Source organism: Coenobita brevimanus, chromosome 16, assembly GCF_032717465.1.
Source record: "Coenobita brevimanus isolate Jiangsu-jjx chromosome 16, ASM3271746v2, whole genome shotgun sequence".
NCBI classification, from domain to species: domain Eukaryota; kingdom Metazoa; phylum Arthropoda; class Malacostraca; order Decapoda; family Coenobitidae; genus Coenobita; species Coenobita brevimanus.
Genome location: NC_136969.1, coordinates 13,588,678 through 13,660,766, shown reverse-complemented (window position 1 = coordinate 13,660,766; position 72,089 = coordinate 13,588,678). Strand labels below are relative to the sequence as shown.

Here is a 72,089-nt window from a genome sequence, read left to right as displayed (position 1 = left end):
TAATGGTTCTATTTAAATAAATGTTTAAAACCACTCAAGGGCTTCAACAACACCCTGTACAGTATCTATCTATCTATATATCTATCTATATATATATATATATATATATATATATATATATATATATATATATATATATATATATATATATATATATATATATCAACCAATCAATAATTTCCTGTGGCACCCTCGGGGATGCATAGGGCCTCGATGAACTCACACCACCACATCCTATCTTGTGCTAACTCCTCAAGATCTCCCCAACACTCATCTCCAGCTTCCCGTCTCATTGTCCTCACCCACGTCTCTTTTGGCCTTCCTCTACCTCTCCTACCAAGTGCCACCCACCCTGGTGTACCTCGTACTATTCCCTGTCTCCTATACACATGTCCTAGCCACTTCCATCGTGAGAACCTAACATATTCATCGATCGGCTGCACTCCCGTTATTTCTCTAATTCTACTATTTGGTATCCTTTCCCACCACTTAACTCCTAATATTCTTCTAAGTGCTTTTCTTTCAAACACCAAGAATTTATTTTCCATAGACACTGTGCTGTACCAAGACTCGTGTCCATAAATTAGGATACTCCTAACCATTACGTTATAAAGTTTGATTTTTGTATGCACAGAAAAATTGTTATTATTCCAAATATTTTTAAGCATTCCCATTGCCTGATTAGCCTTCTTTAACCTTTCCTCGAACTCAAAGTTCAAAGAACCATCCTTGGCTAAATAAGTACCTAAATATTTAAACCTATCAACTTGCTTTACAACCATACCTCCAACTACACATTCCTGCGCATTTTTCATATTCATATTGATTATTTCAGTTTTTCCACAATTAATAACCAAACCCACCTTGCGACCTTCACTCACCAAACATTCCAACACTCTCTGCATCTCTTCTGGCCCATCACAAATCAAAACTATATCATCTGCATAATCTAAATCCAAAAGTTTCCTGTTCTCTCCCCAAAGTATACCTGCACCGGTTTCTGTTCCAATGCATTTCATAATGTAATCAATGACCAATATAAATAGTAAAGGCGATAGAACACCACCTTGAATTACTCCGGACTTGACTTCAAACGAATCACTCAGACAGCCATCAACCATCACTTTACAAAATGTGTCCTCATGCATGTTCATAATGACCCTCACAAACTCCTCTGGTATTCCATAATGTCTCATGATCTTCCCCATAGTTTCTCTCGAAACACTATCAAAAGCCTTTTCAAAAACAACAAAACAAAGACTTAACGGTACTCTCATTTCATTAACTTGCTGCATCAAATGCCTAACTATAAAGATCTGATCATTGCAACCAAGTCCCTTTCTAAAACCAGCCTGTTCATCCCTCAGATTATATATATATATATATATATATATATATATATATATATATATATATATATATATATATATATATATATATATATATATATATATATATATAAATGTATATATGTATATATATAAATGGAGAGAAATTGTGAATGAATAAATGATGACGCAGCCCTGAGGGGATATTCTCCCTCATTTGGTCTGATCAGCTAGTCAGGTCAGGTGCGGGTAAGGGGATGGGTCAATTATGATGTGGCAGGGGTAAACCAGCTTTGCTGTCGGGCCCTGCTGCGGATGTCGCTGATTGCATTGCGCAGTTGACCCTTGTGCGGTGTGGTGCTGTGAGGATCTGTCCCTCCTCCCCTTTGAGGCTAAGATGCGAATGAATGTGTTTGAATGGATGAGTAAATGGGGAGTGTGTCGTCCTGTCTCGGCTACCTCCCTTTCCTTGGGGGAAGCAGCCTAGATATATATATATATATATATATATATTATAAGAAGGAACTGAATATATGGAACGAGAAACACTAGAGGAAGAAATCAGTGCTCTAGGGACATCTCTCCTTCCTAGTCTTTATTAATGCTGGAGCTAACGATTTCATTCAGCTAATGGGGGGGATATCGTCTAATAAAGGCTGTAGATTATTACCATTCTCTATTCCTATGTTCGTTTTACTATAACTTGGCCTAAAACTGTCGTCTCTTCATCTTCAACGTTGAGCTGAAACACTAGCTTAACACTAAACTAGGGTGCTAACAAAGAAGAAGTGCTGTGAAAAAAGATGTACAGCCATAGCACTGTCTTTTTCTGCCACTGAGCTACGTGAAATAATCTGCAAAAAGACGAAAATTTGGGCCAAGTTAAAGCAAAAGGAGTGTATCATTTCCACTTTCACTTGGCCTAAAATTTGCCATCCACCCATCTTCAATAATGACATAACATTGTACTAATAATGGAATATTACGCAAGTCACGAGGAAGTGCTGTTGAAGGATGAAGAGGTGTGACGCTGTTTTTTCTGCCACTGAGCTGAGTGAAATACTGGTAAACTGTGCAAGGACCAAAATCTGGACCAAGTTGAGGTAAAAGAACTATAAATGTCTCCTTGAACTAAATAAAATCATTAGATGGTTGGAGGAATTTACTGATAGCGGTATAAATTCTGTCTAAGAGAATATTAAGGCTTAGTGATGAAAACAAATCGCTCAGGAAGAGGAACTACGAGGCCCCTCACACCAGCACACAATAAAGACGTATTGGTATGGCCATAAATGTGAAAGGAAGAAGAATGTGCGGCCTGTACCACACAAACATGGCGCTGAGTGACCATCTTGGGACTCAGGGTATAACCAAGGCCCATACAAGGCCTTGGGTTTAGCCGGGGAGGGATAGGCCTGTACTGAAGAGGCATGGGAGTCTCCGTAACACCTTTTCTTTAGCGATTCATTTTGTTTATACACCTTAACATTCTCTTGTATGTTAATTATATCGTTTAGACATTGACTTAGCTTCCACCATTAACAAAGAAGAGGATACTGAGGTGTAATGAGCGGAATAAATCAATAAGGAAGAAGTGTTAGGGAATTTCCAAAGCTACATACAAAACAGCACTGCTTTCATCTGACGGATCTGGGCCATTTCAGCGACTTAAGTGTCCTCAATTTATGCTATTTAATGAGCTTTTTGTTATAAGGGAGGGGTGCGTCTCCTTGGTTACTAGTGGAGATTTCCTTTCACCAGACTGCACGGGGCCAATCCCAGAACTTGAATACAAAGCCTTGGTTGGATGAGTAGTTATGAAGCAGGTATAAGTCTCCTTGGTTACTAGTCAAATCGACCTTCCAGTCTAGCTACACCTGGTTATCAAGTGAGCTGAGGGAGGTGCGTGTGTGTGTGTGTGTGTGTGTGTGTGTGTGTGTGTGTGTGTGTGTGTGAGAGAGAGAGAGAGAGAGAGAGAGAGAGAGAGAGAGAGAGAGAGAGAGAGAGACGCGGAGAAGTACTGTTAATGGAGACCGCCACAAGCCCCTTCAGTACGAGTCCCTTCGTAATCTAAATATAACTGTCGAAGGAAGGAACGGATTGTTAAAAGGAAATTACTGATTCTTGAAGGAAGGAAGGGAGGAAGGAAGGAAGGCAGAAAGGAAGGAGGAAGAAAGAAAAACCAGGAAGGAAGGAAGAATGGAGGGAAGAAAGAAGAAAAGCAAGGCAGGAAGGAAGGATGGAAGGAGGGAGGGAAGAAAGAAGAAAAACAAGGAAGGAAGGAAGGAAGGATGGAAGCATGGAGGGAAGAAGAAGAAAAACAAGGAAGGAAGGAAGGATGGATGGTAGGAAGAAAGAAGAAACAAGGAAGGATGAAAGGCAGGAGGGAAGGATGGAAGGAAAAGGTAAGAAGGAAAAAAATGAAGGAAGGAAAGAAGGAAAGAGGGAGGAATGAAGAATGAAAGAAAAGGAAGGAAGGAAAGATGGAAAAAAGGAAGGAAGGAAGAAGGGAGGAAAGAAGAAAGAAAAGGAAGGAAGGAAAGAAGGAAGGAAAAATTGGAGGAAGACAGGAAAAAAGGAGGGAGGAAAGAAGAAAGAAAAGGAACGAAAGAAGGAGGAAAAGAAGGAAGGAAGGAAGGAAGGAAGGAAAGAGGGAGGGGAAAAAAGAAGAAAAACAAGGATGGAAGGAAGGAAGGAGGAAGGAAAGATGAAAGAAAGAAAAAGAAGGAAGGAAGGATAGAAGGAAGGAAGAAAAGAAGAAAGGAAGGAAGGAAGGAAGAAAGAAGAAAGAAAAAGAAAGAAGAAAGGAAGGAAGGAAGAAGAAAGAAAAAGAAAGAAGAAAGGAAGGAGGAAAGAAGAAAGAAAGAAGAACAAGGAAAGAAGGGAAAAAGGAAGTCATTATAGTCGCGGCGCACGACTCTGTTGTCATTATCGTACCCTGGCAACGTACCATTCAAAAGTGCGTCCGATTTCGTATCATATTATACACGAATCATGTTATTATGCACGAATATATTATACACGAATATTATTAAACACGAACATATTATACACGAATCACTTGCGTCTCATGTTATACACGAAATCAGACGCACTTTTGAATGGTAGGTTGCCAGGGTACGATAATAACAACCTCAGAGTCGCGCGCCGCGACTATACAGTAGTACCTCTTCCTAAAGGACTTATTTTTGGATACGGCTGGTTAATATACCTCTGTACGTTATCTATGCAGAGGCTGGAGATAATAGAACGATTTAGGTGACACAGAAGAGGACAGTAAAGTATAGCAAGGACAATAAATGACTTTGGAGACGTTAGAGAGCTTCCTTGACCAACAAGAGTAAGGACCTTGGTATGTTTCTCTGCCCATATATGATTCTTCGCATGTTTCCCTGCCCATATATGATTCTCTTTGATATAATGCGTCAGGGAGGAAAATGACGGACATGCCCTAAGTGAGAAGTAGATGCGATGGAACAGTAGGCTGACTTCTGTCTCTGACTGCGATGGAACAGTGGGCTGGCTTCTGCCTCTGACTGCGCAAGAACAAGGACATCTCATCATGGCAGCCTTCGATGGATGGTGTGTTTTCATCCGACGGGACTGATCCACTCTCACAAGTTTAAATCTCAGCTGTGGCTGCATGAGATTTGAATGAGTCTCCTCTCCTTGGTTACTAGTCAGATTTGTTCCCCAATCAGACAACACTTGGCCATCGACTAGGTTGGAAAGGGATTATGGATCTTTGTCACATGGCAAAAAAAAAAAAAAAAAAAATGCATTCTTAATTACCAAGATTTGAAGATGGAAGATCAAAAATAAACTTACGATCAATTTTCTGTTTTTACTCTACTTACTCTAACTCTTAGATCTTTAGTGGAAAAGTTTCTAAGGAAGGGAAAGAAGTTGTATGCGGCTTTCATGGATTTGGAGAAAGCATATGACAGGGTGGATAGACAAGGATTGTGGAAAGTGTTAAGAATATATGGAGTAGATGGGAAGTTGTTGAATGCTGTGAAGAGTATGTACGATGGTGCGAAGGCTGCAGTGCGTGTGGATGGTGAACTAAGTGAATTTTTCTCTTTGAAAGTTGGTTTGAAACAGGGATGTGTCATGTCTCCATGGTTGTTCAATCTGTACATGGATGGGGTAATAAAAGAGGTACAAGGTAGGGTAGTGGATGTTGGAGTGGCCCTGGTGAGAGAGGATAGTGTTTGGAAACTCCCTGTACTGTTGTTTGCAGATGATACTGTGTTGTTGAGTGAAGACGAAGGGGAGCTGCAAGGCTTGGTGAATGAGTTTGAGAGAGTGTGTAAGAAACGGAATCTAAAGGTGAATGTAGGGAAGAGTAAAGTGATGGTCTTTGAGAGAGGTGAAGTTAGTGAATGTACAGCGAGGTTAGATGGTGAGGAATTGGAAAATGTGAGTACGTTTAAGTATTTGGGTAGTGTGATGAGTAAGGATGGAGGTTTGGAGGGTGAAGTGCTTGAAAGGGTACAGCAGGGAAGAAAGGTTGCTGGTTCTTTGAAAGCAGTGATAAGAAACAGGGAAGTGAGCATGGAAGTGAAAAAGTTACTACATGACAGTATTGTGATACCAACTCTAACGTACGGAAGTGAAGCTTGGACATTGTTGGAAGGATACAAGTCAAGAGTGAGAGCAGTGGAAATGAGTTATTTAAGAGGAGCCTGTGGAGTCACGTGGAGAGACAGGCTGACGAATGAGGATATAAAGGAGCGTTGTGGTGTGGATGTGGATGTGATAGGAAGCGTTATGAGGAACACACTGAGGTGGTTTGGCCATGTGGAGAGGATGGAGGGTGAAAGACTGACGAAGAGAGTGTATGTGAGTGAGGTGGAGGGGGGAAGAGGGAGGGGGAGGCCGAGGATGAGATGGAGGGATGGGGTGGAGAGGTATATGAGAGAGGGGGGTGTGAGTTGGGAGCAGGGCAGTGAAATGGCGGGGGACAGGGCGACTTGGAGGCGATTTGTTTGTGGCCACCCCAAACGGGATTGAGGCGTCTGGCAATAGATAGATAGACTCTAACTTGGCTTAATTTGCCATCTCTCCTTCTTGAATGCTGAGTTGTAGCTTAGATTAACACCAGAATATCATGCTAGTCACGAAAAAGTGCTATGGAAAAGTGCATTGTGTTTTTCTGTCACTGAGCTACGTGAAAGACGCTGCAAAAGGACGAAATTCTGGGCAAATTTAAGGTGAAAAACCATCTGATTTTCACTATATGCAAAACAGGGAGAGGAGAGTGGGAATTACCGCCTCTCTCCACCAGCCCCTAATGTCCCTGCCAATCTTAGTTACGATGGAGAAATGATCGTAAGCCTGGGAAGCTCAGGGTTTTATGGTATGTGACTTTGGAAAGGTTGTAACATTTTTTCTCTAGTGATTTATTCTGTATATTACACTTCAATATTCTCTTGTGTTACTGATGTATGCTATGTCGATATCTGAGAGAGAGAGAGAGAGAGAGAGAGAGAGAGAGAGAGAGAGAGAGAGAGAGAGAGAGAGAGAGAGAGAGAAATATGTAATATGCATGACAAGTCGCTAAGGAGGTACTAAGAAGCCTCCTATGCTACCCATAATATCGTTAACATTTTCGTATTGTACCTGGCAATGAAGAAATTGTTGTGTTTTCCTTAGCGATATATTCTCTCTCTCTCTTGTATGTTAAGTGTATCTGTTTAATGCTAACGCTTTTTGCATTAGTACCGTAGAAGTGGATCATTGAGGTGTGACATGGACAATCGCTTAAGAGGATACGTTACGAAACCTCTCATACCACTCAATGCGACTCCATGAGTGGCCACATCCTCCCCTTGCGAAGACTGAGGGGCCACTGAGCTCCCTCAATAGTGCCCCGTCCTACACTACACTCCCTCGTCCTCACCCACACGTCCTTACCCAACGCGAGCACCTCCCCGAGTAAAATTTGACGGGGAGTTAATTTCGGTGGCTGTTTCTTCCATATACGCCAAGAAAATGGAAATAAAACCTTCCTTGCACCAACTGGAGTCTGAGGTTCAAGATGACGTGAGTAAAAATATATACATATACTGTATATATATATTTTTTGGACTTTTTTTTGTCGTGGAATTTTAAACAGGCAAAAGGTGATGGAAAATGTGTGTGTGTGTGTGTGTGTGTGTGTGTGTGTGTGTGTGTGTGTGTGTGTGTGTGTGTGTGCGGAGGTGCCGGGGCAACAGGTGAGCAACTGAGCACTCAGCACGGGGATCAGTGTGGCCTGCGCCTTCATCGCGGGTGGGTGTGGGCTCTCGGTCTAAGGGTTGTCATAGTTGCGTTGGCAAACACATCGCGTGGAGTTTGCTGAGAGACGTGGGTGTAAGTGGACGTGTGATAATTGTGCTGTTGTTCCTAAGTCATCTGTAGCGGCTGTCATTTAGTGCGTGAAGGAGTGAAGATAGTGGTGTGGACTGGGTTTTGAGGGTTGTCGGTGTGGTGTGTGTGTGAGGTGAGCTGATAATTGTGTTGTGGCTCATTCAGATGTTCGCAGTGGCTCTCATGGGGGGCGTGAGGGAGTGAAGGTAGACGTGTGGACTCCTGTTGCATCGTATGGAGGGTTCTGAGTGTTGTCGGTGTGGGTGTAAGTGTAGGTGATGATACCTGTGTTGTTGCTAAGATATCCCTAGTGTTTGTCATGGAAACATAATATTTGCCTGACAGAGTGCATGAAGGATAAAAGGGAGAGATGTGGACTCCTCTGGCAACGTATGTGAGCTTCTGAGGTTGTCAGTGTGGTACTTTAGGCTGTGAAGGAAAGGTGTCACACTCCTGACGTCTTGCTGGAGGTTTCTGAAAGTGTGCAGGTGTGATAATGAACGGGAAGCTTGTTTAGGTGTAGACTAAGCCTTGCAGAGTGGCTGTCATAGATTCCTATATGCTTTACACAGTACATGAAGCAAACAAGGTAGAAGTGAGGAGCTACGTATCTTTTAGGTGTTTTTTTAAGGGGCGCAGGAGTGATAATGGTGAAGAAATTCGATTGTCGTGTTGTAGATTAACCACCTAACTCTGGTGATGTGTTTTATGTTACATTCTCAATACTCCCAGACAATTTTACTCGTCTTGGCATAGGGCCGTCGTACTGCAGGGGTTAAAGATGACTGTTTCTAACTTATCCACGTCAAAAGTCTCTTCTAGACACAATAAAATCGCACGCAGCTACCAAAAATCAGACCAGAAATACGTAAGCGGTTTGAAGATGTTAATACTGTATGTCAAGATTTGCGTTGGTTGTCACGGATGCCTATTTGCTTGACCAGTGTACGTTGGGCAGTGTGTTTACGTGTGTGTAGGTTACCCGATGCTTGCCACACCACCAGAATAGTGTCATGTGTGAGACGCTACTACTTTTAGATCTGCTACAACTGCTCCCACTACCACTACCGCTGCTGCTATTACTACATTCCTCCCCTTGACGGTGTTAGTCGTTATATTCGAAGTGTCAAGATGGCCTGGCGATCAGTGATGTGAATGCTGTAATAAGCAGTGATCTGAAACTCAATGAATTCGATGCTGCAGTAAGTAGTGATCTGGTCCACAGTAAAGTCAATGAAGAGGTTGGCCTTCGTGGCGATTTGGCCCCCAGTGAAGTTAGTGCTGCAGGAAGAAGTGATGAATCGTTCAGTCAAGTTAGTGCAGCAATAAGTAGCGATCTTGTGCTCAGTGAAGTCGATGCTTCAGTAAGCAATGATCTGGGACTGAGGTAGATCAATTCTGCCTTGATTAGTGATTCGGTGCTCAGTGATGTCGGTGATGCAGTGGGCCTAAGTAATGGTTGAGTACTCAGTAAGGCTAATGCTGCAGTGTGTAGTGATCTGAAACCCAGTAAGGCAGATGCTGCAAAACGCGTTATCTCATTTTCAGTGATGTCAAGGCTACAGTAAGTGAACTAAACAAAGTCAGTGTTACAATAAGAATGATACCACTACACTAGCACTTGTTACACCAATTGCACTACCACGAGCACATTAACACCATACTAAAAGCACACAGCCATTATTACACTAGTCACCACACATAAACGTTACATTATCAGTCACTACATCAACACAGCACACAGCACACCTTCTGTGCTTCATTTGCACCATTCAGCACATCTACACATCACAGTTTTACCACATACCACTTTCACACTCCATACCAGCCAACACTACAGTTTTACCATTCCCCAATACAGTAACACCACTTAACTCATATTACACACCACCACCCACAAATACAACACATCACACTTGCATCATACACTAGCACAACACACCACACTACACCACAATTATTCCGTCACGTCTACTACTGAATACAAGAGATGTAGTGTTTTGGGGGTTGATGTGGCACATGTGCATCTGTTGACATTGCACGTTTAGTAAGCTGCAGAAACCTTAGTGTAACTGTCACACCATGATGACCTTAGTATCACATAATAATGCTACAGAGTGTATGTGACTGGTATTGTTAAACATGTATAACGTCATTGCCCGTAACCCGTGAGTACTCTGATAGAGTTGTGAGAGACATGTGTGGAGTATGATGGGACTTGTATGTTTAAGGCTGAGTTTCCTTTGCTATTTCATGTTCGAACTGGCTCGTGTGTGTGTGTGTGTGTGTGTGTGTGTGTGTGTGTGTGTGTGTGTGTGTGTGTGTGTGTGTGTGTGTGCTCACTTCCAAACGTAAAAAAGTCTTTTTGGTTTGAATTAAATGAATCTTACCCACAAATATACCTAACCATTCACAGTCCAACAATATATGGACTATGAACCCTGGCTGCGACGCACAAAAGTATTTAAAACTGAAAGTGGGTTGCTATTCTCACTTAACACAGTGGCTAAGCGTTAGTCAGAACAGAGATTTTAGTTATGACACCTGAGATGGGAGAGATAATATCCTTATTCTTTTTAACATCAATCCCACTCTAATGAAGCACAATGCCCAATTATCACTGGCATCGCATTAATTAAATTACGTCATGTTGGAGACAGTCGAATCGGTCTACCTTATAGTGGGAGGCTCTTGCTAATTTGCAACAGCATAATGTGAACACGGAATAATGGCCTATTGGATAACAGACAACTAATTAGTCATGAATCAGCAATGAACCCATCTTCTCTTTGCAGTGAATTAATGGAAACTGTCATGCATGTTTGATACATTCTTAACAAAGTGTGCCTTGACATAGAAAAAATATTCAGTGTGTTGAAATATAAGCCAGCAGCCGCTGAGATGCCGCCTCTCTCCTTGATGTGGCTAGAGCTTATTAAATGGAACTTGATTAAAACTTGAAGAAAGCAAAATTTAGCCCTGAACATCCAAGCTCCTGTCACAACACATCTACATCCATTACAACGCCATCATAACAAGCATGGTTTACAAGCAAAGACTATCTATATACTATCCACGTACCTAGGCTGCTTCCTCCAAAGAAAGGGAGGTAGCCGAGACAGGACAACACCCCCCCGAATTTACTTATCCACACACACACACACATTTATTCGTATCTCAACCCCAGTGGGAGAAGGAGCAGATCCTCACCGCACCACACCGCATGAAGGTCAACTGCGCAGTGCAGTCAGTGATATCCGCGGCAGGGCCAGACAGCAGAGCTGGTTTACCCCTGCCACATCAAAATGGACCCATCTCTTACCCACACCTGACCTGATCAGCTGATCATACCAAATGCAGGAGAATATCCCCTCAGGGCCGCATCACCATTTATTCCTTCACAATTTTTCCCCAGTCATTCCTATCCTGCGCAGCCACTCTTCCTTGCACTACAGACATCGCTCTCGTATCTAACACTCTCTTCACACTGTCCATCCATCCTATTCGTGGTCTTCCCCTCAGCCTTACACCTCTCACATCTGATCCAGTTATCTTTTTCACCAGTCCCTTTTCATCCATTCTCTCTATATGCCCAAACCATCGCAACACCCTCTGCTCAACTCGATCAGCCATCTCCTGCATAACTCCAGTTCTCCTTCGCACTTCATCATTTCTCACTCGATCCATGCGCGTCACTCCACACATACTCCTCAGACAGCTCATCTCCATTACATTCAAACTTTTCCTTTCTGCTGCACTTATATTCCATGTTTCAGCCCCATTTAACACAGTCGGTACCACTACTCCTCATACAACCTTCTTTTTACATCCAATCTAAGCGTTACATATATTTAGTTACCATTTCAGTTATTCAGATTGTTGCACCATCACTGGATATAAAATGAAGTTCCTCTTTCTCTGCAAAAGTAGAATGTAAACAAATACACTGGTGCCACATCTACCTCCAACATGCTATCCTCTGTGGTACTTTTATACGGACGCGACTGTACAGCACCGCCACCACTGAAGCCACTCCTCACCTTTCCACACCAAACCAGGATCACACGCCACACTTGCATCACTCTCCAGCTACACCCATCACCCACCCACACCACCACACATTCAAATCATGCACCATTTTTACACCACACCACATACCAATAATATAAACTCGAACCAAACACCAGCATCATACACCACACAATATACCAACACAATACACCATTTCGCAACACACACTACACTAGCATCACATACTCTTCAACAATACCATTCATCAACAACATACACCATTTTCACACCAGCACCATACATAACATCGACACCACACATCAACACCACACACCATATCTACTCTACACTCAAACCACTCACAACGCCACACACCAACATCACATCTTTCACCAACGTCGCCACACTAACACCTCTCACCATGACACACCACACTCATACAACACACCACCACACACCACATATTAACAACATAGGACACACCACATATACACCACATACACTATCATACAACATGTTTACCACATACCGCACACCATCACACACCACATATACACCACACACCACATAGCACACCCCATCACACACCACATACCACACACCATTGCACACCACATACCACACGCCATCACACACCACATACCACACACCATTGCACACCACATACCACACACCATCACACACCACATCCCACACACCATCAAACACCACATACCACACACCTTCACACACCACATACCACACACCATTGCACACCACATACCACACACCATTGCACACCACATACCACACACCATTGCACACCACATACCACACACCATTGCACACCACATACCACACACCATTGCACACCACATACCACACACCATTGCACACCACATACCACACACAATCACACACCACACACCATCACACACCACATACCACACACCATCACACACCACATACCACACACAATCACACACCACATACCACAAACCATCACACACCACATACCGCACACCATCACACACCACATACCACACAGCGTCACACCACAAACCACACACCATCACACACCAAATATACACCACACACCAACGCCACAAACTTTTGCACAAACAAATTTAACACTAATAATAACCTAAGCAACAACATTAGGCTAACACAATCACTCGACAAGGCTCTCTCTCTCTCTCTCTCTCTCTCTCTGTTTGTGTGTGTGTGCGCGTCTCTCTCTCTCCCTCCCTCTCTCTCTCTCTCTCTCTCTCTCTCTGATCAGTGCACAGGCTAATTTTCTCAGTGACATAGGAGGGCCCGTAGCACTTTTCAATAAGCGTTTTATTAAACCTATTAAACCCTGATATTATCCTCCATACCATTTAATTATTTTTAAAGCCAATAGTTCCCCTCAGTAACGACGAAGAGGATAAAATAAGATGCAAAAATCAGAATAAATCGGTCAGTCAGAAGTGTTACGAAGCGTCCAATGGTACTAGAATTTGGCCTACGGTAATACCAGCACAAATACCAGAAGTAGCAATATAATACCACCATAATACCACACCACAAACATGAACACCAACAAGCATCCACTACAGCACAGGGCCACGAGGAGAATGAACACCAACACTAACACCAGCGTGAGAATATTTTAGCAACACCACACCATAATACCAGATAATACCAGTACCACAGTTCGTCTCCTTCAACTTGCAGATTTTCGTCCTATGGCAGCTTATTTCCACACACCCGTCACACACCATGTACCACAACCACATATACACCACATACCACACACCACATATACACCACATACCACATATCATATATACACCACATACCACACACCACATATACACCACACACCACATATACAGTACACCACATACCACACATCACATATACACCACATACCACACACCACATATACACCACACACCACATATACACCACTTACCACATACCACATATACACCACATACCACACACCACATATACACCACATACCACACACCACGTATACACCACATATACACCACATATAAACCACACACCACATATACACCACACACCACATATGCACCACATACCACACACCACATATACACCACATACAACACATCACATATACACCACTTACCACACACCATATATACACCACATATACACCACACATCACATATACACCACATAGCACACACCACATATGCACCACATATACACCACACACCACATATACACCACATATACACCACATACCACACACCACATATACACCACATACCACACATCATATATACACCACATACCACACACCACATATACACAACATACCACACACCACATATACACCACATACCACACATCACATATACACCACATACCACACACCACATATACACCACATACCACACACCACATACACACCACATATACACCACACACCACACATCATATATACACCACATACAACACACCACATATACACCACATACCACACACCACATATACGCCACATACCACACATCACATATACACCACATACCACACACCACATATACAACACATACCACACACCACATATACACCACATACCACATATACACCATATACCACACACCACATACACGCCACATACCACACACCCATCACACACCACATACACGCCACATACCACACACCCATCACACACCACATACACGCCACATACCACACACCCATCACACACCACATACCACACACCCATCACACACCACATACACGCCACATACCACACACCCATCACACACCACATACACGCCACATACCACACACCCATCACACACCACATACCACACACCATCTGTTATCAACACCAAACATTCTAACCACACCACCCATACCAGCCATACCAGCGCAGCAACACCACTGAGAAAACATAAATGCTACCCCAGATATCAACTAAACGTGCCCTATCACCTGAGTGGATGGCTGAAGGTGAGCTTGAAGGACATACGTACATAGACGTGGAAGTAGAGGAGAGAGAGAGAGAGAGAGAGAGAGAGAGAGAGCAAATAAGGAAGGAGGAAAAAGTAAGAACAGAAAAGGGCAATTGAATAAACGATGGTTTTATGTATATCAGTGTTACCTGTGTATACATACATATATAATGTGTGTGTGTGTGTGTGTGTGTGTGTGTGTGTGTGTGTGTGTGTGTGTGTGTGTGTGTGTGTGTGTGTGTGTGTGTGTGTGTGTGTGTGTATGTGTGTGTGTGTACAAACAAAACCAAACAGCAACATACCTATTTGTCGGTTCGCGTCTGTTTGTTACAGGATAAGTTATACCTCACGTGACAATTTTATGAGTTACAGACAAGGATAGAAAAGCAGAAAGGCTCCCCACTCCCCACCCAACAAACCCTAATGCTTCGGATACTGTCAAAGCAGGTGATTTGATTTAACCATGCATTGATAAAGAGGCAAAAATATGAAAAAAAAAAAAAAAAAGAATACACGAAGCAAAATGAGAAAACACAAAAAATTACCAAACCATGAAGAACTCTCTCTCTCTCTCTCTCTCTCTCTCTCTCTCTCTCTCTCTCTCTCTCTCTCTCTCTCAACGCGTATTGCACACCCCATTCTAAGTTCATGAATGGGCCAGCCTCTCCCATTCACCGTTTTGCCAGCCGAGTGTAGAAGTAACGCAACTCTCTATTCATAACCATTACTTTTTCTCGCTCCCCTTATTTTTCCATATAAATTGGATGCTGTATAATTGTATTTCCCTTGTCGATTATATTATGGTCTGCCTTGTTACAGAGAATAATTGATTTTTTTTGCAAGCCTTCTTCATCTTTTCCTGCCTTTCCTTCACATTTCGTAACACAAATATCCCTCAGTTTTCTTCATGTCTATCTTCCTGTTTCTTTCACAACATCCTTAATCATCTCCCTCTTCCTCCTCTCTCCTTCCATCTTCTCTCCATTCCTCCTTTATCTCTCCATCCCTCCACCTTCCCTCCACCCTTCCACCTTAGATCAACGCCTTCAATCTCCCTCCACCCCTCCACCATCTCTCCATCCCCCGACCTTCCCCACCTCTTCAATCTCCATCCCTCCTTTGTATCCCTCCAAGTCCTCTATACTCTTCTATATTCTCTCCACCTATAAATCTTCTCTCCACTCCTCCATCTTCTTTCCATCCCTCCAGCTTCTCTTCACCCCTCCACTTTCTCTCCACCTCTCCATCTTCTCTCCACCCCTCCACCTTCCCTCCAGCTTCCTCCATCTCTCCAGTAAGACACTCTCCCCGTCTCATAAATTCCTCCTGACTTGCGCCTCGAGGTGGTCGGATAATTGAAATATTTCCTCCCTCCTCCCTCCACCTCTCCCTCCCTCCACCTCTCCCTTCCTCCTTCTCTCTCTCTCTCTCTCTCTCTCTCTCTCTCTCTCTCTCTCTCTCTCTCTCTCTCGACCCTGACTTGCTTTAATAATTGAAATACTAACATGCGAAGCGACGTGGTGTGTAGAAATTAGCGGGTTGGTGAATTAGGTGATCATGCCCTGAGTGTGTGTGTGTGTGTGTGTGTGTGTGTGAGAGAGAGAGAGAGAGAGAGAGAGAGAGAGAGAGAGAGAGAGAGAGAGAGAGAGAGAGAGAGAGAGAGAGCAAGGATGAGGAGGAAGATTATGAAGGGAGGAGAGAAGATGAGAGAGGGAGAGAGGGAACGGGAGGGATGCGAGGGGAGGGGGAGAAGTTGTGAGAATGGAGGAAAGAGGGGGAGGGATGGACAGGTAGAAGGAGGAGGAGGAGGAGGAGGAGGAGAAAAAAGGAGAAGAGTTGTGTGAGGAGGAGAGATGAAGCCAAGAAGTCTAGGCAATGGAAGAGACCCTCCTCAAGGAAAATAAAATAGAACGGAGAAACAAGAATAAGATAGAGACGTTCTCTCTCTCTCTCTCTCTCTCTCAGCAAGTTGGCTGATAGTATGTGTCTGGTATCGTGCTTGCCCTTTCATTATTCTGGATCCTGCTTACTCTTTCCCTTAGCTGACGATGATGATGATGATGATGATGATGATGATGGATTTATTTTTACTAACTTCCTCTACTACTACTACTACTACTATTACCACTCCTGCTGCTGCTGCTACTACTATTATTGTTTTGATGATGATGATGATGCTGTTGATGTGGATGATTGTTATAGTAGATAATTGCTACTACCACTACTACTAATATTACTATTACTGTATTCATAATGATGATGATGATAATGACGTCGACGATGTTGTTGATGATGATGATGATGATAATGATGAGGATGATAATGATTTGCACCCTCATTTAAGACATGCAGTATTATGAAATCCTTTATGTTCTGCTTTGTTTACCTTGGAACGACCACACGAGAACGACTGTGTTTTCTCTCTGACTTATTTTTTCATCTCTCTCTCTCTCTCTCTCTCTCTCTCTCTCTCTCTCTCTCTCTCACTTGTGTCTGATCTTCCATGCTCTCCTTTCAGGTGCCAGTGTGTCCCGGCGTCTTGGAGCTGAGCCAGAAGTCACCCTCTCTCTCACCTCTCGTCTCGTCTCGTCGCTTCACCCACCCCCAATCAGGCCAGGACGACAAGACGAGTCAGCTGTACGACCTACTACGACCCCACAACCTACTACGACCAGCTCTACGACATCCCAAGTCTCCACGACCAGGTGTACCCATCGGCGAATTAGCTGCATTTCCTTGCTTACCCTCCAGTCAAGGCAGCTGCATCTACCTCCTTCCACGACAAAGACGACTCAGCTGCACGACTTCCTCGACACCCTTAAGCAACCACCCACGACAAGCTGTATCCATCAACGACCTCACCTGTCTCACACGACTACTTAAACTACCACGACCAGCTGCACCTACCTCTTCGCACGACAGGACGACAACAACGACTCAGCTGCATCCCACGACGACCCAGCTGCACCCAAGACGACATCCCGCGTCATCACGACCACCAGTACCCACGACCTCTTCATACTACGACCACAACGACTTAGTTTCATCTTACACCACACATCATGCTATCACGACCAGCTACCTACCTCTTCACTTAACAACTCGGCTGCATCTAACACGACCCCTATGACACCACGACCACTTCAGGAACGACTACGAAACTGGAAATGATAATATAGCTTTGAAGCTTTAACCAATATTCTGTCGATCTCAGTTTTTTATATACAGGTAAGTCTGTGCTATCAAACTGGTGGGCACTATTAGATAAGCAATGATAAATGATAAGTGCCTCTGATCTCTCGCCTCACATCACCTGATAACGAAAACCTTAATCCAGTGAGCAATGAGAAGTGTTTGATGCTCCACTCGATTGGATAACTAAGTGGATTATCAAGTGGACTCAGATACGTGTGCCTGGGTCTACTCAAATATTCTGAACTAAATAAAAGTGTACGTTACATGATCCACTTGACTTGATAACTATGTGCACAATCAAGTGAACCAAGAGTGGCCAGTTTCTTTCTCAACACATACTTTACAAAATCCAATAATAGTTTAAAAATCCACTTTAACTGATGGCTGAATGAATTATCTTTTACAAGGACAAGTGGGTTTAATCTGGCTCTACACATACTGCATGCTGATAACTAAAAGCTATTATCAGTAAACAATAAATGCATAGATAACGGAGTGCATTATTAAAAGACCTCTACGCCCATTTAATATTCCAATTTACCTAAAGAGTGAGTGTTTTATCGAGTGAAGAAGAAGTGGGTGATAAATTAGTGATAAGTGAGTGATAAATGGGTGATAAATGAGTTAGCGTCCCTCTCGATCTGATACTTGAATTCTTTATCAGTTGAGCTAGAAATGATATGTGAATGTCTTAACCAGTAAATCATTGGTATACTTAATATTCTACTTCGTTTTGATTATTAACTGCCTTATCAGGTGAACAACAGATCAGGTTCCACTACTCTCTCTCTCTCTCTCTCTCTCTCTCTCTCTCTCTCTCTCTCTCTCTCTCTCAAGGTCTTGCGGTGTGTCGTTGTTGTGGTGCGGGGGAGACCATTACAATCAATCGCACGGGCACAGTTAGGCACGACCAAATCTCCCTTACCCTCCTCCGATCCTCTTCCTCAGCCCCCTCCCCCCTCTTATCCCCTTCCTCAACCTCCCTACCCTCCTATCTCCTCTTCTCTCCCTGCATCTCCCTCCTTCAATCACCCCCACTACCCCACTCCTAATCTGTGACGGAGAGGGCGCTACCTGTCCGCGTCTGACTGAATCGAATGCCTTTAGAGAGATGTGGATCAAGCTGGAAAATTTATAAGCTTTAAGGAACACAAGATCACTGGAATACACACAGCTTTAAAGACGACAATATCTTACTGGAAAACGTCTGTAACTTTACAGACAACAGGATCGCCTTAAATACAGTAACAAGTTCACGTCCAGCAAGATTTAAGAACTCGGAACAAAACTAATGTGAAAAATATATAGCTTTAAAGAGAAGAGTACCAAGTGGAAATAGCTTTTTAACTACCCGTCCCCAAACTGTAATTTTCGACTACTCTACGGTTCACAGTGATTTAGCTTCAAAGACAACAAACTGAACTGAAATTAGTCACTCTACCGCTCACAGAATCATGTAGCTTTAAAGACAACTGAATCAAGTTGCATAAATACCGAATCAGGTTCCTCAGAACATAGTAGCTTTAAAGACAACAGAAACAAGCTTGAAATGGCTATCACTAAATAATTCTATCTTAAAATTCAGTAGAATCGAGATTGAAAAAGGGGGTAACAAAGAGAAAACGAATCACTTCATTTATGAAGACAGTATATTCTAACCGCAATAAGTGACAGGCAAGATAAAAACATAAAATGTATAAGTATAAAAATGATTTGGATTTCAAAACAAGAGGATACAATTATAACAAGTGACAGCAACAAAGAAATGCGAGTAGGAATGTGTTTGACTGAAACGAACAGAAACCAGAAAAAAATAAGTGTTATGAGAGAAGAAATACGAGTGAGTTAAAACAAAACCAACTCTTAAAATAAAGAATAACTAGACAGAGTAGTAAATATGTAAAATCCAAAGGAAAATAAGAACTGAGAAGCTTGATGACTAAAATACAAAGCAGCACAAGATCCATACGGGTGGAAAAGCGCTCTTGAGTACTCTTGTTGGTGGAGGTGGTAAGGATCCGTGTGACTGTGCGAGGAAGAGTCATCAGCGCATGGTGTGGCAGCACCTTCACAGCGGGGCTTCTGGGTGGTGTAGCCTTGTTCCCACCCGACTAATGCTCCACCTCAGCCCCTCCTCCACGCCCCCCACTGCACCCAGACCAGCCTCACAGGGCCAACTATTCCTAAACACTCTTGGGCTTGAGCTGTGTTTGGGACTCCCTCTTCGTGTCGTTAATCTAAGTCATAAATCAAGATATTTAAGTGCCTTCTCACATCATACAGCCGCTGGACATTTACGTGCCTTCTCATACAGCTGCCAGACATTTACGTGCCTTCTCATACAGCTGCTAGACATTTACGTGCCCTTTCATACAGCTGCTAAACATTTACGTGCCTTCCCATGTTATACAGCTACTAGGCATTTACGTGCTCTTATCCTAAGTCATACAGGTACTAGACACATCACAAGCAAACTAGACTGAGTGCTAACTTAAAATATTGACTCAAGCTAAAATAATCCACTGATAACACCGAACTCGATTCTCTGTTCGTCCCTTCACCCTGAGTCATACAGCAACTGAACATTTAACAATCAGCAGTGAATAACAGTGAAAAATACCAGCTTTATAGAAATCATATACCCGTGTAACTGAAAGGGAAGGGAAAAGAAAGGACCTACAACCATATCTGATGCCCTTCTTCTCCCCACTTCGTCCGTAGCACAAGACACCTAAGGAGACATCACAAAACCTGTCCCTCCATCACCACCAACACAACCACCCACGTCCCCCTCCATCAAAGGACTAGTTTTACTAACCTGAAACATTCCATATATTTCATGCCATAATCCTTGCACCTGGTGATCAATATCTTACCACAAATAGACGGGATAAGAGTCCTCCAACAAACTCTCCATCTCCACTTCTTCACCCCTCCCCCCACTCTCTCTCTCTCTCTCTCATACCGACCTCAGCCCCGACCCACCACAGGCTTTATCGTGGCCTGGCGGGGTGGCTCCTTTATCCCAGCCAGGTCTCTACCCAGCCGCTGATAAGCCCGATAAGTCCTTCATCCTACCCCGCTCACCCCTCTTATCACCACCCTCGTACATCCTGAGAAAAAGAACACCCCGAGGAAGGAGCAGGGTTGACGAGGAAGGAGCGTGAAGATTGTGATCAGTGGGGCTCCGTCATAATCGGATTTCAAGGGGATACGGAGAAAGAGAACGAGGCTTAGTTAAATGCCATCAGTGTGGTGGGACACGTAGATATAAGGCTTTGTCATATTATGGTAACAGGCTTTATGTAACTACCTTTTAAGACTGTTTATTTAAGGTTACGTTTATGTACTGTGTTAGACTGTACATTTTAGGGTAATTTAATGTACTGTGCTATGGATATACAGGTGTATTGTAACTTCAAGTGGCTTTAAAAACACTCATTCATCACATACTTTAAGCTATACAGGTGTACTGTATTAGAGTTTATGTAACGTACATATAAGCAGCCATAAGAGCGCCATTTATTTATGTACTGTGCTTAGAATATCTTCATGTCATGTACTTATAAGAGTCCATAAGCACACCCATTCATTACAGGCCAACGAGAAAGGAGTTACATGTGACGAGGAGGCTTGTAATCGCTCCATCTCCAGAGGTTAAAGAGAGGGAATAAATGCATGCCTAAAGAGCGTCATTACAAGATATTTCAGGAGGATTATCACATGAGTAGGGGGGTCTTGTTACAGGCTGGCTAGGCCCATAACACGGTATTAGCGTACTTGCTTCTACATGCTAAACACCCACGTCTCAGAGGCCCTAACAGAAGCCTAAGGAGTTGAACACGGACACTGGCGAACACTACACCCAGCCATCCACTACACCCAGCCACCCACTACACCCAGCCATCCAGTAGGCCCACACATACACACCATCCCTCTCTCCCTCTTCACCTTCAAAATATATCCGTCTAATCTCAACTTCCAACACTCTTTACCTAACCTAACCTAACCTAACCTAACCTAATTTAACAACTAGCAACCAACATTGAGTCACCTAGAATGACCACACACTAACTCTTAACCACAGACATAATTCCATCTACAGCAGTAATCATATACCCTATTGTGAAATAAAATCTCCAACACCTTTAACCTGACCTAACCCAACCTTAACTAATCTAACTTAACCTCACGACACGACACACAGTCAACGCGTAAGCACACACCCACACAAACTCTCCCTCTCTCTCTCTCTCTCTCTCTCTCTCTCTCTCAGCCACAGAGATAAAGTCACTCTCAACAGAAATCCTCGACTCCATTGTGAAATAAAACCACTTCCAGCACAAAACATAACTAAATTTAAAACCTCACACACAACTTTCAACATAAAACGACCCCTACATAAAAGCATAAATCCACTTTAATAAACCCATTTCCATATACATCCTTTGACTTAAAATCCACTTCCACCAGCAATCCAGGAAATAAGTATAAAAGAAAAAAAAAACATTCCCACACATACAGCCTCAAACCAAGAACCAGTGGAAGAGTAGCTAATCAAAAAATTCAGTTTTTAACACTAATCTATACATCTATTTTAAGAAAGTAGCAACATACACACAAATTCCAGCCATATAAGTCCCAACACAGGCCCAGTGTAGAAGATATAAGGAAAAAAAAATCCACTCTAAACACAAATCCACAACTATATTTTTAACAGAAATCCATAAATCCCTTCCAGCACACACCTGGCAAATATACAAACATCATCAGCCACAAAAACGAGTCCACTGTCCATAGTTTTATCTACACATCCACTTTAAAAACAAATCTATACATCCTAACAAGGCACACAACCAGCACACACATACACACACCTCGAGGCCCCAGACTGTTAAGGTAATTTCACTGTACATTTCCTGGTTCTGTGAGTGTAAGATAATTATTTTGTGTAAGGCGAGGGTTAAGTGTCAGCTAAAATTCAATGTGCTTTCATAAATAATCTCAAAATGGATACTCTTGGAACCCCCATGTAAATCACTCTTGTCACATACACTAGTGTGACATAAGAACTTCCAAGTGTAAGTGTAATCCATAAAAAAGTGTGAAAAACATTGTGAAATTGCAAAGAAAACAGAGAAAAGAGTGAAAAAAAGAAAATAGTATTCTTAAATGTAATTACCTGAGAACGACCTGGTAAACTTACACCCTACAAAAAATAAAAACAAACACTTGAGGAACATATATTTTGGCGGCGATTTGTCAGTGCTCTGGGCTAAAAGTCTGTTCCCGAGGGGTACAAGAGGAGGAGGCAGAAGAGGAGGTGAAGAAGGAAGAGGTGAGAGGGATGGCCGAGCCGGTGGCTTAGACAAACAACCGAGAGCAAACATCTCCACTTGGTCGAGAGCCCACGCTGCTCCCTCCTCCCTCTCTGACACTCGCTCTCGCTGTGTTTTCGTGTGTAGCCACCGGGAAGGCAACAGATCACACTGTGTGTTTTTTTTTTTAACTCACTATTTTAGAAATCGAGAAAAAATAGAGTGTAGTCCGTGGGTTATCTGATTACAGTGTGGCGACATATTGTGTTGTTCTGAACAGGAAAAATGCATGTTGAGATGAATATGGACGCTAAGAACGGGGGCAAGTACGCCTTGAGGACTAAATCGATCATAAAAAGAATAGAGTCGGAAAAAAATAGAGCCAAAGGACGCTATAGACAGCCGAAGGAGAAGCAGAAGCCCCCTCCTTTAAGTAAATACCGGCGCAAGACAGCCAACGCCCGAGAGAGAAACAGAATGAAGGAGATTAACGATGCTTTCATCACGCTGCAGAGAGCCATTCCGGACCTCGCTGGGGCTGACGCGGAGAAGCTGACGAAGATCACGGTGCTGAGGCTGGCTGTTAATTATATAAACGCTCTCGCTAGAGTGCTGAACGATGACTGCAGCTTTGGAGCCATGGATACAGAGGACGTGAGGGAACTTTGGTGCCTGGAGAATGCGCACATAGTCAAACCAGAACACTGCATTAGACATGCCATAAGAACTAACAAAGAGCAGGTCAGTAGTGCAAATAAAAGCAGTAAGTGTAGTGTAAATATCAAGGCATCTAACAAGGTCGTTAAGCAGACAAAGTGTCCCTCTACCTCTGTCACAAAAGCGAATCATATGGAAAATAAAAACACAGTAGGTGGGAAGCTGGTGACGACAACCAAACGACCCAGCAAGTCCAAAAGCAAGACGAAAGTGTGCAAGACAGCAAGCATAGCCACAAGTAATGGGGCATACATCACCCTCAAAAACGTGGCCCTACAGACTCCACCACACAGACTTGGCAGACATGCAGACAACGAACCACTGATGATGTCTATGACAGTGAAGCGGCCAAGGATAGAGAACAGCTACCTGGGGCCCCGGGAGGCCAAGCTACCCCGCCTGGAGTCCAACTCTCTGTCCTCAAGCACGACACCACAGCACCACCATCCCCTCCTGGCGCTCACCCCCTGCTGCCCACCTTCCGTCCCAGGTCACAGTATACCCGAGCCTCTGATGGGCGTCACACCCTTCACGCCACGTCAGATACAAACCACATCCTGCACATCCCTCCCTCAAAGCACTCCCACTGACGTGCATCACACTACAAACATCCTACAGGACCTGGACATCCCCCTGGTGAGGACTGACGAGTTGCTGGAGTTCCCAAGAAGTAGTCAATATTTTGGTGATTCCTGGTGCTGCGACTCTGCCTTCCTGAGCGAGGGGTTAGCATCCCCCAGTCCCCTCTCTGGCGCCACCTCCACAATACCCACTTCAGTTCCTGTAGGTGACAGTTCGCCAGTCTTTTCAATGGCCTCCAGTGACTTTTCTGTGTGTGGGTCGGTGTCAGATTGTGACAGCGTTCTAACAACGGCTGTGGAACTAGAAAGCCTGCTAGGGGATGAGCCTTTCAAGGAGGAACTCGACCATCTTGCCTCAGCCTTTGCTGAAGAAGATGACACACTCAACCTCTTCCTTGGACATTCCACTTCAAACTTCATTTACACAGATACTAATGACTGGTAGCACTTCACATATACAATACAGTTACTGACGACTGCTGGCACTTCATATCGCGGATACTGATGGCTGCTAGCACTTCATATACGCGGATACTGACTGATAGCAATTGATATACGCGGATACTGACTGCTAGCACTTCATATATGCGGATACTGATTGCTAGCACTTCATATACGCGGCCACTGACTGCTAGCACTTCATATATGCGGATATTGATTGCTAGCACTTCATATATGGGGATATTGACTGCTAGCACTTCATATATGCGGATACTGATTGCTAGCACTTATATACGGGGATACTGACTGCTAGCACTTCACATACGTGGATTCTGATGGCTGCTAGCACTTCATACATGCAACTACTGATGACTACTGGCACCTCAGATACACGGACACTGATGACGTTAGCAGTTCGTTCTATGTGCTGCAAGGGCCTGAATTCACGAAGAGACTTGCGATCAGTTCCCTGTCATAGCGAAGACTTGTTTTTGGAGGAAACACAGGCAATATTAACAACAGAACCTCCTCATGTTTTCTTTTTAATGTAATGCCAAATCTCAGTTATGATAAATTCCCTTTGGCTGGAAATCCTTTGTATTTATAGGATGGACGAGATGAAACCAATCTTCTCATGTCCCCTTTTTCTTCCTGGTGAAACGAATCGTAGGTGCAAGGGGTAAATTATCGTAAGTAGTTTTGTGAATCTCGGCCCCGGACTCTCGTACTTCCGCTTGTGTTGGCCCAGGACAGAATAATGTTTGTATTCTTGTGGCCTCGAGAGACTGCCTGGCACTTCTCGGGTGAGGTAAAGGGTCGTCCGTAAATACCAATCCACTTGAAGCTCACCGGGTGTATCTTCTCTGCTGTGGGGATGGCTTAGTGTGCTGGTCTGGGCGTAGGTGAGACTAAGGCCCGTATTCTCGTCGGGTAAGGAGGTCTTTAACACCTCTTTCTTAACTTATTGTTTTTCAAACTACTCATTAATATATCCTGCTTTGTTTCTTATGTCTTTTCAATATCGACAAAGACTGCACGAATAAAACACAAAAATACAGTAACGGAGCAGAATCAGAAATTAATTAGTAAATTTGCGTCAGTAAGCTTCCTAACTGTACAACAATACCGCCCCAAGAGTAGGAGATGAAGGGTGGACAGTGATAACCTTGGAAACCGTCCCTGCAACACAAGAAATCACCTAGAAGAGTGAAAGTAAAGGTTATTAACGGATCATCCTATACTTTACACATAACACCATAATGCCAATACCTCTTTAAGCATCGATATATTTTTTCATGAACGATATAAGAGAACGTGAGCGTGCCATATAGTGTATAAGATAATATTAACGTGCCATAATGAAGAAAATATGTATAAGTTAAGAAATACGTGCTTGGCGGTCACAGAAGTCCACAAGATAACAAGCCTTCGGAGGAAATGTATGAGTATGCATGACAGAATAACGGGCATGATTCCACTGATATAATACACGCGTCTGTGAGGTTTATGATGCGGGTCTGTTGTAGGAATGATGATGGTGATGATGATGATGATGATATGAAAAAATTGTATTTGCACCGTCTTGGTTTATAGCTTCTTTATATGAATGACTTATGACAGAAAACGGGCATAACAAGATTTTTATACACGCGTTTGTTCTGCCTATAGGGTCTTTGAATAAGTATTGAGTGTTGGAGTGATGATGAATTTTTGTGATGGAAGAAGGTTGCACAATTTACAGGGTGGATATGCGTATGGCTGACAGTAACTGTCATGGATAGACATATATGCATTTTATTTTGACATGGCTAGGCATATATGTGTTGTATTTGACATGGCTAGGCATATATGTGTTGTATTTTAACACTATATACCGGTATGTGTTGTATTTTGACATGGATAGGCATATACCGGTATGTGTTGTATTTTGACATGGCTAGGCATATATGGTTGTATTTTGATATGGATAAGCATATATATGTTGTATTTTGACATGGCTAGGCATATATGTGTTGTATTATGACATGGATAGGCATATATGTGTTGTATTATGACATGGATAGGCATATATGTGTTGTATTATGACATGGATAGGCATATATGTGTTGTATTTTGACATGGATAGGCATATATGTGTTGTATTTTGACATGGATAGGCATATATGGTTGTATTTTGACATGGAAAAGCATATATGTGTTGTATTTTGACATGAGTAGGCATATATGTGTTGTATTTTGACATGGATAGGCATATGTGTTTTGTATCTCCCATGTAGTCTTTGTGAGGGTGGAAGTGGCGAAAATTTTGGAAGACTACACATGTACAGAATTCTAAATTGTATATGTGCGTGTGTATAATTGACGGAAAGGAACACGTACAGTATATATGCATCTGTATGACTGAGAAAGAGATATGCCTTGATTTATATATACGTAGTACCTATAAGACTGTAATGAAGTTCAGAGTGATGGAATGGTGAGCATTATGATGACAACGGAAGACTACATTTGTACAGTATATCCACGGTCAAAAATATCGTTCCACTTCCAAAGGATCAATAACGAGAGAGTGAACAATGTAATCTGAACCCAGGAATGTGATCCATCTCCAGAACCCACAAGCTTTAAGAACACTTCATATGGGTTCCTTAATTGACCACATGTGAGTCCTGGGTTACAAGGCAGTTAAAAATATCGACAATGATAATTTCCGCAATATTAGCACAAATTCCGTTTATATTAGAAAAATATCGTGTGAAAGTAACCCTGGTATAATATGAAGTACTGTATTTATAGAACAATGTTATGCTTCGATTTTGCCTCAAAGTCCAGTATCAAAGACGGTTCATTTCTTCACAGTGAGATATTGCTTATTATCTTTTTTTTTTTTTTTAACGACTAAATTTCAGCATAGCGTTGTTCAGCAAGTACATGATAATTACGTCAAAACTATTTTCACATGATATTTCTCATTTTAAAAGGCAATTTACGCTGATATTACGAAAATTATCAATGTCGATATTTTCAACTTCCTTGTAGCCCAAAGCTCTGAAGTAAAAAGTTCATCAGTAATTTTGCCCGTGATTGTACAGTACCACAGCACTGTATAACATCCTTGATTATGTAATGCCTATACGATTTATGATGAATTCTACATATCAGCCCCCCTTCATTGTGTTCATCTATTCTGTACATAGAAAACGATTGCTTATCCCACATTCCCGCTTGTGTTATTAATGTAAATAAAAATTTCTTATTAATAAAGTGTATTGTGTGTGATTTACAAACCTGCTCTGTTTATATATGGAGAGATCGAGAGATAGCTGGATGGATGGATGGATAGACAGACAGATGGAGAGACTGATTATGAGACAGACTGACAGAATGATGGATAAGATAGGTAGATAGATAGATAGATAGTAATCAGATAGACAGGCATATACACAGGCAGAGAAACAGAAATAGGCAGGTTAGTATATGAGTATAGATAGACACAAAGACAACCTAACAGATAGATGGGAGGAGAGACAGACAGGCAGACAGACAGCCTGATAGACAGATATGAATAGGCAGACATGTAAACAGATAGACAAACAGAAGAGGATAGGTAAGTACTGTATACAGGAAGATATACAGACAGCCAAATGGAGAGAGAGAGAGAGAGAGAGAGAGAGAGAGAGAGAGAGAGAGAGAGAGAATGGAGAAATGAATTCCCCGAGCTAGGCAACTAAGGCCATATAGCCCCGCTGGGTTACAGGAGGACGCTACCCCTCCCGGCAACGGTAGCCCGGGCGAGGCTCGAACTTGTGACCTCCCGATCACAAGCTCAGCGCGCTACCACTGTGCTACCGCGCCCCCGAGAGAGAGAGAGAGAGAGAGAGAGAGAGAGAGAGAGAGAGAGAATCAGGCCAAGTTAAAACAAACAGAGTATAGTAGCACTGGATCGTCAGCATCCACCCCTCTCAGCCCACCCTACTAAACAGTTTCCGGTAAACATGTAAGAGTGAGAGAAACCTTAACAATTATTTTATTTGCTATCGTTAATGTTACTTAGCATAGGAGTGGCCTCCTCCCAGACCTCCCTTTAATGAGGTCTCACCCTGACAATGTACTGATAAGCCTGATAAGCCTCCCGGACCCTCCTTGTGCCCATCTTAGGTCAGCTTAGAACCACCTGGGCCCATTTTCTCGTCGGATATGGATGCTCCCTAACACCTTCCCCTTAATGATTTTTATTTTGCTTACTACACCTTACTGTCCTCGTCTGTGCTAAATAAATCTTTCTAATATCGCCATATTCTGGATAAATAACAAAGAAAAGGATATTAAGCAGCAAAAAAAAATAAAAAAAAATAAAACACTAAAGAGGTGACAGAGGGCCTCCTTGACCGACGAGGTGACCTACCCTTGTCATGTATCACTAGGTACAGTTGGCATTAAAAGTCCTGTCGCCTCTCCTTCTTTTCTCTCCTTGGACTTTGAAACTCAGTGTAGCGAATCCACAAAATCAACACTGAGGATCACATACGGCTACACATCAGTGTCATCAGCGTCATTTGCATCAGATTAACCACACTAATTTTTAAAGTCCATGGAGAGAGAAGAGAGGCAACAGAACTTTTGGCGCCGATTGAATCTCACTCTCAAAGCGACCTGTTCTACTGCCACATAACCTAACCAAACAGATATCATTCCACGTGTATTTGTCCCATAAAGCATACTATGTAATGCCTATAAAGGTAGAAAAGGTGAAGTTACATTACGCTAGGCTAGATTAGGATATACAAGCAGCGACAGATCTAAAACACTCTCCTCAGCTTCTCAAACCCCGTTCTCTCACTAATCAGGCTTGGTTCAGACAACGTAATGACAAGCCTGACAAGACTTCCTGAGGCCAATATCATCCGTGTCAGGTATAGTACGGTAAAGTTAGGTTAGGCTAGTTTTAAATAGGTTTGGTGCAAGGTCAGATTTGGTTGTGTTGTGTTAGCTTAGGTCATTCTTGGATAATGTAGGTTAGGTTAGGTTATTGTGGGAGAAGGAGATTTTAGGGCAGATAAAACTAGGGTATGCAAGATTAGATTAGGTTAAACTAAATGAAGGTAAGCTAGACTAAATCAGGTGAGTTTAGAAAATGCTTGGCTGGGTTAGAAACAATCGACTGCATCTGTCCAATCAGACTTGACTCCCACAAGGTAGCAACCTCCCTGATAACCTCAGCAGATTCCCTTGTATCCGTGTCATCTGGCGTGTGTGTGATGCCTGCTGTACCCCGTCAAGCCAGACCCTTATCTGTAATGTAAGCAGGAGGGCAGAGGCTTGATGTGGCCAGGGAACGCCGCTCTGTCGTCAGTGGGGTGGCACGTGTGTTGGTGTTGGGTGTAGTGGGTGTATTGGTCGTTGGATTGTGTGTTTGTGTGTGTGTGTGTGTGTGTGTGTGTGTGTGTGTGTGTGTGTGTGTGTGTGTGTGTGTGTGTGTGTGTGTGTGTATTTTTTTGTCGTTACTGCTGCTGCTGCTGGTACTAGTACTGGTACTATTACTACTACTGCTGCAACTACTACTATTACTGCTACTAATACTACGACTGCTGCTGCGACTTCTACCACGACTACTACTTCTACTACCATTACTACTACTACTATTACTATCTCTACTAACGCTGCTTCTACTACTATTACTACTGCTATTGCTGTTATTGCTGCTGCCATTGCTATAATAAACAACACCACTACTAATAATAATATTAATAATACTATTACTACTACTACTACTACTAATATTACCACCACCACCACCACCACCACCACTACTACTACTACTACTACTACTCCATCCCTACAACCCCACCCACTTTCCCCACAACACACGCCTGTCTCAAGCCACGTCCGACGTCTGGGTGTTAAGTTGCTTAGCACGTTCAGCCTATAACTGGCGTCCCCATAAGGACTAAACCAAGGGATGAATTCTGCATATACAGTATATAGCAATGTTACCATCTACAGTACACTTCACCCTCTTCCTTCTTCACCTATTGATTCTGTGTGTGTGTGTGTGTGTGTGTGTGTGTGTGTGTGTGTGTGTGTGTGTGTGTGTGTGTGTGTGTGTGTGTGTGTGTGTGTGTGTGTGTGTGTGTGTGTGTGTGCTTGTACATATACTGCTTGTGGCTTTATGCATGCCTGTATGTCTGTATAAATATATGTATATATGTGCTTGAGAGAGAGAGAGAGAGAGAGAGAGAGAGAGAGAGAGAGAGAGAGAGAGAATATTATGTTGTGTCTCTGATGGTGTATATTACTGACCTTCACACCATAACGCATTTGTCCTAACCTGACAGATATCTCCAGCCTTTTTCATCCCAGCTGTTGGCCAAGTGTACTCAGATTAGATGTTTGATTTGACAAATAACCAAAGAGATTCCTTCCTTCCCCATAACTAAGCTCATCGATGTGCATAAAACCAAGAGGCAATATTCACATTCTGGGACTGGGAGTGGATCAGTTCCCTCAGGTAATAGCAAAGCGACTATAGTTCTTTCACCTTAACTTGGCCCATATTTTCGTCGTCTTGTCGCTGATTTCACGTACGTCATTGGCAGAAAAAGACAATACAGTCCTACGGCTCTATATCCTTTCCATACCACTACTTCGTGACTAGCTTTATATAGTGGTGTTAATCTATTACTATAACCCAGCACTGAAGATGCAGAGATGGGAATTTTAAGCCAAGTTAGCGTAAAAAGGGTACAGTAGTTACACTGTTGTCTGTGTATTGATTACCTTCGTGTGTCTATTCGTGTCGGGGGCTGATGTTCACGAGGACGCTTCTGTATATTCACGCTTGCCAAGGTTTGTGTGATTTCGTGATTATAATGTGTCATGACATGGATTGTACTCTATAACTAGCTGCTGGACCAGGATGCCTTCACGTGGTGGTGGATAAATAGCTTTTTTTTTTTTTTTGGGGGGGGGCTGGTTATAAAAACGTCTTTCACCTCCCTCCCTTTACCCCGAGAGGAGGATGGTTGGACTGCAGAAGGGTAACACCACCAGAAACTCTCCCATCGTCCTTGCTTTGTGTGTCAGTGTGTGTTGTGTCGTATGCTGCCTGACGTGAAAGTGCTACGATACACCCACTGTCTTCCTAAGGGCTTTATTATGCTGCTGGTGTGTTGTTCTGTGTCTCTGTGTGTCGGTCTGAATCGTGTGACGGGAGACTTGGGTGTCGCACGGGAACTTCCTTATCATAGGGTTTAGCTGCTGTTGTCTAATGCCCGTCTGCCTGTATATCAGTTACCTCACGCCGCTTCTGGTGTGTGTGTGTGTGTGTGTGTGTGTGTGTGTGTGTGTGTGTGTGTGTGTGTATGTGTGCACGCTAGTGTCCAACTCTGTGCATCGATTAGATAACCCGTTCCCTAACACCCAGCAATCCACCACGCCGCAAATTTTCACACACCACCACCAACCTTGCCTCCTTTCTCGTCCCACCACTCCTTCGTCTGCCCGCGCACCCCACCACACCCCCAATGCATACAGACAATTGCCTTTCAGTTATCACCATATCATCTCTCGCTGATAAGAAGACATTGATTTTTACGGCAGGGCAATAAAAGACAAATAGCATGTGTCACTGGCGTATATCTGTCAAGGTGGAATGCCATTAGGGAGCAAGAGGTGGCAGGTGACGACTAGGTGGATGGAGGTTGTGTATGGTGCTTTTTTGTCTGTCTGTCTGTCTCTCTGAAATTCACGATCTCCCACACAATGTCTCTCTCTCTCTCTCTCTCTCTCTCTCTCTCTCTCTCTCTCTCTCTCTCTCTCAACGGTTTTCCCTAATCAGAATAAAAGCATGTGTAGGCATAGATATATGACGTCATAAGTATTCAGTGTGACGTCATCAGTATTTAGTGTGACATAATAAGTATTTAGTGTGACGTCATCAATATTTGGTGTGCTTTAATCAATATTCCACGTGACGTCATCAATATTCAATGTGACGTCATCGGTTGTCAGTGAGACGTCTTCAGTATTCAGTGTGACATCAACACTGAGCGTGACGTTATTAATATTCAGCATGAATTGAATATTCTGTGACGTCATCAGCATTCAGCATGACGTCATTATTATTCAGTGACGTCATCAATATTCAGCAGGACACCGATATCCGGCGGGACATCATCAATATTCAGTGTGACGTCATCAATATTCATTGTGACATCAATATTCAGTGTGACGTCATCAATATTCAGTGTGACGTCATCAGTAGTCCGTGAGACGTCGTCAGTATTCAGTGTGACATCAATATTCAGTATGACGTTAATATTCAGCATAAAATGAATATTCTGTAACGTTATCAATATTCAGCATGACGTCATGATTATTCAGTGACGTCATCAATATTCAGCAGGACACCAATATCCGGCGTGACATTATCAATATTCGGTGTGACATCATCAATATTCAGTGTGACATCATCAACATTCGGTGTGACATCATCAATATTCAGTGTGACATTATCAATATTCGGTGTGACATCATCAGTATTCAGTGTGACATCATCAATATTCGGTGTGACATCATCAATATTCAGTGTGACATTATCAATATTCGGTGTGACATCATCAATATTCAGTGTGACATCATCAATATTCAGTGTGACATCATCAATATTCAGTGTGACATCATCAATATTCAGTGTGACATCATCAATATTCAGTGTGACGTCATCAATATTCAGTGTGACATCATCAATATTCGGTGTGACGTCATCAATATTCAGTGTGACATCATCAATATTCAGTGTGACCCATACTCTGTTCCCTGTAAGTAGGCTGAATATGGCCATCTCTCCATCTCAGAAATACAACTGTAACAAGAGATTAACACCAGAATATGATGCTAGTCACGAGGAAGTGCTGAGATGGATGATGAGCCGTAGCATTATCATTTTCTGCCGCTGATCAACGGGAAATAAGCTGGAAAAAGACGAAATTCTCAGCTTTATTAAAATGAGAGAGAGAGAGAGAGAGAGAGAGAGAGAGAGAGAGAGAGTAGAATGAACAAGGTATAGGACTCCTATGATAGCCGCATCCTCCATAAGAACAAAATAATAATAATAATAATAATAATAAAATAATATTTTTTTTTTCATTCATTGCCAGACGCCATGTATCCCAAACGGGGTGGCCAACGGCTTAGAGTTAACTGTTTTACAGGGAGGGGCACTAATCCTCCCCACTTGACACGTGGGGATGCCAACAGCATCTGGTGTTCCCAGGCGCTCACCCATCCAAGTACTAACCAGACCCAACGTTGCTTAACTTCGCTGATCGGACGGGAAGCGGTGTACTCAACGTGGTAGGGCCGTTGGCATAATAATAATAATAATAATAATAATGATAATAATAAAATAATAATAATAATAATGATAATAATAATGATAAAATAAAAAGAGAAACTAGACTGAAGAAGACAATGGACACCTTTAATATCCGCACCCACCCCTGGAGTAAGCAAAGGGGAAAGGTATGGCTGATTACTCCTTCAGCACTTAAATGACACCAGTGTGGCACACAGGCCTGCCCAGTACAGCAAAGTACCCAGCTCATTTGTGTCTTAAGGTAAGTCCAACAAAACGCTTGAAAATGGCTAAGGATTTTTTTTTTTCTGACTGATAAAACGGCGAATCGTGTCATACAGTATTCTCAGATTTATTCGCAAATTTCACCTTGACCTTCCATGAGTGTGGGATGACGGCTGGTATTTGATGCCCTATAAAGACAAGTTGCCTGGCGTTGATTATTGTGTAGCACTCTTATGCTGTGTATTTCTGTGTGTATATCTATGTACTGTGTATGTATGTGAAGAATAAATCATATACATGAGGTATATAATTAAAAAACAAACATGGAATACCGAGCTTCCATCACTTGTTTTAAGACATCTTGAAACAACAGACAAGAGTTCAATATTCCACCCTTCTTTTTCCTAGGGAGTAATGCTTTATATGTGAGTGTGTATGGATTCAGTGTTCTGCCCAATCTCTCTGTGTCATACGGCAATTCCACACTGCGCTGGTGGTCTGTCAACTATACTCCAGTTACTCTAACTTGGTCCAGAGTTTCATCCTTTTGAAGCTTAATTCATATAGCTCAGTGGCAGAAAAAGAATGTTGTGGCATTATATCCTTTCCAAAGCACTTCTTTGTGTCTAGCACCACATTCTACTGTTTATTTCTCATTGCAACTCAACATTCAAGATGGATAGATGACAATTTTAGGCCAGCTTGAAGTAAAAGCAGTATAGTATGGATGTTTTTTGTGTATTCCATGTATATTTGTAAGCAAGTATGTACGCTGTGTATGTGCTGGCTGTGTATGTGTAGGCTGTGTATGTAGGCTGTGTGTGTAGGCTATGTATGTACGCTCTGTATGTAGGCTGTGCATGTGTAGACTATGTATGTGCGCTGTATATATGTAGGCTGTGTGCGTGTAGGCTGCGTGTGTAGGCTGTGTATGTAGGCTGTGTATGTAGGTTGTGTATGTGTAGGCTGTGAATGTAGGCTGTGTATGTGTAGGCTGTGAATGTAGGCTGTATATATGTAGGCTGCGTATGTGTAGGCTGTGTATATGTAGGCTGCGTCTGTGTAGGCTGTGTATGCAGGCTGCGTATGTAGGTTGTGTATGTAGGCTGTATATATGATGGCTGTGTATGTGTAGGCTGTGTATATGTAGGCTGTGTACGTAGGCTGTGTTTATAGCCTATGTATGTAAGCTGTGTATGTAGGTTGTGTATATGTGGGCTGTGTATGTAGGCTGTGTATGTAGGCTGTGTATGTAAACCCAGTCTCCTATCACCTTCCCTTATATGGCCTGGTAGCCATCCATCGGAGCGATACAGTAACTCAAAGGCTGTATTCTAGTCAGTCAAGAAAGCCCCCTAACTCCTTTTCCTAGGTGATTTATTTTCTTTCACCTTCCTCGCATAAAAAAAAAAAAAAGTCTTCTTCTGTGTTACATATAAATTTCCAGTATCGCCATACGCTGCATAAGAAACGTACAAAAGGATATTAACCGCCCCTATTCAAAAGTAAATCGCTAAGGAAGGGGTGTTAGGGAGCTTCCTTAACCGACGAGAATGAAGTCCAAAGAATGAGGACAGTAAGGGAAACGTGCATAATAATAATAATAATAATAATAATAATAATAAACCATTGAAAAACCATTCGTGTTATGCATAAATAAATAAATCAAATTAATAATGATAAATGGGAATTGCAATCGGGGAGAGAGAGAGAGAGAGAGAGAGAGAGAGAGCCAGCGAGCACCATGAGACAAAGTGACAGACAAGACAGACAGAGAGTATGAGACAGAGGGACAGAAATGAGACGTACAAACAGACAAGACATGCAAAGAGTCAGGCAGAAAGCTTCTAACAGGCGAAGTAAACACGGTAAGGCAGGTAGGTAGGCAGACACGGAGGTAGGCAGGTAGGCAAGGGGTAGGCAAAGAGAACGGCAACTCCTAACATTCAAGGCACGCAGGTAGACAGACGGACAGGCAGGTAGGCAAAAAGACAGGCAGCATACCCTGTCGGCTCATGGCACTGATTTACAAGGTGTCAAGTAATTTTCCTTCCTTCTGTCCTTTTTTTTTTTTTTTTTTAAACTTAAGGAGGATATTCAAGGGCTAAATATGAACAAAAAACAAGCTATACCAAAAAGGGTCCAGTTCTCAGCCGTCACGCAGTTACAACTACAGATCACACTATAGGTTCATTAAGAGCTTTTTCTCCCATAAGGTCATCAGTAATTTTATCTCCGTCACGGATGATATATACAACCACGTCAATATATCATTTCTAAACTGGAAATTACCCAGAAAGTTATCTTCCTAAGTTACTTTAAAATCTAGCAGGACACTGTACATCACCGTACTGATAGAAGCATAGTCAGTGTAACATTTCCACTTCTACATGGTCCACTCTCGCTACAGATACTCTTTCCTATTTCGTACATAGCCAACATGAGTTAGGATTAATACTGGTTGTCGCTCTCCCTCTGAAGAGGTCGTCCCGTCCTACAATGGCTCTTATACAGTCGATACAGAAGCAGAAAAAAATCACTCTCTACTAAAAATTGTCTATATATTTCTTATAGCCACAATATATGGGGTGACCCGTATATTGTGCCCTTCCGTCTTGTGTGTTGCAAGGACGGCAAAGTCTGCTGGTGTGGGCGGCGTTTAGACTGCATCATAAAATTAAAGATAACTCATGCAATCAATGGACGTAAAGCACACACACACACACACACACACACACACACACACACACACACACACACACACACTACTAAAAGGATCATGGGAAGCAGAAACTGATACAAGGTGAAACTCATTATGCCGACTCAGCCGTTTCATCGATGGACGTGAATTGAGATGCGTAATATATGGACTGGCATTTGAAACCCTGCAGTATTGTGCCTTTATCTGATCTTATTGTTGTTATTTGCAGACCATTTTATTTAACATTCTTTTTATTAATAAAGATTGGAATCTATCTCAGCTTATCTCCTTCAGTTATTTACGAGGTTCTTCATTGTTGACTAAAATCCTCCGAAAGCAGCAAGAATAAAGGGAAAAAATACGTCATCACAGTGATGTGGTTAAGGACTGAGAGAGAGAGAGAGAGAGAGAGAGAGAGAGAGAGAGAGTTACAAGTGGAAGGATGAAACGTCTTATTGTTGCTAGATTTTGCGTACGTGTCTTAGAAATTCTGTGTGTGTGTGTGTGTGTGTGTGTGTGTGTGTGTGTGTGTGTGTGTGTGTGTGTGTAGTCAGGCTGAATGTAACCTAGGGTGTTAATATTCGTCCATGCCTCACTCAGACCATAAAGTGTTTGGGAGAGAGCAAGAGGCGAGAATGTTGATGGTGTGCCACAAGAAAATGCTCTTAGGAAGGGGGACTGCGCTGGGTGTATGTCTGTGTATTTTAGAGTGTATTCCTGTGTAATTTTGGTATATAATGGGGGATGCGTTGGGTGTACCTGTGTGTATTTTAGAGGGAACTTTCGTGTAGTTCATGATCTGTAAGGTGTATTTTCTGGGTGTATGTATATTTTTGGTCTGCTCAGAGTGTGGTACGTGGATATTCTCTAAGATGGGGGACTATGCCGGGTGTATTTCTGTTTATCTGAGTGTATTCCTGTGTACTTTGGGTATATATGTGTCTTTTTCATGTGTATTAGTGTTCTCAGTTGCTGGTAATGGTGGAACATAAGAAAATTCTCTCAGATGGGGAACAATGTGAAATGGTGTTTTTTTGGGTGTATAAGTATTATCGTGTGTGTGTGTGTGTGTGTGTGTGTGGAATGCATGCTCGTGCCTCGGGGCTCATCAGTGTCGTGTGGGATAGGCAAATATTATTCTGCGTGTCAGCTCTACTACACAGGCACTAATTGTCAAGAAAATCAAAACATACTGAAGCTCTCTCTCACTCTGTCTCTGTCTGTCTGTCTGCCTGTCTGTCTGTCTGTCTGGCTGTCTCTCTCTCTCTCTCTCTCTCTCTTTTGCAAGCTAAGTCTAACCCCGCCAGGTCTAAGCGTTTCTCTTAAGCTGAAGAACAGAAGAACAACCAGAACAGAATAAGGATGAGGTTCCCTGACTCTGGGATCCGCCTTCTAGTCTGTTTAGGAAGCTCTCTAACACGATTTCCTAAGGTATTTATTTTGAGTTCGATTACGTCATTTTTATTTTATTGCTGCTGCTGCTAAACGCTACTGACAGCACTTATACCCAAGGTGAATCTAACTGTACGGAATGCATATATACATACGGGTATATACACGTTGCATACATAGATTCTACAAACAAACACATACATACATACATACCTGCAGGGTGATATATTTCTATCTATCTATCTATCTATGTCTATCTATATATGCATACATTCAAACTTGTGTATATACATAATCCTACATACATACAGACATACAAGTAACAGAACATCTACTTACAGTGATACATATAATACATATAGGATATACTGTACATACATACAAATAACAATAAATTGATGACATGGTACTGAAGAGGGGTTCAGAGAGAGAGAGAGAGAGAGAGAGAGAGAGAGAGAGAGAGAGGGGGGGGGGGCAGACGTGACAGGCAGGCTAAATCACCTATAAGAATAAGGCAATTCTATATCTTTTTTTTTTTTTTTTTTTTTTTTTATGCGAGGAAGAAGGAACCAAAGGTATGAGCCCGCAGTAACAGTTCCCTCCAAGAGAAAAACAAAATACAATAGAGAGTCAAATTCAAGATCCGATCATTTTGAGATGCCTGGACACACTACGTTTGAAAGACTGGAGATCATAGGCAGAAGGAAATACAGACAGAGGGAGACAGTTCCAGAGCTGACCTGTTGCATAAATGAAAGACTGGGAGTAACGGTTAACTCTTGCATTAGAGAGTTGGACAGAAAAGGGATGAGAGTTTGCCGCCAGACAGGTGCTACGCGCCCGTCGTAGAGGTGGAGGAATGCAAGCAGACAGTTCAGAGGAGCAGTGACCATTAAAGTAGCGATAGAAAAGAGATAAAGATGCAACAGTGCGGCGAAGAGACAGAGGTTGAAGGGAGTCAGTAAGAGGAGGAGAGTTAATGAGACGAAAAGCCTTTGACTCCACCCTATTGAGAAGAGCTGTATGTGGGGAGCCTCCCCACACATGAGAGTTGTACTCCACACAGGGGCGGATAAAACCCCTGTATAGAGTCAACAATTGTGCAGGGGTAAAGAAAGAGCGGAGTCGGCTTAGCACACCCAATCTCTTGGAAGCAGATTTTACAAGAGATGTAATATGATCTTTCCAAGATAAGTCCCGAGTAAATGAAACCCCAAGCATGTTCAAGGATGATGCAGGATTAATCTGAATATTATTAAACATTAGTGGGTATACCTGTGGAAGATTTTGTCGGGTTGATAGGTGTAAGAACTGAGTCTTAGATGCATTAAAGACAACCATATTATTTTTACCCCAGTCAGAGATATGAGCCAAGTCAGACATTAGGTGTGCCATAGCCTCATCCCTTGTTTCTTGAAGCAACTGTTGAGCTGGGCGTTGCGGGAACCGAATGGAAAGGTGAAGGGTGGAGTCATCAGCGTATGAGTGGATAGGGTTAGATGTACAGCTTAGAAGATCATTGATGAATAAAAGGAAGAGAGTTGGTGATAGGACAGAGCCCTGAGGAACACCACTGTTGATAGATCTAGGAGAAGAACGATGGCCGTCTACGACAGCAGCTATAGAACGACCAGAAAGGAAGCTAGCGATGAAGGCACAGATAGAAGGATAGAAACCGTAGGAGGGCAGTTTGGAAATTAAAGATTTATGCCAGACTCGATCGAAAGCCTTTGAGATGTCAAGTGCAATGGCAAAGCTTTCGCCAAAGTCCCGAAAGGAGGATGACCAGGAGTCTGAAAGGTAGGTGAGAAGATCGCCAGTGGAGCGTCCCTGACGGAACCCATACTGACGATCGGAAAGAAGGTTGTGATAGGAAAGATGCCTTAAAATTTTTCTATTAAGAATTGACTCGAAAACTTTTGAAATACAGGACGTTAAAGCAATTGGACGACAGTTGGAGGGTTGGGAGTGGTCACCCTTCTTTGGGACTGGCTGAATGAGAGCAAACTTCCAGCAAGAAGGAAAGGTACAAGTTGACAGACAAAGGCGAAATAGTTTGCCTAGGCAGGGTGTAAGCACAGAAGCACAGTTTTTGAGAACAACAGGAGGGACCCCATCAGGCCCATATGCCTTGTTAGTACTGAGGCCAGTAATGGCAGAAAATACATCAACTGAAGAAATTTTAATGTCAGCCATGAGGAAGTCAGAGGGGAGAAGTGATGGAGGAACAGCACCGGAATCGTCTAAGGTGGAATTGGAGGAGAAAGTCTGTGCGAAGAGATCTGCTTTATCAGTAGAAGAAATAGCTACAGAACCATCAGAGTAGAAGAGAAGGGAAGGATGATGAGGTAAAGTTGTTAGAAAGATTTTTGGCAAGGTGCCAGAAGAAGCGGGAAGAATTCGAGTTGGAGAGTTGAGAGCATTTAGTATGGATGAAATTATTTTTAGTAGAGCGAAGAACAGACTTAGCACGATTCCGGGCAGAAACGTAAAGATTATGTGATTCAGGGGTGGGTTGGCTCCGGTACCTTTTGTAGGCCTTCTCCTTGTTGCGGACAGCATTAGAACAAGCGTGATTAAACCAAGGCTTTCTTGCGTTAGTCAAAGGATATGAGAAAGGAATGTATGCTTCCATGCCCGAGAGAATAACCTCCGTAATGCGCAAGGCACACTCAGATGGCTCACGGCCATGGAAGCAATAATCATTCCAGGGAAAATCAAAGAAGTACTGCCTGATGGCCTCCCAGTCTGCGGCTCCAAAATGCCAGAGACGACGTTTCCCTGGAGGGTCCGCAGGCCGTACTGGAGCGATAGGACAGGTTAAGGTAATAAGGTTGTGATCGGAGGAGCCCAACGGAGAGAAAAAATTAACAGAGTAAGCAGAAAGATTAGTTGTGAGGAAGAGGTCAAGTATGTTGGAGCTCTCTCCAAGGCGGTCAGGGATACGGGTAGGGTGCAGTACAAGCTGCTCTAGGTCATTAAGGATAGAAAAGATGTAGGCTTGTTCACCAGGTGGATCCGTGAAAGGAGAGGAGAGCCAAAGGTGGTGGTGAACATTGAAATCTCCAAGAATGGAGATTTCAGAGAAATGAGAAATGGACAGAATGTGTTCCATCGTAGAAGTACGATAGTGGAAGAATTTTTGATAGTCAGTAGAATTAGGGGATAAGTAAACAGCACAGATATATCTAGTCAGAGAATGACAGAAAAGCCGAAGCCAGAGAGTGGAGAATTCAGAAGAATCAAGTTCAGGAACACGAGAGCAAGATAAGTCGTTGCGTATGTATACACAACAGCCACCTTTGGCTTTGAAATGAGTATAGAGAAAGTAGGAGGATACAGAAAAGGGTTTGCTGTTATTTGCCTCAGACAGCTGAGTCTCCGTTAGAAAAAGAAGGTGAGGTTTAGAGGAGGAGAGGTGGTGCTTGTCACGAATCAATTCGCGACATTTCCTTTTTGTGAGAAGCCACGAACTATTAGTGGAAAACTCACTGTGTATCGCTCAGTTAACCGTTTCTCTCTCCATTCCGGGGTATACTTTTCAAATAATTCGTCACCGTTTTCAAAAAGTGACCGATTTAATGCACGTCACTAAGTGCGCTACTGAGCGATACAATTATTTCTTTATCGTTTGCCTCTGCTTCCCTCAACCGTTAGCCACGCCTTGCGTCCTGCCCATTCAATGTATTTGAATTCAGTCTTGTGTTTGCTGTGGCGGAGAAAGGTTCTGTGCTCAGAAGTGGAGAGGTCAGCTAGCACCCCAAGCTCCACTAGACAGTTAATCCAGTCCTCCCACCTTAGTGGTGATACATAGCATTCATCGACTGGTATTTCTTTTGTGTATTTTGTAGTTTTAAGAGCTTAGTTAAGGTGTTTTTCCTAGGCGTAAGTATTTAGCTTCTGTGTGAGTGAGCGAGTACGTCTCATTGATTTGATTTGAAATGTAATGTTAAATTTATTTTTGTAATTAATAAATTTAACAGTTCTATTTCTTGAGCTTAATGTAGAGTAAAAATCTTGTTTCATTTCTCCATAATTAAGCTTATTTCCATATAGCTCCTAGCTTGCATAAACGTTTTACTATCCATAACTGGTACTTAGACCAGTCTTGTATTAACTTAAAATCCGTTGTGCCAGGAGTTAATGCATCAGCAAGAACCTGATGTTATTATTATTAGTATTAGTTATTTATTGTCAGGGGTGATGTAACTTTCTCCAGAGGCTAACAGTACAGTAAGTCAGCAATTGTGAGTAATTAGTCTCTGCTGTGTACTGTTGAGGAAGTTTATAAATTCTCGTTCTCAGAGAATCGTGCTAAGCCAACGTAAAGTAATCGTTGCTTGATGTAGCAAGACAACCATTGTCTCTGCTCTTCAATATTATTGAATATTATCAATTTAAATAATATTTAACCATTTATATCAAAATTACCGAGCTATTTTAAAAACCCCGTGACAATTGGCGACCTCATTCCAGGATATTAACTCCTAGCTCTAAAGCTATTCACGAGATAGTGCTCACTCATTCATATTTAGGTATTTATCATTAAAGTTTATAGGCACAAGCTTACTGGTGTTTACCCTTAATTTAGCAAGTGAATTTTGCTTTATTAATCAATAGAGTACTTAACTCTAGTTTATTCTTGGTAACGCCAGACGATTTTATTCGCTCCTGGGAAGTCGCCGTACCCATTGTGTTTATTATTGAGTCTTCCCAGTCATTTACATTTTGATTTATTCTTTGCCAGTTAACTAGATAAGACTGGTCACCACTAGCTTGTGTCTGTATTCTTTACTTGTGTTTATTAGTATTCGTCGCTAAGCAGTCAGTACTCAATTTCGGTTTGCTTAATAAATTAGCGCCATGGCTACTACTGTATTTTTACAGGAAGCCAAAGAAATGGGTCTTTCGGACCCAACCGAAATTAAAGAGTATATACTCTCACGGCATAATCAGGAGCAGCAGCGCGAGAATGATGCCCGTGAAGAGCGTAAGATTCAGCGCGAATACGAGCGAGAACAGCGTGAGGAACGCGAAAAGGAGCGCGAGTACGAGCGAGAACAGCGCGAATACGAGCGTGAACAACGAGACAAAGAACGAGAACATGAACTTGAAGTGCTGAAGCTCAAGCGAGATTCCTTGGCTTCAAACACGTCTGGTGCAGTTGGTCAAAGCTCCACGAGCGTTCTCCCTGCACATGTCCTGGCGACCCCACGCATCAAGCTTCCTTCATACAAGGAAAGCGAGCGAATCGAGCCGTATATAGCTCGTTTTGAGGACATGGCAGACTTATATCAACTGGATGAGGCAGCTAAGCGGCTTCAGTTTCTTAGCCTATTTGAGGGCCCTGCCCTCGATATTCTCCACAGAATTCGTGGAGACAATCTCACATATGAGATGATGAAAGCTGCACTCATTAAGGCGTATGGTCTCACAGTAGACGACGCCAAAGTTCAGTTCATGCGAGCTCGTCTCCAAGACAAGGAGACAGCTGTTCAGTTCCTTGATCGTCTCACAGCTTACTTAAATGAGTGGATGGAGAAAGATGAAACTCCTTCCACGCGTGAGGGGATAATTGACCTTATGCTGCGTACACAGCTAGAGAGGTCGTGGCCTGCGGAGCTCATAGCACAGCTTAAGATCTGCCAGGTGAAAGATGCCAGCCAAATGGCAGAAAAGGCTGACGCATTCTTTACTGCATACGGGTATCAAGCTCGTAAGCAAAACACCTGGAGCAGAAAAGATACTGCCAAGTCTGGGAAGTCGTCTCAGACTGAACCCCAGCAACAAGGCCATTCTCAGAATAATGGCCAAGGTCCAAAACCGCAGTGGAAGGACCAGGGGCAAAACACTCGGAAACCTGAGTGGAAGAGGTACAACAAGTACCCTAATCAGCAGCAGTATCAGCCACGCAACCGACCGTCGGGACAAACTTTTTCACCACCAGCTCAAAAGAGGCAGGAAGCGAATGCAGCCTTCATTCCTCAGCAGCAGCCTGGTGGTCACGTCCCTACCAGTGTGGGTACTTCCCCACAGTTCACTAGTCCCACAGTGACAGTGAACCCCCCTCCACAGATGGCCAATGTTCCATCTTATAACCCTCAAGGCACAATGTTTGCCACATCTATTCAGCAGCCTCATGAGTGGCTAGCTGCTTCCTCCACAGGCCCCACCACAGGTGACAGTACCTTCCTTGTACAGCCAGGGTTTGTGGGAGGCATTCCTGTGAAGGTCCTGAGAGACAATGGTTCCTCAGGTTGCTCTGTCAAGCAGAGATTAGTTCGGCCTGAGCAGTATACAGGTCGACAGATCCATGCAAAGCTTATTGATGGATCAGTGAGATTGTTCCCTGAGGCATGTATCCAGGTGGCATCTCCATTTTATACTGGTATGACACTTGCAGTTGTCATGCCAGAGCCTCTATTTGACTTGATAGTAGGCAATATTCAAGGAGCCAAGGATAGTTGCTCCGATGATGGCGCCACTCAGACTTCGGCTGCTGCGGTAACACGAGCCATGACTGAGGCTCCAGATTGTGTCACCCCAGTGATCATTGAATCGCCGCAAGATCTGATGTGCAGTCAACTTGTTGTACAAGAACAACATTCTGACCCGACACTTGCTGCCGTGCGGAATAAACAAAAGGGTCGAGTGATTAAGTATTCACGGGGAGGTCGAGCCAAGTTCCTTTGTAAACAAGGACGGCTCTACCGTGAGTCACGAACACCCGAGGGCGAGGTTCGACTGCAGTTTGTCGTTCCCGCCAAGTACCGCCTAGCAGTGTTACAATGGGGTCATTGTTCAGTCTCAGGAGGTCACATGGGCAAAAGGAAGACCCAGGGCCGTATCCGAGCTGACTTTTTCTGGCCAGGGATGGGACGGGACATAGATAGTTTTGTCCGTTCTTGCAGTGTGTGCCAAAGTATCACCACTAATCAGGGACATGCCCTTCCTGTGCCATTTGTAACTACACCTGTAATCTCTGAGTCAGTTGAGAGACAGGGTAGTGGTGAAGTGGGTGCAGACCTGACGTCTCGCCCATTGGCCCCACAAGACACATTATGTCCAGGGCCTGTACATACATATTATGTACCGTAGGTTAAGGGGAAAGTTGAGAGGCGACTTGAGGCTATGGAAGACCCAAGTTTGCATAGGATTCTCAACTCCCGATACTAATATAAGTATTGTAGGTTAAGGGGGAAGTTCGAGAGAACTCCGTAAAGGCGACTTGAGGCTATGGAAGACCCAAGTTTGCACAAGGATTCTCAGCTTCCCGGTACTAATAGAAGTACTGTAGGTTAAGGGGGAAGTTCGAGAGAGAACTCCGCAGTGGCGACTTGAGGCTATGGAAGACCCAAGTTTGCATAAGGATTCTCAGCTTCCCGGTACTAATAGAAGTACTGTAGGTTAAGGGGAAAGTTCGAGAGAGAACTCCGCAGTGGCGACTTGAGGCTATGGAAGACCCAAGTTTGCACAAGGATTCTCAGCTTCCTGGTACTAATATAAGTATTGTATTGTAGGTTAAGGGGTAAGTTCGAGAGAGAACTCCGCAGTGGCGACTTGAGGCTATGGAAGACCCAAGTTTGCACAAGGATTCTCAGCTTCCCGATACTAATATAAGTATTATAGGTTAAGGGGGAAGTTCGAGAGAGAACTCCGCAGAGGCGACTTGAGGCTATGGAAGACCCAAGTTTGCACAAGGATTCTCAGCTTCCCGGTACTAATATAAGTATTGTATTGTAGGTTAAGGGGGAAGTTCGAGAGAGAACTCCGCAGAGGTGACTTGAGGCTATGGAAGACCCAAGTTTGCACAAGGATTCTCAGCTTCCCGATATTAATATAAGTACTGTAGGTTAAGGCACAGGTTGAGGACCCGTGTGCGGTTCGAGGCTATGGAAGACCCGAGTTTGCACAGGGATTCTCAACTGGCCGACCATAATCGTGTGCTAAAATTAATGGCGACCTCGAGTGTACTTTTCATAGCATGTACTGACTGCTAGCCAGAGAGAGTAATTGTAACATAATAAGAATTTTGTCTCATTGACACTTTTGATGCTCCACCTTAATTGGTTTTGCAGGTTCAGCAATGGGTGTAGCAGTTTTGCTGTGCGGACCAGCTGATCATCTGCCGCACGCTGCTGCCTCTTCTCCTCTGCCTTCGTCGTCGCCATATTATTTACTGTGTCATTTTACACGTAGGTACAGTTACACTACAACTGTCACACCTACACCGTGTATTACATACACCACGCTACACAACAATTAGTTGTCAGTGTAAATGTAGCGAATTTTCGCTCAGTTTGACCTGAGTACAGGATTTTCACCGTCGTCACGGAGTTTTTCCCTCAAGCTTGCTTCTATTAACGTAAATACGAGGTTTTTTCACTCACTGGCGACTGCGATTTTCTCCTGTATCAGGATAGCACACACACCACAGTGTGAATCTTGTGTGACTGAGTTAGGATTTATATGTATGTATATTGAAATCATTCTTCTGAAGGAAGAAAGATTTAATTTTCATGGGGCGTAATGTCACGAATCAATTCGCGACATTTCCTTTTTGTGAGAAGCCACGAACTATTAGTGGAAAACTCACTGTGTATCGCTCAGTTAACCGTTTCTCTCTCCATTCCGGGGTATACTTTTCAAATAATTCGTCACCGTTTTCAAAAAGTGACCGATTTAATGCACGTCACTAAGTGCGCTACTGAGCGATACAATTATTTCTTTATCGTTTGCCTCTGCTTCCCTCAACCGTTAGCCACGCCTTGCGTCCTGCCCATTCAATGTATTTGAATTCAGTCTTGTGTTTGCTGTGGCGGAGAAAGGTTCTGTGCTCAGAAGTGGAGAGGTCAGCTAGCACCCCAAGCTCCACTAGACAGTTAATCCAGTCCTCCCACCTTAGTGGTGATACATAGCATTCATCGACTGGTATTTCTTTTGTGTATTTTGTAGTTTTAAGAGCTTAGTTAAGGTGTTTTTCCTAGGCGTAAGTATTTAGCTTCTGTGTGAGTGAGCGAGTACGTCTCATTGATTTGATTTGAAATGTAATGTTAAATTTATTTTTGTAATTAATAAATTTAACAGTTCTATTTCTTGAGCTTAATGTAGAGTAAAAATCTTGTTTCATTTCTCCATAATTAAGCTTATTTCCATATAGCTCCTAGCTTGCATAAACGTTTTACTATCCATAACTGGTACTTAGACCAGTCTTGTATTAACTTAAAATCCGTTGTGCCAGGAGTTAATGCATCAGCAAGAACCTGATGTTATTATTATTAGTATTAGTTATTTATTGTCAGGGGTGATGTAACTTTCTCCAGAGGCTAACAGTACAGTAAGTCAGCAATTGTGAGTAATTAGTCTCTGCTGTGTACTGTTGAGGAAGTTTATAAATTCTCGTTCTCAGAGAATCGTGCTAAGCCAACGTAAAGTAATCGTTGCTTGATGTAGCAAGACAACCATTGTCTCTGCTCTTCAATATTATTGAATATTATCAATTTAAATAATATTTAACCATTTATATCAAAATTACCGAGCTATTTTAAAAACCCCGTGACAGTGCTCAACAGAGCGAAAGTTAGATGAAAGGCCGCGAATGTTGCAGAAATGAAGAAGAGAGTCAGACAGTGGTTCCAGGCACCTCGAGTCGTCACCGGGAGAGGGGCAGATGGCGGGGGCATTTATGGTCCCCCCCCCCTGGGGACTCCGAGGCTGGGTGAATTGATGCCATTTTGGTGAATTTTGAATAGGAAGTGTAGTGTGTACTGTGCATGTAGTTTGGTGAAGATAGATAGAGAAATTTGTACTGGAGAGCATGCTGGCCTACTCTCTGTGTAACTGAGACACTGAAAAAGTTCAGCAAAGGGGGATGGTCAGGAACTAGTCCTGAGGGCTGATGAAACGGGAGCTCCAGCACTCCCTGTCATCAGCTTTCCATCCACCCAGGGAGTACTGCCCTGCTCGACTGGTGCTACAGTCTACATACATACATACATATATATCTATCTATCTGTCTATCTACCTCTTGCCAGACACCTAAATCCCTTAACGGGTGGTCACAAACAATTAGTCTCCATATCACCGTCTGCCGCCACCACGCTGCCCTCTCCCCTACTCATAGCCCCTCTTCCATACACCCTTCCCCCCCATCCCTCCATGTCACTCTTGGTCTCTCCTAGTCAGTCTCTCATTCTCCACTTCCATCAGGCTGCCCCTCCCTCAAATCACACCCCAAAATCCATACACCCTTCCTCCCCATCCCTCCATCTCGCTCTCAATCTCTCTCTCACTCTTACCCTATCCACCTCACTCACACACACTCTCTCCTAGTCAGTCTCTCATTCTCCACTTACAGACACTAAACTTACAAGCAAAACTAAACAAGGATTCATGAAAGGTCGTTCCCTATCTTACAACTTTACTGTCATTTCCCCCGACGAGTTATGAGGTAGGAGATAACGATAAAAATATTTGCGGTTATTTATCTCCATTCTGGCCAGGCTATTAGTACGGGTTTTAAGCTAGGGGTTAATGGGCAAGGTGTGGATGTGTGACGGACAGGAATATCTTATAGTGAAAAGAATATTGGCGAAAGGGAAGGATACGGTGAGGTCAGTATTTATGGAAGTTTGCTAAGATGGTTACTAGTCCCCTCATCGTTGGGATAACTCTAGTAATGTGCTCTATTTATACTGATACTGATTAACCCTTACATTCTTGGATGAAATTTAGGACTCGTATCCTCGTCGGTTATGGAAGCTCCCTAAAACTCATTCCTAAGTGATTTATTTTACTTCTTACACCGTTCTGTCCCCTCCTGTGTTATATAAATTTTTTCAATATCGCCATACTCTGAACAAATAATGTTCGACAGGATATGAACCTGCCATATCCAAAAACAAATCGCTAAGGAAGAGGTGTTAGGGAACTTCCTTACCCGACGAGAAGACGAGCCTAGCGATCTATTCAATCAAAGACCAGATGATTTTTATTCATCTGAGAGCGAGTCATGGAACTGAGAGAGAGAGAGAGAGAGAGAGAGAGAGAGAGAGAGAGAGAGAGAGAGAGAGAGAGAGAGAGAGAGAGAACGCCCCTTGCATAATTCATGGCAAGTTTTCTTTATTAGCAATGCAAATGTTGACAAGCAGTAGGGCCAGTCGCTTTATGATAATACACTGACTCCATGGACGACATACTGATACTGATGTGTGTGTACGGAGGAATACAAAGGAGTACAAAGGAAAGCAAGCACCAGCAGACCTACTGATCCTTTGGAGGCAGTTTGTTATAGGGAGGGTTCTAACTAACAAAGCTATTCAATGAGTTATATGTAACGAATGAACAGCAGGAGGGCGGCAGAAAATAGTGAGAAAGATCACTATGCAGCACTGAAAAACTGTCACGAAAATATCAAAGAAAAGGATTGTTCTGCACTATCGTAACCTGAGAGCGACAGTAACATCATGTCAGGAATATGTACGGATAATATTGTTGTTCTGCACATGTGTCATTCAGGCTTTGAACTAAAAAAACATACCGGTATACTTCACGAGTGCATTATTCAGGAAGGAACGTACTCAGCTTGGGGTTAGCAGACAAGTACGTATCAAAATTATCTTTAAAGGTCAGTACTGTATAGATGTGTACAACATTGGAGGCCAATTTGTTTCATTTACCCACATCACTGACGAATAAATGCTTAGCTTCATGTGACTAGAATCGTTTGCCAACAATTTTATGATCATAACCTCCAGCATAATTCGGCCGATTTACTGTATGTATTTCTCGACAACCATATTATTGTGTCCTCTGAAGATTTCATAACGAATAAATCCCCTCTTAATCCGCGTGCAGTTAACGTGAAGAGACATAGAGCTTCTGTTTGTTTCTCATATGGTTTGTTTCTTTATCTGGGTATCACTTTTGTCACCCTTTGCTGCTCTCTCTCTCTCTCTCTCTCTCTTTGTGTGTGCATGTGTGTGTAATAAGGCGACCAGAACTGGACAAGCTACTCTAAACGTGGGCATATTAGTGAATTATACTGTACAGTACAATATGAGCATCAAAGTTTCATATATTTTTAAACGATCTACCTATGATTCCTTCTTGTCTGTTGCATCCATACACTGCTTGCTTGGCTCCAGACCATCTGTTATCATAGTTCTTACACTTTTTTCGTCGTTTACGTTATGAAGCTGAGTACTATATAAATGGCTTTAATTTTTACTATAGATGTTCACAACCTTGTCTTTACTAATATTAAAATCCAGCTGCCATATTTGGTCCCAATTAAATACTCGACAGAGATCTCCCTGAATTACCTGTCACCGTAAAGGTGTGTCTGCTTTCCTAACATATTTACTGTCATTAGTAAATCTGGATATATTACAAACAAAACTTCGTCAGTACCATTCATATATATATATATATAAATATATATATATATATATATATATATATATATATATATATATATATAAAACCAAATGAGGCTTAACATTGAGCTCTATGCAACTTCGCTAGTAATATACTATTTCTAATCTGATTCTCTTCCATTTATTATGACTGTTTTTTTACGTCCGGTAAGCCAATTATTATCGATCGAACCACCCGAGAACACTGTCACTAAAACCATGTATCTTCAGTTTCTGAAGGGGTTCTAGAGGGAAGCATTATCATATACTATTATAAGATCGAGACAGACAATGTCAATGGATTTCCTTTCATTGTATACGTTCAGTATATCGTAAAAAGTCCAAAAGATTCATAAGGTAAGAGGGATCATAATTCAGTTGCGAATCATAATTGGGATTATTTATTTCTAAGTGTTTAACGAACTTGTCTCTCACAACGGTGTCCAGCAACCTGCAAACCTCATACGTTCAGCTACCTCAGCGGTGTTTTTCTGGCTTTGATTTGTTGCCGTTTTTCTTTTACTTTTTTTTTTTTTTTTTCTAAAATAAGGGATACGTTTGCGAGCTTTCACTCATGAGGCACTTACTATATTTAAATGATTTAGTGAGGAGTTCAGTTGAAGATTTTTATATTATCGTCTTTATTTCCTTTACCATGAGCAGAAATATATCATCTGGATCCGGTGTTTCATTACTGTAAGTCTCCTGATGGCCAGTCGTACATCTTTCTCACTAATAGCAATGTCAGGAATTAAGCTAAACTCATCGAAAACAACAGAAGCTAAGGGAATTGAATCTGTATTTTCTAATGCAAATACGAATGCAAAGAAAGTATTGAGAATTTTAGCCATCTCAGTTTCCCTATCAGTTTGATTCCAATAATCACGGACTACAGGGGCTACTGGAGTGCTATTTACCTTCTTGTTTCTGATGTAGCCATAAATATCTGAGGATTGATTTACTGATACTGGTAATATGAGCTTCAGTGTTTTTCTTATTTTTATTATTGTTATTACTCGCTTAAAGGCCGCCTACGGCTGCCTCCGCTCTATGTCAAAAGGTCAGAAATGAGTCGTAACTCGGGAACCCGTTGCCCGATTGGAGAGGAGATTGTTTTATTCTTCAAGTTTCAATATTTTAACGGTACCTTAACCTAACAAAAATTGCGCTACGCTGCGCCATTTTTGCTTGTTACAGTAACAATAAAACCAACAAACATACAAAAATCGGATCATTATAATATAGATTATTACTATTATTATTATTATTATTAGTGGTGGTGGTAGTAGTAGTGGAAGCAGAAGAAGAATAACTAGTAGCAGTAGCAGTAGTGGTAGTAACATTAATTATATAATTATTTATTCATTTATTCTGTTCACTGACTTTTTCGGGGACAGTAATAATTGTGTGTATCTTTAATGCTGCCCCCCCCCTCTCTCTCTCTCTCTCTCAGCTGTTCTTAGGGCTGTTACGGGCGAATATTTTGAGACCTGCTTCTCTTTCTTCCAGTTAGGTGAGGAATATACGGATGTGAAAATTCTGCTTAGCAGGCTTGGTTGGTCGAGAGAGAGAGAGAGAGAGAGAGAGAGAGAGAGAGAGAGAGAGAGAGAGATGGATTATAAATACTGAATCAGCCTGTCACTGGTCAAAACAACACCCAATATGGATAGCAGTTTTAACCAGACCGACGCCATCCTTGGAAATGGTTCTCTCTCTCTCTCTCTCTCTCTCTCTCTCTCTCTCTCTCTCTCTCTCTCTCTCTCGCATGAAAGCAGAAACAAACACATTAACTGAAGAGTGAGAGACGATTCAGATGGTAGGGATAGGCCGAGAACAGGTTGACGGAACAGGTGATGAGAAAGTGTGTGTGTGTGTGTGTGTGTGTGTGTGTGTGTGTGTGTGTACGCGCGCTTAGACAGACAGGCATAAAAACATACAGACGACATGGAGAGAGAGAGAGAGAGAGAGAGAGAGAGAGAGAGAGAGAGAGAGAGAGAAGGGAGGAAAGCGCTTTTCTTTCTGAATAGTCTTAAACCAAGGTCATAAAACACACACACACACACATACACACACTCTCTCTCTCTCTCTCTCTCTCTCTCTCTCTCTCTCTCTCTCTCTCTCACACACACACACAATATATCGAAGTGCCAGTCACTGTGTATAATGGACAAGACAACCCATCTTATCTCAGTTTATATCTTTTTAAAATGAGTCACCTGTATTATATCTCTGTCTGTCTTGGTCTCACTGTCTGTCTGTCTGTTTTCTCTGTCTGTTTTCTCTGTCTGTCTGTCTGTCTCTCTCTCTCTCTCTCTCTCTCGCTCGCTCGCTCGCTCGCTCGTCGTCTGTGTATCCATTTTTGTCTGTGCGTATCGTTTTTCCTTGTTTAAAATTATGCATTCTCTCTCTCTCTCTCTCTCTCTCTCCCCCCAAAGTGAAATAGTCTAAAATAAAAAAGAACGAACTTATAAACATATCATTCGGATGAAAGTATTAACACTCTTGTAACTCACTAAATGAAAACACTGACTGGGAGCCTTCACGTGATGGCGCCATGTACCGTGGTGGAGCAACTGCGGCATCCACTCGGGAGCTAGACCTCCAATTATTTCCCAGCACCTCGCCGTGGGAAGGACCCAGCATCGACCCTGATGAGGCACTGGCTACCACAAGAGGGCGTCGGATCCCTTCACGGTGTATATATTGTACTGCATTTGTATAACGAACCTACAGAAGCAGTTGTTTACCTGTGGTCGACGGGTATGCTCAGCCAGTCAAACCGAGGTTAAGCAAAAACAAAAACAATTGTTAGCTGAATAAAGTCGATTGGTGTCACCTGGATTAATTTTATAGAACTGTTCTACCATGATTATGAGCAAACGAGCGCAGCGAGCGAAGCGATGTTTACGTTCAGCTGAGAAATAAGTTGCCCGACACTACCTGGTCCGGCCCGACGCGACACAGACCGACTGCGATGGTTTTCAGGGAGTAATAACTTTTCTATGTGAGATAGAGAAGAGATTCTTTCAGCAGGTAGTAGATACATTCAAAAAATTTTTGTTTTTAGCTACAGATATATATTTACTCAGGAGACCTAAGAAACCCCTTGACATCCCAGCTTTCCAAGGGAATGTACTGAGGGCGTCAGTTGACATGCTTCACTATGAAATCGAATTTTAAAAGATTTCCTATTTTAACACTATGTATTCCTGCATGAATTCTAACAATTAAATATCGGATATTACTCTCAAATTTTACATGAACCTCTTTTTTCAGTAGGGTTTAGGGGGTGAAATCAGCAAGGGTAATCGCCCCATTTCTGGGTTTTATCATTCCCTCAACAGCCAAGCGCTTTCCGAAGCAGTTCGTTGACACGGCAAGTCGGGAGCAGAGAATAGAACACTGACTGTGTGATAAATGCTATTCTATACGCACATCCAGAGAGAAAACGTGCGAGAGGAAATGTGAGAAATAAATGTTTTAGCTCAATTATTCTTCTCTTATTGTTCAACTACCTCACCAGAAATGTTGAAAGTGTACACCAAGATGAAATTATAATGATCAATGTATGTACAAACGCTCGCTCGCTCGTCACGCGATCACAAAGCTCACTTTACTGGTGAAGTAAATGTTGACAGTATTAGCTCTGTCTAACGCCTGTAACTCATTCTCGGCTGTGAAAATATAATCTGAAGTTAGCTTGAGTTGAACTGTACATACTTATGTCTCGACCATGAAGGGTAAATACTGCTTTGTCTGACCCAGGGAATACGAGGTAAATTTTCCTAGCTGAGTAAAGTCATGTGGTGCAAGCAATAGTAAAGCAAATAAGGAGGTCTTCATATTGAATGTGGTAAGCGGTGCACCTGTTGTTTTCTTTCCTCACTCCCTTCTCCCCCTTCCCCTTCCTCTCCTTCCCGTCCCTCCTCTTCCCCACCCCCTCCCCTCTTCCCCCCTTTCTCTCCCTTTTCCCCTTCCCCCATCCTCCCCTCTCTCCCTCCCTCCCCCAGAAATGTGGAGTGGGGTCGCCTAGTGGAAGTGGATGCAAGCTAGAAACAAATCCACTCTACTTTCTGGCTGTGTAAATATTGGTGACTGTTTTCTATGGCATTTAATACTTTAGATTTGATATATAAACTTCTGTACATAGTTGACACACACATCAGGTATACCGTATATGACATTATTATACATGTTTATATAGGTAGATAGGTAGGCTGACAGGTATAGGGACATAGACAGATAGATACAGACAGATTGACAGACTGACTGACTGACAAATAGATACATACTGCAGATAAAAAAAATAGGCAGATAGGCAAATACATACAACAGGTAGATATAGACAGACATACAGATGCAGGTAGCTAGATAGAGATAGATAGAGCCTGAGTCACCCAGACGCACAGTTACTGCAAATCTTGTGGATGGGCGTACGTGGGCGGGATTTACACTACAAAGGCGGGCTTAGGGCGTGGTAGGCGTGACTTTGGGCGTGGTGGGCGTGCTTAAGAATATTGAGTTGGGGTGGGAGACACACAACGTTGGTTATAAAATATGGAATCTATTATCGCATGCTTGTGGGCATGACTGTACTCTCTCTCTCTCTCTCTCTCTCTCTCTCTCTCTCTCCAGGATACTATCTCACAGACCAGGGAGGAGAATTATTTTCTGACGTACAATCTCACCTAACAAGTCCAATTCGTCACCCCTCCACCTCCTTCCATCTCGTATAATAACTTGCATTCCGGAAATTATAGTGGAATAAATCCTATATCTTTTCACTTCTAATTGACCTAAAATTGCAACCTCTCCATCTTGATCAGTCTGCTGCAACACCGGGTTATCATTAGAATATAATGCTAGTCACAAAGATGTGCTATGGAAAGAATGCAGAGTCATATTATTGTCTTTTTCTGCCACTGGGCTACGTGAAATAAGCCGTAAAAGGACGAAAATTTAAGCTGGCATCAGGAACATCATTAAGGACCTGGTTCGTCTCTTAAAGTTGTAGCCTCACACTAATACGGCAGCACAAGGATATATATTTACTTGTCCATCCAAACAACACGCCTCAGACTCCCCTAACACTAGTGGGGGAAAACCCTACTGGTAATACTACCGACCCTGCAACTGCTCTCTAATATATCAGCAACGATCTGGTTCTTACCTTGGAACTAAAGTGATGCTCGTCCTTTTGCAGCTCTCAAAGCATGGGAACTCTAAGATGATATCACCGCTCTACAACCTTTTCATAACATTTTTTCGTGAATCAGCGTCATATTCTAGGTCAATTTAAAGAGAACAAAATACAGAGGGAAACACATTTATCTGACTATTTAGATATATCGAGTCAGGTTCCCCTATCATTACCCAGGGAAGGCCATGCTAACAACAGTGCCTCTTCTGCAGCTGCCAGCTAAAATAACAATAGCTGTCTGGTTCCTTTCTCAAAGCTCTGGCCGTCTGACAAACACGCTAATACAGTGCTATGAGATACACTAACCTGGCTATCCAAACATCACAGCTTACACCCCTCTGTCATTACCACGGGAGGGCCATACTGACAACACTGCCACCCTTATCACTGTTGTCTGCAATGTCTGTCGTAATCTTGAGAGGGATTCACAAACTTATGATAAAATCCCTGTCGTAACTATGATAATGTAATGTTTGCAGGAAGGACACGAAGACTAGAATTTGTCTATTGTTCTTCCTGTGGATCAAAAGATGAGTTACTTTACAGGGTATGATTGTATATGTGTTTGTGAATCTTACATCTAGTTAATCTCTCTCTCACAGCCCGCTAATACCCTACTAGAAGATCATCACTGCTACTATTACTACTACGACCACAACTACCACAGCCCTCTCGAATGTCATTAGCGACTGTGTTCCCATGCTCTCATCCTCACTACTATCACCACCACCACTACAGCTATCATAAATGCCATTAGCGACCGCTTACTTATGCACTCATTGCCCTAAGCCGCCCCGCAAGCCCGCTAATACGATGCTGGAGGCAGGTACAGCAGGGTAACTACTGGCCCCACAGCACAGCACGGGAAAGATCCATCACTGAGCAGGGAAGGCGTCCGGTGAAGCAGTCGGCACCTCATCTCAACCAGCTAATTTAGTCTCTCTCTCTCTCTCTCTCTCGTCTTTCTTCCCCTTTCACTCTCCCCCTGGTCTTCCTTACTCTTTCTCTCTCCCCTTAGTCTTCCCTCCCCACTCCCTTTTTCCCTAATCTTCCTTCCCCTGTTCTTCTTTCCCTTGTCTTCCATCCCCTCTCCCCCTCCCCCTCGTCTCTTCTCCTCTCCCTTTCCTCCTGGTCTTTCTTCCCCTCTCCCTCACCCCCCTGGTCTTCCTTCCCCTCTCCCTCTCTCCCTAGTCTTCCTTCCCCTCTTGTTCTTTCCCTTGCCTTCCTTCCCCTCTCCCTCTTCCCTTTGTGTTCCTTCCCCTCACCTTGTTCAATAGTCTTCTTGGGTGTCTTCCTCTCTCCCTCTCCCTCTAGTCTTCCTTCACCCTCCCCTGGTCTTTGGTTTTATACTCTTACTAGCGACAGTAAATTTTCTTCGACATAGAAACGACTAATAGAAAGTTATGAAGGTGTTAGAACCAATCTCATAACCCATTCAGCACAATGACGTCCATATTTAACTTGTTCTTGCTGTTGTCAAACGATTATATACAGGTTAGGAACGATATCTTGGAGCAACGGACTGAAATCTCCATCCATCCATATCTTTTTGCCGCAGTGTGTTTCCCTAACTGTGTCATTCACTCACTCACTGGCAACCGTTGATTTTTATAAGCGTCATGCTTATGGGAGGTGGGATATTGAGGGGTTGGGGGTATTGTTAGTGCGTCTGCTACTCGTTTGCGATGTATTTTGTGTGTGTGTGTGTGTGTGTGTGTGTGTGTGTGTGTGTGTGTGTGTGTGTGTGGGGTGACTGTGTTTCCCTAACTGTGTCATTCACTCACTCACTGGCAACCGTTGATTTTTATAAGCGTCATGCTTATGGGAGGTGGGATATTGAGGGGTTGGGGGTATTGTTAGTGCGTCTGCTACTCGTTTGCGATGTATTTTGTGTGTGTGTGTGTGTGTGTGTGTGTGTGTGTGTGGGGTGACTGTGGTGTGTGTGAGGTGCATGCGTGTTTTAGGTGTATCTGAGGTGTGTTCAAAACCAAAGGACACCTTTTGCGATATACTGGGGTGGGTGCGACTGTAGAAGGTGTCCTTTGTCTTGTCTTCCTTAATCTTGCTATCGCCAGACAATTTTATCACAGACTAAGAAGAGGCCTCTCAGTGGAGATGTGATATTATTTGCTGTTATCCTTTTAATTCAATGACTACATATTTTATCGGACACCTGCATCAACTACTGTAGACAGTTATTCTTGTGTGAGAGAGAGAGAGAGAGAGAGAGAGAGAGAGAGAGAGAGAGAGAGAGAGAGAGAGAGAGAGAATAGAAGTGCAATCTTTAATAAATCTATTCATTAAAATGTTTTTATATATATATATTTTTTTTTACCCTCACGTAATTATTTTCCGCTTTTAATATCCTCTCCTCTTTTCCCCTTTCGTTTATCTTATTTGTAGTTTGTTTACCCGAGTCTTATATTACTGTCACTATCTTGATTCAGAACCTCTCTCTCTCTCTCTCTCTCTCTCTCTCTCTCTTTTCTATCTACATATCTTCTCACTTTCCCTACAATTTTCATATCTACCTAAGCGCCGATGTATCTATCTGTCTGTCTATCTACCTATCGATCTACTCACCTATCCATCTATCTGTCCACATTTCATTCTATTTATATATCTACCTCTATATACTTCCCTATCTATCTGTCTACATACAGATAGATAGATAGATAGATTTTCTCCTCCTCTCCTTTTCCATTTCTACCTTTTTTATTGCATCCTACATCATCATCCATCTCCCCTTCCTTTCCTTGCAACCTTTTTCACCCATCTCTCTCTCTCTCTCTCTCTCTCTCTCTCTCTCTCTCTCTCGTTTAGTCAACGCCCATGTTTTAGTCTATCTAGCTCACTGTCCGTCGTACCAGTATATGAGAGAGAGAAAGAGAGAGAGAGAGAGAGAGAGAGAATAGCTTAAGAAGCGAAAAGAAACAACGTCATTAAGCTACGAAAGATTAAATGACTGATAGATAAACACAAATTAAGAAAAGAAACAAGCTTAGAGAAACAAGTAAAAACAGGTCAACACAAAATAAAAATGTATGGAAGCCTGAAGGTGGAATTATAGAAAAATACAGAAAGAGAAAAATAGTGTACATTGTAAGGCAAGATCAATTAAAGAAAGAAAAAGGAGAGAAAAATTGGAGTCAGGAGGAGGACGAGATTTACAAAAAAATACAAGGTAGTGAGACAGAGAATGGAATGACGAGAGGATGTGAAAGAGAAATATGAAATAAAGACACTGAGTGAAGCAGAAAGTGGATTTAAAAACAAAGAAGGATGATGACAAAAGAATGAGTAAGGCAAAACAAAAAAACATGGAGTTGTGAGGGAAAAAACGAAGATAAAGATGAGGAAACAGGGGAGTGAAATACGGGGGAAGTAAATTGAGGTAATCGAGTGGAAAATTAAGATATAAATAAAGGGACACAGAAGACACAGCGAAACGAAGAAAAAAATAATACGATAAACTGTGAAGACAGACAAACGAGTAAGTACAAGAGGAAAGAAGGAGAGAGAAATGGACAATACAGAATACAGGAAATGAAACAAACTGGAAACAAACAGATAAAGAGAGAGAAAAAAAAGACAAGGAGAGCTGGGAATAAACAGAAGAAGAGAAGGATGAGTAGGACGAATGAAATTATGATAAAGGAGATTGGAAAGAAATGATAAACGTGGAGAGAGAGAGAGAGAGAGAGAGAGAGAGAGAGAGAGAGAGAGAGAGAGAGAGAGAGAGAGAGAGAGAGAGAGAGAGAGAGAGAGAGAGAGAGAGAGAGAGATACAAGCCAAACACATTAACAAAACTCAACCATTCCTTCACCTTGAACCCTCACCCAATGTTGCAATCGCTGTAAGGGTCACAAACACATACATGATGCTCACTCCTATATTGCCCTACGCTCATAAATGTAACGCATACTTATTTTTCTTAAGCTCTTTTTATATCTAACGTCTCCATTGCCGTTGCTTCCTCTCTCTCTCTCTCTCTCTCTCTCTCTCTCTCTCTCTCTCTCTCTCTCTCTCTCCCTCTCTCATCACATCGATTATTAATCATTACTCCTTTACAATCCTTTTTTCTAGCCTCTCTCTCTTTCACACACACACACACACACACACACACACACACACACACACACACAAACCCTGCAATTGTGTATGCTTATCTCACTGTATACATGTATATATTTTTTCTGTCAGTCTCGAATGCACTCGATGTAAACAGAGTCCAATGAGTTGTGGGTTAAGGTTTAGCCTCAGATATTTTGCACGTGAATAGTGGCACTGCCTTGCCTTGCCCAACCTGTCTCTCTCTCTACTCTCTTCTTTTTATTCTCCTCCTCTTCTTCCTCCTCCTTTCTTCTTCTTCTTCTTCTCCTACTTCTTCTCACGTGAACAGTGAGACTCTGCCTTACTCTGTCCTGCCTCGCCATGCAGCCTGTCTCTTTCTGCTCTCTTCTTTCATCTTTTTTTTTTCTTCTCCTTGTCCTCCTCCTGCTCCTCTTCTTCCTTCTCCTTCTTCTGCTCCTCCTCCTCCTCCTCCTCCACCTTCTTTTTCTTCTTCTTCATCTTCTTCTACGTCTTCGTCTTACGTCTTCGTCTTCTTCTCATTCTCCTTCGCCTTCTCCTTCTCTTCTTTTCTCCCCTCTTCTCAGATACAGGAGCATCCCTAGGAGAGGCCCTGTATGCCTGTCACTCACAAACTTATTTTTAAAGCGAGGTGTTTCACTCCCTTAGACTTGAACGAAACCCCATTATAGGACCTTGATGATCCCGCATGTCTCTATATTCTCTTGTACTTATTGTTTACTTTTTCTTCTGATTCTTCTTCTTTTGGCTGTTGTTGGTGGTGTTGTTTGTTTTCTTTTTGCTCTTACTTTTAACGATCTTATTATTACTCTTCTTTCCAGTTCAGGTGGCTCTACGCTGAGTGACAAGCCTAATGGTTTCCCGTAACCCAGGAAACAATTTACAGCGCTGGGTGGTTACCATTTAGCCAAATAACTGGATGATGTGGGGCCTACGGTGACGACCCTGTGAACTGGATGGAAGGCAAATGCGGCGTTCATCCGGGAAGCACACCTCCAAACTCTTCCCCGTGCCTCATTGTTGTGAGACGCGTCATCTGCAAGGGAACATCATGGCACTGCACGGCCTGGTACTGACAGGGGTGGTTAAATCGTTTCACTGCGCGGAATGGTCCTGCAGAGGCGGTTACTTGTCTGCGGTTGATGTGTCTGCTCGTCCAGACAGAGAGAGATTGGTCAATAACAACTGTAATTGCAAGTGGGGGCGAGACAACCATTTACTACGCTGCGCTGACACCCGAAAGGCAGCCAGTGTTTATTGCTCATATAATGCCACTCAGGGACAAGAGACTGGCCACTCTCGCCTTAAATGATTGGATTAAATTGCATAGTCTAGGATTCTCACCTCCTGATGGGCAAATAATGGCTAGGGCTTTAGATTATACAAGTGCTCGTGGGCCCTTCGGATCCCTCGCACTTGCTCCTGCGGAGGGCTCTCACGTTTATGTGCTGTTCTAGCGTAACACTGTCACTTGGATTTTTTGCAGCTAACCAATTGATCATGTCATTTGCAGCTTCGGTAATGGAACCCAGTTTATTTTAGTTCTACCTCTGGGAAAAAATTCTACGGAGATCCTATGCCGGGCGCCGGGAGCTGCGTATTTTTGTCAAAATGTGATCGCTCATTAAATATAGTAAAAGTTTTTCAATCGTGATGGGACCAAGTTTTTTCACATCAGCGAATTTTTTGCGATTTTTGTGCCAATTATGGTGCGATTTGAATGTGTAGTTTCGGCTGCCCAAAACACACACACACACACACACACACACACACACACACACACACACGCACACACGGCTAGTGTGGCTCAATCGGTAGAGAGGTGGCCTGACGTTCTAACGGACCCAGGTTCAAATCCCCGCTGGAGCAGGGAACAGTTTAAGGATTTGAATTTCATTAAATCAGGCTTTACTGATCTACCAGAAGACCCGCCGACATGTCGTAAAAATACCCCCGCTAATACCAATACACCAGTCCTGTATGAGACAGCCCTAGCATGTATTCAATATGGACGGTGGGTGTTAGCGCCGAAGTGGTGACATGTAGAGGTGTATGGTATGTAGGAGGACTGCTGGGCCATGATAGCAGGCTGTGAAGCCTATGCCCAGAGTCGGACATAAAAAAAAAAAAAAAAAAAAAAAAAAGATAAAGATGAGGGGGAGGAGGTGGATGAGGATGAAGATGATGACGATGAAGATTATGACCATGATGATAGGCTGCTGTTGCTACTGCCGCCGCCGCCGCTGCAGCAGCAGCAGCAGCAACTGTAGTAGTAGTAGTAGTAGTAGTAGTATTTTGAAATATTTCAATTTTTCTCTTTAAGTTCATCATTATCATACTTCTCCGCCTTCTTCCTTTGATCACATCTGATCTTTTTCTGCTCTGACGATCGTATACGTATCTTCTTTTCCTTTCACGAGTCATTCATTTCTAAACATGTTAAACTCCTCCTCCTTCTCCTCCTCCTCCTCCTCTTCTTCTTCTTCTTCTTCTTTTTCTTCTTCTTCTTCTTTTTCTTCTTCTATTTCTCCTTCTACTCCTTCTTCTTGCTCGTCTTCTTTTTCTTTTTGCTCGTCTTCTTTTTCTTCTTGCTCGTCGTCTTCTTCTTCTCCCTCACCTTCTCCTCCTCCAATTTCTTCTTGGTTCTCTTCTTGCTCTTCCTCCTCCTCCTCCTCCTCCTCTTCTTCTTCTTCTTCTCCTCTGCTTCTTCCCCTTCCTCTTCCTCCTTTGCTTCTTCCCTTTCATCTTCCTCTCCCTCCTCCTCTTCGTGTTCTTCCTTTTCTTAGTTTTCTTCACTCCTCCGCTCTACTAACATCTCCATCCACCTCTCGTTCATGCTTGCACACTATCTTCTCATTCTCCTCCATGCCTTACACAACCTTATTAACAAACAGTATAATAGCTTCCTTTTCTATTCTCTCCGCTATTTTCCTTCTCTCTTCACAATTTTCTTGAACTAACAATTGTCTCTTTGTAATATGTTCTTAATCTCAATCGTATTCTCTCCTTCTTTATTCCTCCCTCCTTTATTTCAAATCTCCACCCATCGTGCTTCGTTCCTCGCTCCCTATTCTCTCTCTCTCTCTCTCTCTCTCTCTCTCTCTCTCTCTCTCTCTCCCTCTCTCATTCCTTCCTTCCTGCCTTCTTATCCCTCCTTAACAAACTCATAATTTCCTCCTTCTCTCCCTCCTTCCTTCCTATCTTCAACTTCCATTTTACCTTACTTTCCCTTCCCGCCCCCCCTTCTCTCTCTCTCTCCCTCTCTCTCGCGTCGGAATGGAAGTCAAGACATATACCTCCCCGTGGCTTTCTCGGGGTCACCTTATAGCCTTGCAAAACACACCTATTTGTGTGTGTGTGTGTGTGTGTGTGTGTGTGAGAGAGAGAGAGAGAGAGAGAGAGAGAGGCAGGCAAGGGACAGTACTTTTGATGCCTACTTTTCGTACTGATGAGAGAACATGTCTTATCATTCTTAATCTTTACTGACTACGCCTTGTATGGACATGCAGACTGACTACATCTAAAGGCAGGGGTACACTTGCTCCAAATGTGTGATCGACAGGAGGAAACGATGCACCGAGTTAGAGCCGCTGCAGTATCCAAGTCTGAAGGTTGGATAGACCCCTGAGCCTCGTTTCCTCCGGTCAGTCACGTATTTGGGGCTTGTGTGGCCGCACACTAACAATTTCAGGTGTTCCATAAATGACTCAATAATATAGAGCTTGTTTACACTTTCACAACTCTTTATATTATACGGTTGTGAGTAGCACCGGACTCTACGTAACACCTCTTACCTACAGTTTTTTTATTACACCTTAATCTTCTCTTGAATGTATATTATATAACTTTAATATCGACATTAATTTACGTCAAAAACATAAAAGACAATGTTGTGTAATATGCCGAACAAGATCTCAAAGAATACGACTCCATAGAGCTTAATTGCAATCCTTCATTCTCTCCTGACTCACCTTCCAGCATAAACTGTCATCTTATTTTAACTCCACTGCCGTCCTTTAAGCTTCCTCGATATGCCTTCCACCATAAGATTACACACTTTCAGTTCTTCAATCTAGTCTATTTTGCCTCTCCACATAATAATTCTTGGTTGCCTTCCTCCACACTGGCGTATTACTGCCTTCAGGTACCTTGCTTCTCCACCTCCTGTCCTTCACTTCATCCTCAAGTCCTTCCTTTATCACGTACCCATACAATTCTTGTTTTTTCTGGCTTAATTGTAGGTCGTCAGCTCAACCCAATTTGTCTTCGTGTATAATAAATTCATAGCTGTTGTCCTTCTTTCTGTCCTATCACTGTCTTCCAAACAATGTCCCAAACTCTACCCTGTCACCTTATCCTGCGATCCTTCATTCCATCCAAGTCCCTAATCCACCCAGGAGCATAGTATTTTCCTCCAACTTAGTTTTACTACTGGTTCTCCTGACATGCACGTAGCTATCGCTGCACCCATGTCCCCATTTCCCAATTGAACTGACCGCCTCACCGAATAGATGGACTAGAAGATAATTATATATATATATATAGGAGAGAGAGAGAGAGAGAGAGAGAGAGAGAGAGAGAGAGAGAGAGAGAGAGACTGACATGTTCCCCAAAGATAAGGAAAGGATAGTGGTCTTTTTTGGTACGCTTAAAGACTGATAATACGCCATGCTTGTGTCTGATGTGATGGAGCTTTGTGGCGGTGATTCAGACCGCTTTGGAAAGAAAGAAGGAAGGAACGAGGGAGGTAGGAAAGGAAAGAGAGATGGAGGGAAAGAGTAAGGGAAGGAGTGTCACAAGGGAGGAAGGTGAGGAGAGAGGAATGAAGGGAAGGAGAGTGGGAGGCAGGGACGGGATGAGCGACATGAGTGAGGGAAGGAGAGAGGGGAGGAGTGAGGGAAGGAGAGAGAAAAGGAGAGAAGGAAAGAGAAAGGGGGGAGTGAGGGAAGGAGAAAGGGGAGGAGTGAGGGAAGGAGAAAGAAAAGAAGAGAAAAAAAGAGAAAGGGGGGAGTGAGGGAAGGAGAAAGGGGAGAAGTGAGGGAAGGAGTGAAGAAAGAGTGAGGGGAGGAGTGAGGTGTCACGAATCAATTCGCGACATTTCCCTTTTGTGAGAATCCACGAACTATTAGTGGAAAACTCACTGTGTATCGCTCAGCTAACCGTTTCTCCCTCCCTTTCGGAGTATACTTTTCAAAACATTCGTCACTTTCAAAAGTGACCGATTTAATGCACGCCACTAAGTGCGCTACTGAGCGATACAATTGTTTCTTTATCGTTCGCCTCTGCTTCCCTCAACCGTTAGCCACGCCTTGCGTCCTGCCCATACAATGTATTTGAATTCAGTCTTGTGTTTGCTGTGACGGAGAAAGGTTCTGTGCTCAGAAGTGGAGAGGTCAGCTAGCACCCCAAGCTCCATTAGTACAGTTAATCCCAGTACTCCCACCCCACTCCTCGGGTGATACATAGTATTCATCGACTGGTATTTCCTTTGTGTATTTTGTAGTTTTAAGAGCTTAGTTAAGGTGTTTTTTTCCTAGGCGTAAGTATTTAGCTATTGCGTGAGTGAGTGAGTGCGTCTCATTTAATTTGATTTGAATTGTAACGTTAAATTTATTTTTTGTAATTAATAAATTTAACAGTTCTTTTTCTTGAGCTCAATGTAAAGTAAAACCTTGTTTCATTCTCCATAATTAAGCTTATTTTCCATATAGCTCCTAGCTTGCATAAACGTTTTACTATTCATAACGGGTACTTAGACCAGTCTTGTTGTATTAACTTAAAATCCGTTGTGCCAGGAGTTAATGCATCAGCAAGAACCTGATGTTATTATTATTAGTATTAGTTATTTATTGTCAGGGGTGATGTAACTTTCTCCAGAGGCTAACAGTACAGTAATTCAGCAATTGTGAGTAATTAGTCTCTGCTGTGTACTGTTGAGAAAGTTTATAAATTCTCGTTCTCAGAGAATCGTGCTAAGCCAGCGTAAAGTAATCGTTGCTTGATGCAGCAAGACAATCATTGTCTCTGCTCTTCAATATTATTGAATATTATTATCAATTTAAATAATATTTAACCATTTATATCAAAATTACTGTGTTATTATAAAAACCCCGTGACAATTGGCGACCTCGCCAGGATATTAACTCCTAGCTCTAAAGCTATTCACGAGATAGTGCTCACTCATTCATATTTAGGTATTTATAATTAAAGTTTATAGGCACAAGTTTACTGGTGTTTACCGTTAATTTAGCAAGTGAGTTTTTGCTTTATTAATCAATAGAGTACTTAACTCTAGTTTATTTTTGGTAACGCCAGACGATTTTATTCGCTCCTGGGAAGTCGGCGTACCCATTGTGTTTATTGAGTCTTCCCAGTCATTTACATTTTTGATTTATTTTTGCCAGTTAACTAGATAAGACTGGTCACCACTAGCTTGTGTCTGTACTCTTTACTTGTGTCATTAGTATTCGTCGCTAAGCAGTCAGTACTCAATTTCGGTTTACTTAATAAATTAGTGCCATGGCTACTACTGTATTATTACAGGAAGCCAAAGATATGGGTCTTTCGGACCCAACCGAAATTAAAGAGTATATACTCTCACGGCATAATCAGGAGCAGCAGCGCGAGAATGATGCCCGTGAAGAGCGTAAGGTTCAGCGCGAATATGACCGAGAACAGCGTGCATATGAACAAGAGCAGCGTGAGAAAGAGCGCGAATACGAGCGGGAACAACGGGAATACGAGCGAGAACAGCGTGAGGAACGAGACAAAGAACGAGAACATGAACTTGAAGTGCTGAAGCTCAAGCGAAATTCCTTGGCTTCAGACACGTCTGGTGCAGTTGGTTCAAGCTCCACGAGCGCTCTCCCTGCACATGTCCTGGCGACCCCACGCATCAAGCTTCCTTCATACAAGGAAAGCGAGCGAATCGAGCCGTACATAGCTCGTTTTGAGGACATGGCAGACTTATATCAACTGGATGAGGCAGCTAAGCGGCTTCAGTTTCTTAGCCTATTTGAGGGCCCTGCCCTCGATATTCTCCACAGAATTCGTGGAGACAATCTCACATATGAGATGATGAAAGCTGCACTCATTAAGGCGTATGGTCTCACAGTAGACGACGCCAAAGTTCAGTTCATGCGAGCTCGTCTCCAAGACAAGGAGACAGCTGTTCAGTTCCTTGATCATCTCACAGCTTACTTAAATGAGTGGATGGAGAAAGATGAAACTCCTTCCACGCGTGAGGGATAATTGACCTTATGCTGCGTACACAGCTAGAGAGGTCGTGGCCTGCTGAGCTCATAGCACAGCTTAAGATCTGCCAGGTGAAAGATGCCAGCCAAATGGCAGAAAAGGCTGACGCATTCTTTACTGCATACGGGTATCAAGCTCGTAAGCAAAACACCTGGAGCAGAAAAGATACTGCCAAGTCTGGGAAGCCGTCTCAGACTGAATCCCAGCACCAAGGCCGTTCTCAGAGTAATGGTCAAGGTCCAAGCAAACCACAGAAGGACCAGGGGCAAAACACTCAGAAATCTGAGTGGAAGCGGTACAACAAGCACCCCAACCAGCAGCAGTTTCCCAAGCATCAGCAGCAATACAAGGACAAGCCACGTAACCCTCAGTCAGGTCAATTAGTGTATCGGAGGCAGGAGGCAAATGCAGCCTTCATTCCACAAGTACCCGGTGGTGCCATCTCTACCAGTACAGGTACTTCCCAACACTTTACAAGTCCCCCTCCGACCATGAACTCTCCTCAGACACCTAGTTCCCAGGGCGCCACGTTTGCTGCATCGGTTGTTCCGCAGTCTCATGAATGACTGGCTGCTACCTCCTCAGACCCTTCCACCAGCAACACTGCCTTTCTTGTCCAGCCAGGGTCTGTGGGAGGTGTTTCTGTAAATGTCCTGAGGGACAATGGTTCCTCAGGTTGCTCTGTTAAGCAGAGTTTAGTTCGGCCCGATGAGTATACAGGTCAACAGATCCAAGTTAGACTTATTGATGGATCAGTGAGATTGTTCCCTGAGGCACGTATCCAGGTGGCGTCTCCATTTTTCACTGGCTTGACAGCTGCAGTTGTCATGCCAGAACCTTTATTTGACCTCATCTTAGGCAACATACCTGGCATCAAAAATAGTTGTGCCGTAGATGTTGCTACTCAGACTTCGGCTGCTGCGATAACACGAGCCATGGCCAAGGCTCCAAATCGCGTCACTCCGTTGACCATCGCAACGCCGCAAGATCTGATTCGTAGTCAAGATGTTGTCCAAGAGCAACAGACTGACTCGACACTTGCCTCAGTGCGCAAGAAGCTGGAGGGTAAAGTGATCAAGTATTCACGGGGAGGTCAAGCCAGGTTCCTTCGTAAGCGAGGACGGCTGTACCGTGAGTCACAGACACCCCAGGGTGAGGTTCGACTGCAGTTTGTCGTTCCTGCAAAGTATCGCCGAGCAGTGTTTGAATTAGGTCACTGTTCAGCGATGGGAGGTCACATGGGTCAAAAGAAGACCTCTGACCGCATCCATGCTGACTTTTTCTGGCCAGGAATGGGACGGGAAATAACGAGGCTCGTACGTTCCTGTGATGTGTGTCAGCGTACCACTGACCATTGAAGCCAATGCCCATAATCTCTGAACCGTTCGAGAGAGTAGCAGTTGACATAGTTGGGCCAATCTCTCCTAGGGCTAGTGATGGATCAAAGTATATCCTCACTATAGTTGATTTCAGCACACGGTGGCCTGAAGCCGTGGCCCTTAAGAATATAGAGGCCGTCACTGTTGCTGAGGCATTAATTGAAGTGTTCTGTCGTGTAGGTATCCCTAAGGAGGTCTTGAGCGACCGGGGTTCGCAGTTCACTTCGGCAATGATGAACGAAACGTTCAGGTTGCTGTCCATCCGAGGCTTACGAACTACGCCGTATCATCCCATGTGTAACGGGTTGTGTGAGAGGTTCAATGGAACTCTCAAGAAGATGTTGAGGCACATGACCGCCGAACAGCCAAAGGAATGGCCGCGGTTCATCGCTCCTCTTCTATTTGCTTATCGAGAAGCCCCACAGCATTCATTGAAATTCTCACCCTTTGAACTGGTGTATGGGAGGTCGGTCCGGGGCCCACTTCAAGTCTTTCGTGAGTTATGGGACGATGAAGAACCTGACCCTGAAGTCAAGACCACCTACACCTACGTCCTTGATTTGGCTGACCGCCTCCAGTCGACGTGCGAGTTAGCTGAGGAAGAACTGATCAAGGCGCGTGAAGTTCAAAAGGCTTATTATGATAAGAAGGCAAAGCTTCGGAAGTTTAGTCCAGGCGATAAATGCTTGGTATTACTCCCCACTGCCCAGAACAAGTTATTGGCGCAGTGGAAGGGTCCATTCGATGCAGTAGAGCGCATTTCAGACCTCAACTACATAATACAGATGGGGAATCTTCGTAAAAGGTTTCACATTAACATGTTGAAGGCTTATCATGAGTCAGACCCCGAGGAGACTGGCTTACGAGTAGCTGATGATAGTGACCAGCCACTGGAAGAAACCGGGGCAGCTGCGGTGATCCCAGCTGATGACCATGATGACGAGCCCTTAACCGCTCAGTCCCATCAGGAAGAGACTGTCGGAGATGTTTTACTTAACCCTGACTTAGCAGTAGGGGACCAGAATGCCTTATGGTCACTGCTCTGTCAGTATGCTGATGTCTTTTCAGACCAACCTAGACTTGCAAAGGTTGCGTGTCATAAAATTGAGTTGACCAGCAATGCTCCTATAAAGGTTAAGCCATATCCGATTCCCATGCGTCTACAGGGTGCAGTAGATAAGGAAATTGCTGACATGGAGACTGCAGGCATTATCGAGAAGTCCTCATCTCCTTACTGTAGTCCGATGGTAGTAGTCCGCAAGAAAGATGGTGGAGTCAGGATTTGTGGCGACTATAGAAGGCTCAATGCAATCACCAAAGTGGATGCTGACCCAATGGGTGACCATATTGCCATCTTCTCCAAGCTGGCAGGGTCACGATATTTCACGAAGCTCGACCTAGCGAAGGGATTCTTCCAGATTCCCCTTCATCCTGAGAGTCGTCAGTTCACTGCCTTTGCTACTCCTAGGGGGTTGTACCAGTATAAAGTCCTCCCATTTGGACTTACCAATTCTCCAGCAGTATTCAATCGTGCCATGAGACAAGTGCTCCATGGTATTGTAGGAGTAGAGATGTTCGTTGACGATGTCCTCGTTCATTCCGCCACATTGGAGGAGCACCTCAGACTCTTGGAAATTGTCTTCAGTAGACTCCAGAGTTTCAACATGACTGTGAAGCCTAGCAAATGCAAGATTGCTCACAGTGAGGTGGAGTTCCTCGGTCATATTGTTGGCAACAATCACTGCAGGTGTCAGGGTGACAAGATCAGGAAGGTTAAAGAAGCCCCGAGACCCGTGACCAAGAAACAGGTTAGGGCATTTCTTGGCCTAGTGGGATATTATAGGAGTTTTATTCCCAACTTTGCTCTCATTGCCCAACCGTTGTACGAAGTGCTACGGAAATATGCTCCAAACACCATTGAATGGGGAGAAGCACAAGAGAGATCTTTTGCCACCCTCAAGAATATGTTGTGCAAGGAGCCCATTTTGCAGTTGCCTGATTCCAGCAAACCTTTCATACTGCGCACTGATGCTTCACAAGATGGAGTAGGTGCTGTATTGATGCAGGAATCGGAAGGTGGAATCTTCCCAGTGGCATACCACAGCCGTAGGCTAAAACCCGCCGAGAGGAATTACAGCACTGTTGAGAAGGAACTCTTGGCTGTGGTTGATGGTGTTAAAAAATATTATTATTATTTATTTGGGGCATCATTTGTTCTGGAAACTGACCAAATGCCACTCACTAGTCTTAGCACAACCAAGACGGCTAATGCAAGATTGACACGCTGGACACTGTATTTACAGCAGTTTAACCTTGTTGTGAGATACATCAAGGGAAGTGATAACGTAGGTGCAGACCTGATGTCTCGCCTACTAACTGCTGACTAACATGGGCAGTTGTTGTATGCTGGGTTCCGTGATAGGCATCCTCAGAGATTTGAGTAATCCAAGGACTAGCCTGGTTCCCAGTCAAAAGTGTAGACCTGACGTCTCACTTATTGGCCCCATAGGACACAGTATGTCCAGGGCCTGTACATACATATTATGTACCGTAGGTTAAGGGGGAAGTTGAGAGGCGACTTGAGGCTATGGAAGACCCAAGTTTGCACAAGGATTCTCAGCTCCCCGATACTAATATAAGTACTGTAGGTTAAGGGGGAAGTTCGAGAGAGAACTCCGCAGAGGCGACTTGAGGCTATGGAAGACCCAAGTTTGCACAAGGATTCTCAGCTTCCCGGTACTAATATAAGTATTGTACTGTAGGTTAAGGGGGAAGTTCGAGAGAGAACTCTGCAGAGGCGACTTGAGGCTATGGAAGACCCAAGTTTGCACAGGGATTCTCAGCTTCCCGGTACTAATATAAGTATTGTACTGTAGGTTAAGGGGGAAGTGAGAATTCCGCAGAGGCGACTTGAGGCTATGGAAGACCCAAGTTTGCACAAGGATTCTCAGCTCCCCGATACTAATATTATGTACTGTAGTTTAAGGGGGAAGTTGAGAGGCGACTTGAGGCTATGGAAGACCCAAGTTTGCACAAGGATTCTCAGCTCCCCGATATTAATATAAGTACTGTAGGTTAAGGCACAGGTTGAGGACCCGTGTGCAGTTCGAGGCTATGGAAGACCCGAGTTTGCACAGGATTCTCAACTTGCCGACCATAATTGTGTGCTA

The 72,089-nt window shown here is 43.1% G+C and overlaps 1 protein-coding gene and 1 non-coding gene across 2 annotated transcripts; one reads left to right on the top strand and one right to left on the bottom strand.

The window, feature by feature from the left end:
* Nucleotides 1-23,463: 23,463 nt before the first annotated feature.
* On the top strand, nt 23,464-24,909 carry LOC145390972 (uncharacterized). Its single transcript, XM_080265706.1, has one exon. It carries the CDS (start codon nt 23,464-23,466, stop codon nt 24,907-24,909), a length of 1,446 nt encoding a protein of 481 aa, XP_080121832.1.
* Nucleotides 24,910-34,154: 9,245 nt separating this feature from the next.
* On the bottom strand, nt 34,155-34,273 carry LOC145391079 (5S ribosomal RNA). The gene has a single exon (XR_013895770.1). It is a non-coding gene; the product is annotated as a 5S ribosomal RNA (ribosomal RNA).
* Nucleotides 34,274-72,089: the final 37,816 nt, after the last annotated feature.

What these genes read in the sequence shown, in the direction of transcription:
- LOC145390972 (XM_080265706.1), top strand. Translation starts at nt 23,464, where the DNA reads ATGAATATGGACGCTAAGAACGGGGGCAAGTACGCCTTGAGGACTAAA.